Source organism: Mixophyes fleayi, chromosome 6 (assembly GCF_038048845.1).
Source record: "Mixophyes fleayi isolate aMixFle1 chromosome 6, aMixFle1.hap1, whole genome shotgun sequence".
NCBI classification, from domain to species: domain Eukaryota; kingdom Metazoa; phylum Chordata; class Amphibia; order Anura; family Limnodynastidae; genus Mixophyes; species Mixophyes fleayi.
This window is the reverse complement of record NC_134407.1, coordinates 176,144,022-176,216,110: the sequence shown is the minus strand read 5'-3', so window position 1 is coordinate 176,216,110 and position 72,089 is coordinate 176,144,022. Positions and strand designations below refer to the sequence as shown.

Sequence of the window (72,089 nt, the reverse complement as noted above, 5' to 3'; positions counted from 1 at the left end):
ATTTCCGGCGGGCAAAAAAATGAAAACGAGGCTCTGACGTCCACGTCTCGTGTCGGATCTCGCGAGACTCGGATGCATAAATTCCCCGCTTGCGGCCGCCATCTTCATTCGGGCTGAGATCAGGGAAGAGGGAGGTTGTAGATAGTGTAGTGGTGCTCCTGTGTCCAGTGGTTAGTTAGTTAGTTTCTCCTGTGCTCCATTCTGTTGAGTGGTGCTTTTGTCCTGTGCTCTGTGCTGCTGAGTCCAGTGGTGCTTTGGCCAGTGCTCTGTCCTGCTGGGTCCAGTGGTGCTTTTGTCCTGTGCTCTGTCCTGCTGAGTCCAGTGGTGCTTTTGTCCTGTGCTTTGTTCTGCTAAGTCCATAGTTATATTAAAAATATTAAAAAATCATAAAAAAAATTACAAAAAATAAAAAAAAAATTATACAAAAATAATTACAAAAAAATATAAAAAAAATATTTAAAAAGTCCAAAAAAAAATCTAGAGCAATATATTGTTGCAGTCCAGAAATATTAGTACTGCAATACATACGTTCACTGTTGTTGCAGTCCAGAAATATTAGTACTGGTCAATTAAAATACATTCACTCTTCTTGCAGTCCAGAAATATTATTACTGCTAAATTAAAATACGTTCACTGTTGTTGCAGTCCAGAAATATTAGTACTGCTCAATTTACCTACGTTCACTGTTGTTGCAGTCCAGAAATATTAGTACTGCTCAATTAAAATACATTCACTCTTCTTGCAGTCCAGAAATATTATTACTGCTAAATTAAAATACGTTCACTGTTGTTGCAGTCCAGAAATTTTAGTACTGCTCAATTTACCTACGTTCACTATTGTTGCAGTCCAGAAATATTACTACTGCTCAATTTACCTACGTTCACTGTTGTTGCAGTCCAGAAATATTGGTACTGGTCAATTAAAATACGTTCACTCTTCTTGTAGTCCAGAAATATTATTACTGCTAAATTAAAATACGTTCACTCTTCTTGCAGTCCAGAAATATTAGTATCAGATATAAAACTACGTTCAATGTTACTGCCAAATAAAAAAAGAATGAAAATGTCCTGTCATCAACGAAAACAAGAGGTAGTGACGCGCTAGAACTCCACCCTCTATATGCTGCAGAGGATGGAGGAGCAGCAAAAGGCCATTCAAGCCTGCAGTGCACTGCAGTGCCACTACTAGATGGCCCACCTGTTTGTGCCGCCCACTTGTGTCGCTTAGTTTAGACATCCAGCTACCTCGGTGCAACCTTTTGGCCTAAAATCAATATTGTGAGGTGTGAGGTGTTCAGAATAGACTGGAAATTAGTGGAAATGATTGTTATTGAATGTTATTGAGGTTAATAATAGCGTAGGAGTGAAAAACAAACAAAAAAATTGGTTTTAGCACTTTTTATGCTTTTTTAAAAATAAATCAGAACCCAAAACCTTTCGTCAGGTGTTTTGGCAAAACATATCAGAACCCCAAAAATCAAGCTAATCAGAACCCAAAACACCAAAAGTGGCCGGTGCACATCCCTAGTTTTTTATGATGGCAATTTACATATACTCCAGAATGTCATGAACGTCATTCACCCAAAAATGTCCAGCAAGCGCCAGGACCGTCTCCTAAAATTGATTCACCTGCGGGATCGGGGCACCACCAGTGCAGAGCTGACTCAGGAATGGCAGCAGACAGGTGTGAGTGCATCTGCACGTACAGTGAGGTGAAGACTTTTGGAGGATGGCCTGGTGTCAAGAAGGCCAGCAAAGAAGCCACTTCTCTCTAGGAAAAACACCAGGGACAGACTGATATTCTGCAAAAGGCACAGGAATTGGACTGCTGAGGACTGGAGTAAAGTAATTTTCTCTGATGAATCCCCTTTCAGATTGTTTGGGGCATCTGGAAAAACGCTTCTCCGGAGAAGGAAAGGTGAGCACTACCATCAGTCCTGTGTCATGCCAATAGTAAAGCATCCTGAGACCATTCATGTGTGGGGCTGCTTCTCAGCCAAGGGAATGGGCTCACTCACAATTTTGCCTAAGAACACAGCCATGGATAAAGAATGGTACCAAAACATCCTCCAAGAGCAACTTCTCCCAACCATCCAAGAACAGTTTGGTGATGAACAATTTTTCCAGCATGATGGAGGAACTTGCCATAAGGCAAAAGTTATAAAGTGGCATGTGGATCAAAACATCTAAATTTTGGGTCTATGGCCAGGAACTCACCAAACCTTAATCCCATTGAGAACTTGTGGTCAATCCTGAAGAGACAGGTGGAGAAAAACACAAACTCCAAGCATTAAGCAGAAATGGGCGTCCATCAGTCAGTATGTGACCCAGATTGACAGCATGCCAGGGCGTATTGCAGAGGTCTTCAAAAAGAAGGGTCAACAAATATTGACTCTTTGCATAAACTTAATGTAATTGTCAATAAAAGCCTTTGACACTTATGTTAGAGTGGAATTGTATGATTATTGATTTAATATCTATCATGTATTAAGCTTTAGAAACTAATATGTTATGCTATGACTTTAAGAGAAATTAAGCAGATATTATTTCCAGTTTAAAGAGACAAATTATTCAAGGTTGGCCACGCAGCGCCATGTTCCCATCAACGAAAACATTCCAAGAACATGTAGCAACGTTCTTGATAAGATAAAACCCAAGGACTCAAAGATGGGGGCAGCACAAGGATATTGGCAAAAAGCTTGGAAAGAGATAACACACAAAGAAGAAAGAGTTGTTTGATCTTTGATGCAAAACTGAAATATATATATTGTTAATTGATTTTCTCTCATTATTTTACTGTCTTATAATTGGTTGTTCAGAATCTATACCCCTAGACTTACATGTATAAAAATAAGCGCTGAAGTGGTCTCAAATTGGAACAGAATAAAGCTGCTCAGCATTATATCATACAGGTGTTGAGTATTTTCTGTTCACCAGTCGACTGAAAACAAAGAAAGATCTGACTGACATTGAAGGTGCTTGATAGAAGTATCAGTGAACCCCGATACCCCAACATTTCTGGGGGCTCGTCCGGGATGCTCCAATATCTCCACACCTGACGCCAAACTCCACTGATGTCCAGAGAACTGCTGAACTAAATCCGGTGAGTAAGAAAAGTGTAGATTTCTACCTTCTTACTCAGTTCAGTATTTCTTTGTATGTCTAAGGAAAGTCAGTTGAGGTGATTAGAGGGTATTCTATGAACCCAATGTACAGTCAGAGGAAAGGATAATGAAATGATAAATGTATGGATACTGTAGATTATGATGGATGTAGACAATTTTAGTTAGAAGATAATAAGAGAGGTGTATGTAAGAATTGTACCTGCTGTATTGTTCTGAGAAAATATTCAGGTTGCAAGGGACCTAGACTAGAGTGTGTTACAACTACAAATGCATATTACAGTTTTGTAAGTAATGAAAAAGAACTATATTTTACGTTAGGGTGCATTTGAATGAAGAAAAACTACATATTGGCCACAAAATCATATGTTACCAGATTATAAACCTATATGTCCATACACTGACTTGAGGGGAAGAATCGGATCAGCCATAAGTGCCAGCCTTTTAATCTACAGCCGATAAAACTCACATCTGGTGTTCCTATGGCAGACTAGGAGGTAAAGGATTAAAGATACTTATAGTCTGTACAAAGGGGAAAATTGTATTACCTTATTCCACTTATAAGACATTGTATCCCAGATACTGACAGTACTGTGACCAGTAACCCAGTAAATGGGGGCACAGAACAGTAAGATGCCTACTATAGGCAAGCCTATGGATATAATGAAAAAGAGAGAAGGTAGTAAAGCTCTTAAAAGAATTAATAAAGTACTCAAGAGAGCAGGATTTCCCCCAGAAGGGACATTAGACTTAGAGAAATGGTATGGGTTTTATTTGAATAATAAAGAATGGATAAAAAGGCTTGGCTATGAAGATCAGGTCAATGTGTGGATATGCTAAATGTATGTTTGATCCAGCTGAATGAGTGAGATGTGCCCCTCCCTTATTCTGTGTAAAAGATTTCAGTGTGTTGAGATAAGAAGCACTCTGTTTTTTGTTATCTGACAATGTATGTAATGCTGATAAAATATGCCCGGAGTGCTGAGTGATAATGACATGTTGAGGCTAACTTGTATTCAGTGTAATGCTGGGACTTGTAGTTCCACAGCAGTAGGCTGGAAGGTATCAGCTGATTTTTCTTTCTCTGTATGTGAGTTTTGTCTCCGTCTTACTTCGTGTGAGGGAGATCTGTGTTTGTCTGTCTTGTCTGTTTATTTTTTTTTTTTTTTTTTTACAAGAGACATGTTTCAAGGTTAAAGAAGTTGTACATTTTGTAAATAATATAATGCCTGCCTGCTTAATTCTAAGCTTTTAAAGAGATGCATAACAAGTGTTGAAATGTTTTGGTCCGTCATTACACGATTCAGTGGACGGACAAGTTGGCTGGGGTCCAACAAGCCGTTTCTGTATTTGAACAAAATAATTTTGTTTCTGAAATTTGAGAAAAATAGCTTTATCTTTAATGAAGTTGAGAATTGTGGGAGTGAGCCTTTACATGAAGATATATATTACAAGCTGTTTTTATCTGTGTGAAAATGGCGCTGATGAATGTTCTCAGAAATAAGGAGGGTTTGTTATGCCCATAAAGAAATGTTACGAGATAAAATGTCGTCTGTGAGCGAGAATTGTGAATATATATTTGTACTTTAAACATGGAAATCACAGAATCTGGAAATATGTGTGAATATTTGGTTTAAAAGAGATGATGAGAAAGGAGTGGCTTTGAACACTCGCCCAGGTCTCGTCACTTTGACATTCCCTGTTTGTGAGATTAGGGACTGCCCTTTGAGGAAATCAGTTTTTCATTGTATGGAACGCATAGCGTCACAGTTAAGCTACAAAGAGAAACTTTTAAACAAGTGTCGTATTAGCAGCTGTTCAATGTGAATTAATAACAGTTACTGTAATTCCTAGTGAATAAATGTTAATCTCTATGCAAAAGTTTTTTTCTTCACAGAAGCTCTCCAGCTACAAAGCACCCTTTCAATCCAGATTGAATTTATCCAACTTCCAATGAATAGAAGTTTGCAATGTTTTGATCCACAGCTACAACAAACATAAGTAAAAACTAATCAAGAATTTAAAAACCGTAGACTCTGCTGAGTAATGATTACCTTGTTTTGGAAAGAGATATTAGAGTTTATGTACTATTCACATAGCAAATGCATGAACCAGATGGTTTTTCTGTATGTGCAGAAAGCAAAAGGTTTTTATTTTTATCCTCATAACAATTTTGAGTCAATCAGTGTTGTAAACGCATTCACTGCCATTATTTACTGTGCTATAATAGTAGTATACTGCAAGTCCTTCTTTGTATCGTGGGTATGGTAATGCATTGATGGGAATTCAATATTTGTACGGAAATGAAAAAGATTTAAGACTTTATGAGCTATTATCTGTGTTTTTGCATTAGCATTTCTGGGTGATAGTAAGACATTTACACTCTCCACTGAGCAAAACCAAATGTTTAACCAATTTTAAGCTAAAGCAACTTCAGCACCAGCACTGGCTTTGCCAGATTGTGACAGAGCTACTCAAGCACACAAAGTTGAAGGCTTCACTCAAGATAATGCCCAACATCGCAGACTGTTTAAGACCAGATTCCTCAATGGCCTTTCTGAAACATATCGTCAACAATTGTTCCTTATAAGACCAGAAGTAGTAACAATGGAAATGCAATCCATGCTCCAAGTCCTGGAAGGTATAGAAGACCGGGAAAAGGAGAAGCAGAGGAAAGCCAAAGACAAATCTCAAACTCAGAAAATTACCATTCATGTGGTCCAAGAGAATCAAGACTGGAAGGTTCGTACAGACACAAGAGGTGCACCAAAGCAACAAATAAAGGAAAAAGAAAACATGACTCTGGAAGAAATGAAAAAGCAAGGCGTTTGTTTCTTTTGCAAACAGAGAGGGCACATGAAAAGAGATTGTAACCAAACTCTGAAAGACAACTTGACTAAAGGCCTAGTGAATATCATATTACCTAATGGTCAAGAATGTGAGTGTCTAATTGATACTGGAGCAAGCCACACTGTATTAAGAAAACAGGAGGTACCTCAACAACTATTAACAGAAATTGATTTACCTGCTACAGGCCTAGCAGGAAAAGAAGTAAAACTAACAGAAAGCAAACCAGTCACACTTTTAGTAGGTGAAGAGACAATTGAAGTACCAATACAATTTCTCACTTCCTCATCTTGTCCCTATAATCTGTTGGGAGCAGATGTACTTTCAAAGATACAAGCCAGCATCAAATACACCCCAACTGGAGTAAAACTCATAAGTCAACTCCCATCTCCAGTCCAAGAAGATCTTACAGCAGCAATCTAGATGCTAGAGCAGATGAGCACATGTCACAAGGCTAAGACTGTTAATCTACCAGATTGGCTGAACATAGTACCAGACAAGTTATGGTCCAAAGGAAAACACGATGTGGGTACACTTAAAGTAAATCCTGTAAAACTGACACTAAAGCCAGGAACACATCCTGTCTCAATTAAACAGTACCCACTTGCTGCAGCTCAAACCAAAGCGATATCAGAACAAATACAAGAATATCTACAAATAGGGGTGTTAAGAAAATGTTGCTCTCCTTATTCTACACCCCTATTCCCAGTAAAGAAACAAGATGTTGGACAAGGGGGTGCAATACTGGATGGTTTATGACCTAAGAGAGGTCAACAAAAGACTTCTGATCAACACTCCCATTGTACCCAACCCCCACACTTTGCTTAATCAGATACCGCCAAATGCAAATTGGTTTTCAGTAATTGACTTGGCAAATGCTTTCTTCTCAGTCCCAATCACAGAAGATAGTCAACTCCTTCTAGCCTTCACCCATGATGGAAACCAATATTGTTGGACAAGACTCTCTCAAGGAGGAGCCACCAGCCTATCAGAATTTTCAGAAGCAATGGCACTAATTCTCCAAGGATGGAGGTCTATCAATCCAACTACTCAACTCATTCAATATGTAGATGATCTCATGGTGGCTGCGAAAGCTGAAGAAGAATGCAAAGCAGAAACACTGTCATTACTTTGTTTTCTGGCCGAACAAGACTGCAGAGTATCACCAAGCAAGTTGCAACTAGTACAGGAAAAAGTAATATTCTTAGGACATTGTATCTCTGCAGGAACCAGACATCTTACAACTGAAAGAGTTAAAGTTATACGAGACATGAAGACACCAAAAACAGTCAAAGAAATCAGAGCCTTTTTGGGACTCCTCGGATATTGCAGAGAGTGGATTCCTTCAGCTTCAATTCTTATGCAACCACTGTATGAATGCTTGAGAAAACAACAGGGAACAGAACCACTCAATATAACTGAAATAGAGAATGCAGTGCAAGCCCTGAAACACGCCATCTCTACTGCACCAGCACTTGGACTACCAGACTACCTGAAACCTTTCACATTGTTCTGCCATGAGCAGTCAGGACATGCTCTAGGAGTCCTCACACAGAAACATGGAACGAAGCAAAGGCCACTGGCCTATTATTCTGCACAATTAGATCCAGTTATAAGAGGTTCTCCATCATGTATACAAGCAGTAGCAGCAGCAATACTGAAAGAAAAGGTAGCAGATATGGTATTGGACCATGCACTTATTATTCAAGTTCCACATGCAGTCACAGAAATTCTTAATCAAGCAAAAACAAGACATTTGTCTGCAGCTAGACTAACTAAATATCAGGTAGCCTTGCTCAGCGCCTCACATGTAACAATTACCAATTGCACAGTCCTCAATCCAGTAACCCTGCTCCCCATTGATGATTCAGAAGAGGGGAGTAAGGGGAGTCGCAAAGAAGATGAATCATCAGACAGGGGATATGAGGACCTGAGTGAAGTGTCTGAAGAAGAAACTGAAGAAATACACACAAAAAAAATTTTCACATGATTGTTTGGAACTTATGAAATTAGAGACTTCAGCTTTGCATAATGTTACTGACACACCACTTTCAGATGCAACCCTAACTCTTTATGTAGATGGATCTAGATACTATGTGGATGGAGTTCCATATACAGGTTATGCCATCACAACTGAGGAAGAGGTGCTTGACTCAGGAACACTGTCTAATGGAGCATCAGCACAAGAAGCAGAATTGATAGCTCTAACTAAAGCTTGTGTATATGCAGAAGGACAAAAAGCCAATGTATATACAGATTCACATTATGCCTGGGGAGTGGCGCATGACTTCGGTCCCATTTGGAAAAGCAGAGATTTCCAAGAATCAAATGGAAAACCCATCAAACATGCAAACTTGATTAATGAACTGTTTAGAGCATTGGAACTCCCTAAACAAGTGGGAATTATAAAGGTTCAAGCTCACACTAGAGAACAAACTCCAGAAGCAAGAGGAAATAACTTTGCAGATCAAGCAGCAAAAAAGGCAGCCCTCCAACCAAAGAATACTACATTTCTTGTAGACTCAACAGAAGGTGACACAGACAAATTTCAATTCCCAGACCTACAAAGCCTTAAAGACTTTCAGAAACAAGCAACAAAGGAAGAAAAGAATAAGTGGGAAAAAGAAGGTGCACAGCTTGATGAGCAAGGAATATGGTCAAAAGAAAATAAATGGTGCCTACCAAGAGCCTTATACCCAGTAATGACTCAGATTGCACATGGACAAGTACATCATTCCAAAGAGGCAATGACTAATAGGGTATGGAAAAATTGGATTGCCCCTGGATTCAACTCTGCGGACACAAACTATGTGGCAGCTTGCTGGATATGTGGAATACACAATCCAGGGCAAAGAGTAAAGACCCCAGGAGGAAGCATTCCAAAGGCTTTCTATCCCTTTCAGAGACTTCAGATCGACTATATACAACTTCCTAAATGTGGCACCTACGAGTATGTGTTAGAAGGAAAAGCTACTGCTAAAAACACAGCAAAGAAATTAATCTCAGAAGTCATCTGTAGATATGGCATACCTGAAGTTATTGAATCAGATAGAGGTACAACCTTTACAGAAGAGATAATGAAGCATGTAATGAAGAACTTGGGAGTATCACAAGCTTTTCACACTCCTTATAGGCCACCAGCAGGTGGGAGGGTAGAAAGGCTTAATGGTGACATTAAATTGAAACTACAGAAAATGATGCAAGAAAACAAAAAGACTTGGTTAGAATATTTACCAATAGTTCTGTTTAACATTAGAACTACACCTATGAAGGGACACAGGCTGACACCATATGAGATATTGTTTGCTAGCGTCCCTAGGACAGGTTGTTACTTTCCACAACAATTACAGCATAATCATGGTGATTTAACTGGTTATATGCAAGAAGTATGTAAAACCATGACTAACCTCCATCGGCAGGTTTTCTCTTCCATTCAGGCTCCTGACTCAGATGGTGCCACTCACTCCTTGGTTCCAGGAGATTGGGTATATCTGAAAAGACACGTCAGAAAGACTTTTGACCCCAGATATGATGGTCCATATCAGGTCCTGTTGACCACGCCCACGGCAGTGAAAGTACAGGAAAAAGACACCTGGATTCACGCATCACACTGCAAAGTCTTCAAATCAGGGGAGTCTTGTTCTGATAAATAGAAATGACTGTCTTATGGTATTGATATGTCTTACCAGAATATTTGTGCCTGAAGTAGGGGTCAAGGCCTCCCTGACCCAGTATGAAACAGACAGATAAGTGACAAATTGCCTATGTCACTGTGAGAAACAGAAGGGGAAGGAGTGCTCAACAATTTGCACTCATAGGAGAATAAACTTTGAAAATGCCTTTGTTAATACATAACCTCATTGGCAAAGTTGTCAGCAATGATTCATTTTGAATATTGGGAATATTGCCATTAGTAGCAAAGGGTTTGGCAATCCAGCTCATTGTATATGTGGTAGAGAAAATTGTTATATGGCTGATTAAGAAATTACTGACACTTGATTGTTGTTCCTGCAGGAAAAATAATGAGCTTCCAGAACCAGAAATGATCACAGAAATTTCTACAAGTTTAATGTCTGAGACAAACAGTGAACATTATGAACAATGGTCAACAATCAAACCAAAAACCTGCACAGTCTGCAACAAGAGATTGACAGTGACCATCGAGAAACCAGAATGAAAATTGATGTCCTATTCATTAGTGGGACATATTTGTTCATGAATCTTATTCCATATAGAAAACAATGAATATCTTGATTCATCCATTGATACTAATTCTTCTTGTACTAACTATAATGATTATATGGAACTGCTACTTAAAATGTAATACAAGAAAGCTTTTGAATAGATATCAGCAAAGTATTCCCCTCTATGCACCTAGATAAAACATTAATTTAGGGAAAGAAAAGTTATGGTGATAAAGTACCAGAGATATGTGCTTAATGAATTCTTGTTCTAATCATATGCTGTCCTTATGATACCATATGTTTAAATGTAGGTACTAACTGTCTTCTGCTGAGTATCGCCATGACTGATAGGTAGAGGTTAATAGTTGATATTTAATCAAAGAGGGGAATGTTAGAGTGGAATTGTATGATTATTGATTTAATATCTATCATGTATTAAGCTTTAGAAACTAATATGTTATGCTATGACTTTAAGAGAAATTAAGCAGATATTATTTCCAGTTTAAAGAGACAAATTATTCAAGGTTGGCCACGCAGCGCCATGTTCCCATCAACGAAAACATTCCAAGAACATGTAGCAACGTTCTTGATAAGATAAAACCCAAGGACTCAAAGATGGGGGCAGCACAAGGATATTGGCAAAAAGCTTGGAAAGAGATAACACACAAAGAAGAAAGAGTTGTTTGATCTTTGATGCAAAACTGAAATATATATATTGTTAATTGATTTTCTCTCATTATTTTACTGTCTTATAATTGGTTGTTCAGAATCTATACCCCTAGACTTACATGTATAAAAATAAGCGCTGAAGTGGTCTCAAATTGGAACAGAATAAAGCTGCTCAGCATTATATCATACAGGTGTTGAGTATTTTCTGTTCACCAGTCGACTGAAAACAAAGAAAGATCTGACTGACATTGAAGGTGCTTGATAGAAGTATCGGTGAACCCCGATACCCCAACACTTATGAAATGCTTGTTATTTTACTTCAGTATACCATAGCAACATCTGACAAAAAGGTCTAAAAACACTGAAGCAGCAAACTTTGTGAAAAAAAACCAATACTTGTGTCATCCTCAAAACTTTTGGCACTGACTATACATTTAAGTGCCTGCTGGCATGTTGTTACAGAATACAGATAGATGTTTATTTATTTTATTAAATGTATTTATTTTAACTTGTTACTGAGATTAAGGGAAATGTGCAGAAGTCCATGTGCCCTCTACAGTGTATCAGTGCTAACTGGCTTAAGGCATATAGAGGTATATTTACTAAACTGTGGGTTTGAAAAAGTGGAGATTATAGTTATTTAGTACATGCTGCAAAATGACAGCTAGAATCTGATTGGTTACTTTAGGCAACATCTCTACTTTTTCAAACCCGCAGTTTAGTAAATATAGCCCATAATAGATTGTGTCCTATGGTGTTTTCAGAAATGCTGGGTGAATGAGATAAACCTGTCTTTATTGTAGTCTGTTTTATATGGGATGGCTTTTCTGGTATCATAACCATGTAAAGTTCATCTGTCTGCGCTACGTCAACCTGTTTAACATTGGGACATTTCTACAGGTGACTTAAAATATCTCCACTGCTCTTTTTACTACACATTGTAACTCTGGGCTTGTATGTGTAAGCAGTTAAATGGTCACCAGCTAGAAATACCATACCAATTTCTCAGACTAGGGCTGCTTCTGAAAATACATTTACAGTCAAGCCAGAGCCTTTAACAGATGAACCTTAAATGGTCAGGATACCAGAAAATCCATCCCATATAAGACATGGTGCTGTGGAGACAGGCATCTCAACTTCTCAATTTAGGTTTAATCTCATTCATCCAGCATTTCTGAAAGTACAATAAAACTCAATCTCATAGACTGAACATAGTAAGGAGAGTTAGTCACTACTAAAGATGTTGAGTTGGTTTAATGAGAGAAATCTTTTATATGTGATTTGCTGATTGTAAATGATTATCCAATTTTATCTCAACACAGTTGAGTAAATTTATCAAGCTGCGGCTTTGAAAAAAGTGGAGATGTTGCCTATAGCAACCAATCAGATTCTAGCTGTCATTTTTTAGAATGTGCTAAACAAATGATAACTAGAGTCCGATTGGTTGCTATAGGCAACATCTCCACTTTTTCAAACCTGCAGCTTGATTAATTTACTCCAGTGTCACTAATGCCTCATACCCAATGCTGTCAAATTCTGGGGTAGTACTAGTATTCTTTATGCTATTACAATGCATGAAAGTGGGTCTCAAATTAAACCTACTTGTTTCAATAACCCAATAATAACTTGCAATGTTACTTGTGAGCATTGCCTGTTCTAACGCAATTCAAATGTACTGAGGTCAAGAGGAACAGGGGTAAAGACGCAAGATAACCGCATGTAAACGCTTTTCTTTTGGTATATGGTTTCACTGCCGTTTGAACGTGTATTGTACAAATGCCAGTGGGTACTTGGCCTAAGACTTACGATTACTGCTGGAGAGAGGTGAGCAGCACTGAAGGAGATTTACAGAGATCTTGGCTATATACAACAATATATATTGCGAATGGTGGGGCCTCTAATCAAAGTACTGTTATTGATAAGGTAAGTTTAAAAAGGAATAACACTGTATTATTTGAGTTCCATTCTGAGAGGATACACAGAGATCCCATATGTGCCTCACACTTTCACACTAAGATGTTTCTGATTCCACTTATACACATGCAAAATTCCAACCTGAAGTAATTAGCAAGGTTGAGGATGGTCAGGGAGGGCCATAACCCCCGTGCACAGTAAACTATAAGCTGTCTTTTATTTTTAGCATCCTTCTGTGCATTTAACTACGTGTTCATGTCATTAGACAGGGTTCTTTATTTTCATTGCCCTGGTATGTGAGACAGCTCTACTGCACTCTCCGCATTGTATGTAATTGCTTTGTGTCATGTTCCAGGGAACTGAAAATAAACAACTCTAATGATGACATAAACACATAGCTAAAATGTACAAAAGTAACCTAAGAGGAAGGTATGTACAAGCCAATAAACTAAAATCATCTAAAGTGGAAATCCTCTTTAAAGAGCCTTAAGTCAAAATATGCAAAATATTTGGCCCGTTATACAATATTACATTCTGATATAAGGATTCCATAAATTAAATTTGAGAAAGGGAGCATACTTCTCAATACTGGCCTTGGTCCAAATCCGGACAAAGTGAGTGCAAAGTGGCGGTGCGCATATACTTATTGAGTGTGGCTTATAAAGTGCTGTGCCGTCCCCAACCCCTTTCTCCTCCAATGTTGGCCATGTCCAAATTAATAGCACCATTAGGCCCCGCTCCTGCTATATAATAACAATTCCAGCCTATTATAGCAAGGGGCGTGGCCAGGATGATATTGGCCCCACCCCCACCCACTTCACCATCAAAGAGGGCAGGATTCGGGAGGTTGCCCTGCTCTCCCAGGAGTCTGTGAGAGCTCCAAAAAACTCAGGAGTCTCCCAGACATTCCGAAAGAGTACGCAACTATGGCACACGTTCCAACTTCCTGGGACAAAGGTACCAAATAGCAGGACAATTATTATTATTATTATTATCACCATTTATTATATATAGCGCCACTAATTCCGCAGCGCTGTACAGAGAACTCACTCACATCAGTCCCTGCCCCATTGGGGCTTACAGTCTAAATTCCCTAACACACACACACACACACACAGAGACACAGGTCAATTTGTTAGCAGCCAATTAACCTACCAGTATGTTTGTGGAGTGTGGGAGGAAATCGGAGCACCCAGAGGAAACCCACGCAAACAAGAGGAGAACATACAAACTCCTCACAGATAAGGCTATGGTCGGGAATTGAACTCATGACCCCAGTACTGTAAGGCAGAAGTGCTAACCACTTAGCCACCGTGCTGCCAATCCCCTCACTAAATCTTCACTAAATCTGGACAGTTGAGAAGTATGAAATATTAGTGATATTCTTATTATAGGCACCATACACTATAGGGGAGATTGAATTTGAACATTTACAACTAATGATTTGTGATAAACACAGTTTAATGCACACACATCTATTTGAATAATCAGTTTAAAATTCTCCAGGCCTTCATACCTGAAGAATTTTCAGTCACAAGGTAGAGAATGTCATGATACAAAGAGGTAGCAAGTAATGTACCGCTGCAGTCTTAAAATATAAGAGGATATGGGGAGATCAGAGATACTGTATTGTTGTAATACATTTTACCTATATCTATGTATTTTCTGTTTTTACAAACCACACTCATTTCCTTAACTCTTGCTTTACCACATATTTAGCAAGTATTTTCTTCAGCAGCAGCCAGGAATTATGGGTAATGGCCTGACTTACCACAGAACCACACAGCACACACTGCTTGCCTACTTCTTCTGTGACAGTAGGTTCTGATATTACAGGGGAAATGGAGAAATAGAGGATGATGAATGGAATAACAGCTGTTCCGCCTGCTTTATCCCAGACTGACACACAGCTGCATCATAGCACAATAATGAGAAAGTCACCTCTACTCAGAACGTGCAGGCTATAACCTGACTAGCCGACTCACATGCTAACATGCCATATATATCATGTGGTGTGCCGAGCAGTGACCTCATCCTGCCAGGCTTCCACTGGCATTGTAGAGGAGTTAGTGCATAGTAAGTGTCATCACCCTATTAACCCTTCCAATATTGAGGGGGATGTGTATGAAAGGCTTTATAAGTACATGTTTTATTAATAAACATGTTCACTGCCGAAGTGAACTGCACAATATAAATTAGAATATGGTCATCTATCTGCTATGCCATCTCCACAATTGCTAAAATGGAAATGTAAAGGCAAAATTGAAATTCCCAAGACTTTCCTTCCTGTATTCCCAGATATATGTTGTCACTGTAAATTGCACTGAATAAGTATCTTGTAAATATTATATTGTAATATTGCATAGTGTATAACATATTTTGCTTACTATCGTTATATAACAATGAAATGGCATGTTCTTGACTCATGTCAAATTCAGAATAATTAAAAAATGGTACTATAAAACTATGTGTAATTAAGAAAGAGATTACATGGTAATTCTTTTTAAAAAAAAATATCTTCCCCTTTATCCAAGCAAGGGACCAACGACAGTCAGGAGAACTCGTTCCTACCAGAACTGTAGCGTTTCTTGTCTAGCACTGGCAACCGAGAGAAGCTCAAATTCAGACAGTGCTGCGTCAAGCAGCAGCTCTGTCCAATCACTGGGGCCGATTCAATCCTAAGCGATGTGCCGCTGAACATCACCGAGATGTCCGTCTGTGCACATTTCTGGTACCCCAATATCACAGATTTTCCTGCACACGTGTATGGGGTTCATGGAACAATCTGCATAGTTACAGAGTGCCTTTGCAACCATTTCGAAGGCACTCCGCTGCACATCGCTTGGAATTGTATCGGGCTACATTGAATATTTTGCCTTTTAGTTATTAGTGCTGGGATAATAAGTGTTGCAGCTCTGAATTTTCCCAATTCGTAGTGGTTCCATACCAGGATCTTCTTGTTGGGGAGAATGAGTTGTTAGGTAAAAACAACATTTCAATTACCATATAAATTGCTTCCATTCCTTTACTCCAACTTGAGTGAAGGAAAGTGTTGAAACAAGTGTGGAAACATATAATCATTGACTACAAGCACCAGCAAGGTATATTCACTCCCAAACAACAGGGTACCTGACTCACAAGCAGTGGTCTAATGTGGTTCTACTAGTTGTGGAGGTGGTGAGGGTTAAACACATAATGGTACTGGCTAGGGTTTCCTTCAATGGTTAGTGACTTTATAACTTTGGTAGCAAACTAGACAATTTCAAGGGTTAATTACATAGTTAAATAGAGAAGTTGAAAAATCTGTTTGGTCTAGCACAGGTCCATTCAATTCAACCTTTCATAAATTCTAGGGGGTATATTTACTAAACTGAAAAAGTGGAGATGTTGCCTATAGCAACCAATTAGATTCTAGTTATCATTTATTTAGTACATTCTACAAATTGACAGCTAGAATCTGATTGGTTGCTATGGGCAACATTTCCACTTTTTCCAACCCGCAGTTTAGTAAATATACCCCTAATTGTGTTGATCCAGAGGAAGTCTAAACAAACCTCCCAGTGTGACGATTGCCAATTTAACATTTCAAGGGAAAACAGTTTAGCCTTACAGGGAAAAACAAATTCCTTCCTGACTAAAAATGCCAGTTGGATAAATTCAATGGATCCATATAGTGTCCTCTGCTAATTATAGCTAATGATAGCATTTATTATAAGAAAGTTATTGAATCCATTTTTACATTCTGTTTGTACATTTGGTAGCAGCACCCATAGCTGGATCATCCACTTAGCAACCTAGGGCCCAGTGGGCCAGATTACCCTGACCCATTTTTATGTTTTTTGGCGGTAGGGGGGAAAGGGGGTCAAAGTATGTTGTCCAAGGAAAAGCTATGTCCCCGACTCATGTAAGGAATTCTATATCTTAATAGCCCTTTTGGTAGTTTGGGTCCAAAGAGTTACTGTGTGTAAATATGGTGCAATACCAGAGTTTAAAGAACTTTTTGGAAGGAATATAATTCCTGGCCTTCTCATTGCTCTCATTGGTTACTGTTCGCATTAGAACCATTGTGATGGGATTAGCTTACATTGCCAGACCACTCCACCAGGGGTATTGGTGTTTTGCTGGTTACCAACAACTAGTCATCATTGACTATTTCTACTGGCAGCACTTGGCCAAGCCGGCTAATTACTGTTAGTTAGTACATGTTGTCCGTAGTTGTAGGAGGATAGTAGCTGTCATCAACAGGCTCATTTGCTGACATCGCTCACTGGAGAACCTCATTGCTGGATGCTGCAGTTAAATCCTTCCAATCGCTCACTGTGATTCGGGACTGTTAGGTAGCTGGCAGAGCTCTTATTCATCCAAGGGATGGATTAAAGTGTTCATTTAATAAATGTACATGTGTCACTAACTCTTCTCTTATTCTTACTACACAGAGATACACACAAATCCGTGGGTGGGTAAACCAGCACCCCGGGCTTACCCCTTATCTGTACATGAGGGTCAGTCTGAACACTTTACCTTTACTTTAGTGGCTAAGGAGGGGCGTCTATGTAGCGACAGCTGCCTGGAGGTTTGGCACTGGCAACACTTGTTCTTGGCTGAGAGATAGGATCCTTAGCTCTCCCACCTATATTTACTTAAAAGGCTTGAACCTGGGATCTAGCACCTCCAAGACAAATTTGACTTCAGGATGTTTGGAGCCAGGTCCTGGGGGGTGCAGCTTGGCAGCAGCGAAGGCCAGGACTCACTGAGTTCTGCTGAAGTAAATCTTCTTTCCATATCAGTAGAACCTTCCAGAACTTCTATGAGGTCCTCCAACATTACCTATCTCCATTTATCAGACTCAGGACTAGAGATGAGCCAGGGGTCAAAATGGGTAGAATGGTACCCTTAATAATTCCAGAATTTTACCCTGTTAACATGATACATTTATACTATTTTTTTTTTAGGTTTTTATGGGGCTGGTGCAGAGTTGGTTGCAAACCAGGAGCAAATTACTCTTAAAAAAGCCCCAAGAGGATGGAAAACAAGCTTATTTTGCATCCATATGCAGAGTCATACACATCTTGAGATGCACCTGTCCCTCCCAAATGTGCCATCTATCCGCAGTAGGAGGGGTTTTTGCTGCTGCCAACACTAGGATCCTTAGCAGCACCTAGAAATGCATCTTTCTGGGTAACTCTTGCTGCTAGGGTATCACCTTGTTGGTCCACTTGGTTTGGTAGCACTGACCTCTTGCCTTCAGATCAGGGTTGCTGTGGATGGTTCCCCTGGCCTATCCCACTGGCCAGAGCTGCAGCTACCAGGCAGAGCATTGGTACTAGATGCTGGGTTCCAACTTCAGAACAGTCGGATATCGGATTAGATTTGGCCTAATCTGCAGGTCACAGGAATTACAGCAGGTAAGTAGGCGTCAAAGCAGGTTCCTTAACAGTGATGTTTATTAGCTCAGGAAATCCTAAAAAAGACAGTTACACACTCACTAGTTTGAGGTACTAGTGATATCCAGAAAGTACAGATGGAATAATAATACATGGTCAAACAGTGCGCTTTTTATACAGATTTTCACCGATACCCTGGCAGAAGGGTAGATAGTCTCCTGCCCCTCTAACCTATCAGCCTGGCGGGGTTTAACACCTTTTTACATTGCTACTAGCGGCACCACTACATCTGAGGTTTTCAATTGAATGTTTACCATTAGGATATAACATTTCTCTAATCTTGCTTTGAATGCAATTTAACTTTCAAAATTCCCATTCATCTGTTATCACTTGCATAGGAAGTCTACCAGAAGGTATAATTACCTGCTCCTGTCTTTCAGGCTCAACAGATGTTTTGGTCACTCAGTGTTGAAAAGGTCTAATTAACATGAGATTACCTGTCTCCAGACAATTTCAAAAACCAAATATGACATACAGTCTCAGAAATCCATACATTTCCATACAAAACACATACCAATATAAAAAGATAAATACATTTGCAATGATATACAGAGGTGCACTGCACTCCTAATTAAAATAAATACATACAATAAGTTATTTTGTCTGCGATCCAGCCACAAATAAGTTATTTATAAGTGATCCAGCCACAAGCGCATATTTAATTCTCCCTAAAATACTGCTCGTTTGACCATATTTTTACTGCAGTTTAACTCAATAAACTAAGGGGACCTCTGGGTTTCCATTATTTTAAGTGTGAGACAGTGGTGGAAGTGAGCGGGTATACGGATGTATGCAATACCACCACTTCCCCTACTGCTTTCATTGTAAAACGATCAAATTCCATTAATTTACATTTTCCATACCGCCACTACTAAATTTACATACCGCCTCTTCTAAACAACTTCAACCACTGGCGTGAGATATATAAAAGTTGTGTAGTTGTCTGTACTGGTGTACAATTACTACTACCAGCACCCACTTCTGTGAATCCTGTATTACTTATGCCTTGGTGTGCATTGGGGTTTAGACTTTTTTTTCTTCTGGCTAAAAACAGGACTTCTGCTACCTCTTTCATGGTGAATATTCGCATCTTCCCTTTAAGTCAGGTGCTTCCAAACACACACAACCTGCACCCCTTTAAGCTCATTTACATATTTTCTTCAGATGAGACAAATCTTTATTTACATCTTGCGTCTAGCTCGTAGCAACAAGGAATGTCTATACCCCAACCCAGATCCACCCAGCAAATGGCTGCTCTTTTAACACACACATCCTGCATAACTGTACATATGACCTGTAAATGATTGGTGATGTTATAATGATATTAACAGGTCTGAGGCACTGCTGTCCAGATTCGTAAATTACCCCCATTGTGTGTGGACTAGAAGCAAATTTTAATAAAATAACATTTATAGATAATATGGTAAAACATAAGGTAAAGAAGAATGGTAAAGATATGATAGCGTCAGTGTATGTCACATCATTGGTGACTTCTGAGATCAATAATGAGTAATTAGTTAACCTTGTAAGTACCAGACTTACTAATACACTTAGACGTCACTTGTGGGACTAAGTACAGGACTAATGGGTTAACTAAAGGACATGTAGTCTGTAAACTGGCTCCATTCTCTCAAGGGACCTCTTATAAGTAACTGCCCTGACTGCTGTGTCCCTTTTGTTTGTTAATTGTTTCCTGCAATTTCCATAGAAAACACAGAGGAATCTAGAGAATCCATGATGGACGTACACAGTCTAGCGTGGTGAATAGAGACAGCCCAGTACCCTTTACTGTATAAAAAGAGAAGACACAGAGACCCAGCAGCCACTTAATGTCTATAAATTATTTCTGTACTCACCCCATTAGAGGAACATGTTGTCTTACGCATTTTTTTTTCCAGAGGGCAAGACATTCACTGTACCAAAACTGGAATAAGTTAACTCTGCAAAGAAAATTACAACAGGTCATCGAGATTGTAGTGCACAGGTCACTGTGTCTACTGAAACTGACTATATTTATAATGCCATGTAAATAATTCAATTGCTAGTGTATTATAAAAGAGGCGGTTTATAATAAAGATAATGGTGTCCTTCAGTGGCAGCACTACCATTGGTACAGCATGTGCAGGGCACCGGGGCCCATGGAGATAATGGGGCCCGCTGCACAGGAAATAGCGAGCTGTGGACCCCAGTTCCCTCCTCCCTGCTTCAATGTACGGGGGCCCCCAGCTCGCTAGTCCCACCTCTGGTGTCCTTGTGACCTTATGTTCGAATCAGGGCTGTATCTACCATAATGTGTAACATTGTTCTATGAGACTAAAGGTACTAAAATATGCCAATCAATGCTCCTGGGCTTTGAAGCTTAACAAGAACAAGAGAGCATAGGGCAAATAATTATGGTTTATACAATGGATGACCGTGTAGCCAAAGCTGACTGTATGTGTTCTAAGCCTGCCTCTGAGGATACCATAGTCTGTAGCAGAACTACATTTACCATAAAGGCACATGGTTAAGGATGCACTGTTTAGTGGACTGTACATAAATGGTTCTTTGTTAATTGTATTTAATTTTTTTGTTTTAATTTCATTTGTTTTTGCTACAGGGTGTTTATCAAATACTTCTTTTTTCCCCAGTGAAAATAATTAAGAAGGATCTCTTGTATAATTGGGATACACAAAGACTAATTTCAAGGTATAGTCACTCACATTGCCTAGCGCAGCTTCACCTATAAAGATGTCACACAGTTGTGAGGCTGTCTGTGTATTCCCTTACACTACACCAGTGGATTCCAAACTTTTTCAGTTCAAGACACCCATAGGGTCTCCAAAATTTTTTCAAGGCACCGCTAAGCCAAATTAATTACCAAGTAGCCCCCCGCCTTGCTTACCACTGGACCTGGCCGAGGCACCCCAGGGAGCCTAGGCGCACAGTTTGGGAACCACTGCACTACACTCTTCTACTATGTATTCCCTGTTTCTGATTATCACAATAGTCATGTTTTCCACGTAACTCCCAAGTGTACCAATTGTGGCAGGGAACATCACCTTTGGACACACACACCCTTTTGTTAGATACAGTATATAGGTCTATATGAATAATCTACCCTGTTGACTCCATTTAGTGTCTATTTGACCCCCTAAACTTTCAATAATTAGTTTTTTTTACATTTGTGGATAGCAGTTAGATTTATGATCATTTGTATCTGAAAATCTGCCACATTTCTAGGCATGCAATGAAAAAAGCATCTTTTACATCAAACATTGTTTGATGTAACATGATAACAGCAGTGGCAGTTGTAAAAATGGACCATTTGATTGCACAATTTTACTTTGCATTCTGTGGACAAGTTAATTTTACTTCAGAAAAACCAATATACAAGTATCTGTGTAGAATAACAGTTTTGGACTACTACTAGTCTACAGTGGTGTTTAAACCTTCACATACTTTTTTTCATTCATGGGCATCATGAGTGAAAACAGTGATAACTACTTAAAAGGGTTGTTCATTTTAGAGACCTATTGAAAACCTATGATCAGAAGGTAGTGACAATGTTTTCCCTCTAGCTCTTTGGTTCAGTTCAGTACTTGGCTTCAGGTAACAAGGGCTACAAACCATCTTAATTCTGACCCATTGTTAAGCTTAACATTTCATTACAAAACACCACAAATCCCTCATCCCAATTATATTAATACAAACAGCAAGCCTAATGCTACATATATGCCTCAACAAATAGTAAGAACATCTCAAGCTTACTGGAACATATAGAACTCACCTCTTCCCAGTGTCTTTTTACATATGTGCTTAAGGTGGTATTTTGCCCACTGAGTTTGAATTGGGGAAGGTTTGCAGCCCTCAGATTTGGGCTACTGCCCAAAATACTGCTATTATGCTAATATTATTTGTCAATAGGCTAAGTGTTTCTAATGTGGAACCCTCTACTCAAATTGTGTTATATTTCCTTTATTTACACTCTGGCAGGTAACACTGTCTAGTATATCATGGTATTTTATGAGAGTCTTATCAAAAAGTAGGCAGCCTATTGCTCTCTGTCTAGCATGGAACTACAAATGAGAAAATGTATTAACATCTAATAAAGCAATGTTGTTTTTTTTACACACAAACAACGTAATGTAAATGTAATGTAATGTTAACTTAAATGTAGATAAATAAATGATGATGATGAAATGTGAATTCTATTTCTATAGAATACCGGTTGGCTGAAGTGTCCCAAATGGCCACTAGGAGCGCTGTCCTCTGCTCCGTGATTGGCTCTGGAACGGCTATTGCCGTAGCTCAGCCCAGACTGCAGGCAGATGTGAGATCTCTGCCTGTTCTCTTACACACAAGTCATTGCAGCCTGAGACGGTCTATGTAGAGAGCAAGCAGCTGTGGGAAAGGAAATGCTATTCAACTTTAGCAATCCATAAGCAGCCTTACACAGGAAATCATACAACACAACGTGCTGATCTGCATAATGCTTCTGGCTCTTACATTATCTCCGCATACTCGTACGAGCACACTGCCACAAGGACTATTTATCTAAGGACTTGTTTGTATAAACATGTTGGTTTTCAAATAGTATATGTTTCACTGTAAACTTTTTGCATAGAAACATTTTTTTTTATTCTTCCCGAGGAAGCAGACACATTAATTTTCGGGTGTCTTAGTTCAAACTTTAATTTTTTTGTGTTGTATTTTTTGCATATATTTGATTTTCTTTACAAGTTTCGGGATAATTTACTTTTACTATATTTCCCGAATTCTATTTTTTTTTTACATTTTTGGGACGACTGCAGTTGGAATGATGGATAAAAGTAGCCTGGTCACTCACACGCAGACTCTTCTCAGGACAAACCCATTCACTGACAACTACAGCATAGTGGGGAAGGAACTGGGCAGGTAAGAGAGAGGAGACTGCAGATGCGCAGATATATGTTGTGGCGTTGTACAATGCAAGATTTGGGCACTAAGGGGTTTTATATATATATATATATATATATACTGTGCCATAATACTCTTAACAGTTCAATATATGACATGCATATACTTTCATACTTGCAAGCTCTTCAGACAGGCTTTTACTCTGTAAGTTGTCTTACATTATAATAATATCTAATATGTGATATATTGCTGGATTATATATATATATTGTGGATTTCCAGCAGTTGTAAAACTACAAGTACCAGCATGACCTGGCATCCACAGCTTGCTCCTTACTTTACCAAAACATAAGTACCAATATTCTCATGCTGTGATCTGTAGTTCCACAATTGCTGGAGAGCTATTAAATGAGCCATAGCTTGATGTCTATACAGAACTTTCTGAATAATCTTAGCTATAGTTTATTTTAGTATGGTGGAATGTGGGGTTCACCACTTATACTATATACTTGCTAGTATTTTTGTGGTTTTGCGCACGTTTACATAACATTTTTACCACCATCAGTCCTTGCAGCAGTTCATTTGTGACTTGAAATCACATTGGAAATGCCCTTGGAATGATGAATAACAATGTTTTTCCTTTTTTTGTAACTTTATCAGTATGTGCGTGTTTAAAATGGACAATAGCGCTCTTCTGGTAAATCTTAATGCCATGTCTGTGAGATGCTTTGGTTACATGTTATGGCTTGGTAAACTAAAGTACACGTTCTGTTATTTTAATCATAATATGGCCACTAATTGCACTTTTCCATTGGAGTTTATGGTCAGTATCTGACTATTTAATCTCCAAATCAGATTAATAAAGGAATATCCAGTCAAAAAAATGTTTTCCTTCTAGGAAAGTCTACTTTTGGTAATCCCCTAAGGGTTCTAGTCCGGTGGAGCTACTGTAGATGCCATTTTCTGAGTCTTATTGGTGATGGAATAGAGCCACCAGGTGAGAAGTAACTAGCTGTCCGTGGGGCATGTTTAGTAGATGTGTTTGGTGGTCGCCATCATTGACAGCTGTTTGAATTTTACGTGGGGGCTCCTGTGGCGCTAGCTGGGCTTAGGTCTACAGTAAATCCAGCAGTGACCGCGAGGTGAGGGAAAATGTCCCTAATACGCAAGATTCCATTTTGTTGGAGGTTTCATCTAATAAAAACAAAAGCGTCCATCAGTGATATCTGTGTAGAATGACTCTCCCCCTATTTTATACTCATTATTTGTAGATAAATAGAGTGAAAATTCTAGCTTCAATGAATTGCTGTTAAATTTGGATGATACAGATCTCCTTCCAATACCAAAAATTTGTCTCTCAACAACAAGCAGCTCAGTCTGTCCCATACTATAGTATTGGATACTTGTTTAAATGGTATCAAATACCCACTGTGTTGGTTTCCCAACAGATCATTAGCAATCATTGTAACATGTTATCTTAAGCACTCTGCCCAATTATATCCTTTGTTCAATTGGGTTACGATAATAGTGATGCTCTCTTCCCATGCATTCTTTTAGAAGTACAGTCAAAACAGTATATTCTGGAATCCCTCTGTACAGATTATTGTAATAATACTATTGTAACCTAGAAGATCAATGATTGAGACTTGCGTGGTTAAACCCTCTCATTATCTAAAACATCAATCCTTATGTGCTCATTAGTATTTTGAAATTCTATATGGTCTATTTGAAGTATTTTATTTTCTTTGGTTGTTTTTACTATCAGCTCGGAGGCAACACAGTGAACGTACTGACCAATTGTCTCATTAAATGTGTATTTACAATAGAAATGAAAATTATCCATTTGACAGTGTCTCTAGGTCCTGGCACAGTCTGTAATATTCTACATCTGTTCACTTTCATTACCTTGTTAAAGTCATGTTTTATTATAAGCTATACACTAGTGTATGTGTTTTGTATGATACACAGTACATATATCAGACCTTAAATGATGTTTTATCATTACAATGTAGGCAGTAGCACCATCTTCTCTCTAGTGCAGAGTTGTTGGTGCTTATCGGCGGGCAATCAGGTATTACGAAACCTCAGTTCTTATTGTCCTTATCCAAGCTGTGGGTCTGTTAAGCAGCATACTCTAGAAACACACTACATGAACTCATGTAAACTTTTAATAGACAAATAATTGAGAACATTTTACAATGTTCTGCTGCTGTGCAAAATAGCTTGCAATCTAATTTAGTACTAGTAGGCTAAAATAACAAATCGGAGGCTAGAAACCAACTGATGGAAATAGTGGAAACCAAAATTTGTATAAATGCAGAATCTGTAAGTAAGTCTTGCAGACAGTGTGCTGTATTAATGAATATATTTAATATCCTTTACGGCATGCATATATATATATATATATATATATATATATATATATATATATATATATATATATATGTGTAAATATAGATATACATGTGTGTGTGTATATATATATATATATATATATATATATATATCTATCGATATATATTGCTATACATATATATATATGTATAGCAATATATATCGATAGATATATAATATATATATATATATATATATATATATATATATATATATATATATATATATATATATATATATATATAATGTCTGAGTGTGTACATGGTCAACACACACACACCTATTTAGGAAAACCGAGGTGGCTATATATAATTTATAGGCCACATCCAGCACCAGATGGACAGCTTTGCTGTAAGCAAACATGTTTTTTTTGCAGCCATAAACCTATCATTAACATTATTTACCCACTTGATTTGAAAGACTGATATAGAAAGATAATGATTGTGCAGCCTTTCATCACAAGAAACATATGTTGCAGCCTGTTCTCTTCCACTTCAAATGCCGCCTAGCCTACAACTCTTATAAACCAGACTGTTCTGCTGTGAGAAGTTCTGTGCCAGGGACCAGCAGGGCATAACCAGCCCATTTGGAGCAGACTGTAGGGAAGTGATAAGAAGCATGGGCTAATTACTCAGGTCATGTTTCCTTCACACCACTATGCTAGTACTCATGTAGACAGTGACTTTATGATTAACACTAACATCACAAACTGAAATCCAGACTATAATTACGGAACTTGAGCCCGTTAATTGGTGTCTGTCCACCCAGGGGACCCCACAAGATGTTTTAAATGACGAAGTTTAATGTGGAACTCCGCTCATAAAAGTAAAATTGACTTATGCTCCTAACAGATATTTTCTCATGATCCTTTTCTTTTATCTTTTAAATAACAATATATATATATATATGAATTAGCCATAAACCACTCCAGTATTTGCTGTCATTATTTTTGGATTATAAAGGAGACAAACTCGCCCTTTGATATGTATAAACAAATTTAAAACATGAATTAATAAATATCATGGATAATTCTAGTGCAGTATAATTTCTTCTCTAGCTGTACCCCACCTCTTATGTCAGCCAGCCAAATGAAGTTTGTTATGCTCCTAGGAAAGTGAATAACATTATCTTAGCCTTGCCACACATAATGAGATCACTCTTATGTTCATCATGTTACACTGTAGTTGCACCTGAAAGTGGATGAGCTGATCACTTCCTGTGTTTACATGCATGTATCATGCCAAGATCGTCATTGGATTTAATATTCATTTGAACATTTAGTGGTAAACTGAATATAAGATGTCCTGTGGCTAATTATATGGTGTTTTTGTAGAATTGACAAGTCAAGGGCGCTTATGGCACAAGTTCTGTAAGTTATCATTTAATCAAGCTTTGTTCTGTAGTAATATGCCATGAATAGCAATCTCCAGGTGATTGATAAAGGGTTGAAGGTCAGGACATCAATCCTATGGGGAGTTAATGGAACAGTCACTTGAAGCAAGATCTATAACCTTTTACCCGCACTTGAATGGGAAAAAGCTTTAATTTGTCTTGTAACAAGAGACATCAACAAGTAATTACTTACTAATTGAAGAGACTGATTTACAAGCACACTGCAACCTCCCGACATTATGGCTCTGTAACAACAGGTTAGGTGGCCCAAAGCATTGTGGGTAGTTACCTAATACTAATAAAATCATAATAGTGATATGGTGGATGTGGGATTCTGGACAGACTGGTTAGGCTAGAAGCTTTTGACAAACCTAAAAAGCTGTTATGATTCCCTATATAACCTACATAGTTATGACATTGTGTTGTAGGGTTCTGGGCAGAAAATGAGATTCAACAGATCTATGACCTTGCAGATGATGTTAGTGATCTTGGAAAGATCAAATAAACACAAGATATGCTCAGTATGCTTTTTGTTCAGTGTTTACTGCCTTACTCAGAAAATCAGATGAGGACTTCCTCTTTTGAGGTCCCTGCGGTTTTGCTGGAGCCACACTGAATTTATTAGTGGGCCACACAATGAGAGAATGTGGCTGGCTGGCTGAGAATGCTAGCACGGGATCCGAGTATGGTCAGGTGTCCTGATAGTTCTAGCTATACATTTACAGAAGAAACAATATCCTGATCTGTTTATATCAGAGCTGTGAGTGGATGGATTGGAATTCCAAGCAGCTTGTCCAGGTCAGGAGACAATGATTATGTGACCAGTCTCTCCTTGTTTACTATTAGGAAACGGTCTTCCTTCTTGTGTAAGTAGCACTGATTTAAAACTTGATCCTCATTCCTCACTGATTGACATAACTGCAATCACTGCGGCTACAATATAACATTCAGGATTGAATACATCATCAGTTGGACTTTATGTGCAATCAAAATTTAGTCTTTCCATCCTGGTCTTAAAAGAGCTTTGTGAGTATCCCAAGCATCTTATGGCCTTACGCAGTGCAGCATAAACTTCGTTGGTTGAACCTAACTCGGGAGAATGAAGCCGATCAATTAACTAAAACTAGTGATATTAGTGAGGCACAAAGTCTACTGGGGGCAACAAAACATCCTTGCTAAAGCTTCAAATCTTATACTATTATTTATTACCACCTACAGCTTGTTTGAGAAAATCTAGCATATATTAAAAATGTTTGTAATATTTGCTGTATACTGCAGCTTAGTAGTATGTAACTTCCGGAATTGAATACTGTGTACATCAGCATAACTGACAACATTTAAGAAGTTTTTCTATAAGAACAGGGAACTGTTGTCAATAAAATGTTGCTTCTTTTTTTCTTATTTCCAGTTTGTCCAGCCCATCTTATGTTAGCAGCTAGTGGCATACATGTACATGTACTGCTTTTGATAAACATTTTGCCTCAAAGTGTCTTGGAAATCTGCAGGACTTGTGATGCAAAATGTGAGGTGTGTATCATACAGTAGTTAACTTTGTAAAGGTTGGACGCAAAGCCTTAAATTGATCATTTCAGCCGGTCAGCAGTCATCTAGCTGTGCACAGAACATTTCTGTCCTTCAGTCTCTCTGCAATGTGTCTGCACTTCTTCTCCCTATGGAGATGTAGAATCTTATACTGACAGAATTACATTGACAGGCACTCTTTGCCTGGGGCCCATTTTTCCTTGTTTAACATTTTTTTGATCTCTAGGTTTGTTTTGAAGAAAAAAAAGATCTCCTACTACTGACTTTTTGGCCTCATTCTTACATATGCTTTGGAAATCTGTCTAAGTGCGCTTGAAATCTAATGCGCACTTTAGACGGTTCTTAGTGATTATTTATCTAGCGTGCTTTTGGTGCATTCCACTTTTACTAATAATATATAGTGTAATAGTAGCGTGTGTTAACACATGAGATATAGGCTGAGCCACATTCTAAAAATTACACACAGAATTCAAATGTTAGAACTCAGTGGTGGTACTGAGCCTATAAAAAATACATTTACCCTATTCTTATATGCATTTTCAGGTGTTAAAGGCTGATGAGCACATTGACAGTAAATAGGTGTGAACAAGCCCTTAATCTTTTCACCAAAGGCTGTAACACATCAAATTTACTGCAAGCTCTTCAGACCCTAGTCTCTGTCCTATTATGTCCTCATGAATAATTTATTGTATTTATATGAAGAGGGATTTCTGGAAAGTGCCCATTAGCAGTTTATAAGTAGAATGGAACTGGTTTTATAACCACATATATGGAAGTTGGTTATACATTTTAACATTTGTACTATTCACCTACACACAGTGGTTTGAGCCACTGTCTGGGCTGAACAAGTATTAAAGCTATTAAATCACCAGCAGTGCTAGCACTAGGTATTTTGTGCCTCATATCTCAGAGATGTCACTAATGTCTAGTGAATGTATTGGCTGAAGTCACATGACTATTGGTGCAGCCCATAAGATGGCTGCCCCCACTGTCAGCTGAAGGATAGGTCAGGTTTGTCTCATGAATCACAAACAAACTGAAGGTAACATGTATTTTGCTCTGCGGCAAAATCTGTTTAAAGACTTTGTTAATTTTGTGCCAAAAGGAAATTCCAGAAACAAAACGTGTTAATTTTGGCTTATGGTAAACAATGTAGAAATAGTGAGGTCTTAGGTGAGGAGTAGTGGGAATATTTGTTAGCACAAGTTTCATGTTGGCCTATTACAGTCTTCTTAATGTGTACTTGTGTTCAGTGGGGGTACCATTTTTTTGGTCTGAACTAACGTTCAGTCTATCAATTCACTAGGAATAAGTGATATCAATGCTATTGGAGCACGTGATGAATCTCTAATGATGTTGCTTGTTCCTAATGCATTCATAGGCTGCTTTCTCGTGAGTATTCAGTCCACAATGTGTATAGGAGGTGGGTACACTTTAATGGCATTTTTAAATGATAAAGTGTAAAAGGATTCTGGGTAATTTAATCATGCTATATTTGTTGTTTTTATTGACGTTCACTTTGAATTGATATAATTTATGCAGCATAACAAGGCTTTACTTATGTAAGACTGGATGCTGGGGGTCAGAGGTCAATGAGTATTAGGTCATTTTGTTAATAGCGCACCCACAATCACAATTCACTTATTTGTTTTCTAGAACGTTGGGAAAAAAAAGTGCTTGAAAAAGAACCTAAAAGAAAAAGAGAGAGAGAATTAGGGATCAGAGATAGAGAGTGATGAAAACACACAGCTTGTCATTATCAGAAGAGAAGGGGGTTAGAGATATGTGGGTTAAACCTTTCATGACCTTGAAAAGTATCCACCTTATCGAGACATTGGAACATCTGTATACACACAACATGTCATGTAGCTCTGCATCAAAGACTGAAAGATAGGCATGGTGAATATCAACACTGAGCACTCACCATGATTTGCTTACAAGCCGCTAGAAAAAAACTATTTTGGAAGCGACTGTGTGCAATGAGCTGGTGGTCTCAGATGGTAATGTACATGCTGGCAAAAGTGTAACTGTCTCTTCAAAGTCCTGCCTACTATCACATTTAGACCACCTCCTGAATTAATTGCAACTTTACCATTTTCCTATAATACTGTTCATTGAAGCGTCATTCATGTCTCGAATTGTGACATGAATGACTTAATGAATTGTTAATTTCATGTTTCATATTAATTTTCAAGTTTTTAATGCTAGAGGTATGCCTGCGGTTAGCCCACATTCCGCAAGGAACATGAAAGATTATGGACCTTAGATAGAAGATAGGAATTTAGCAGATTAATGTTTTTTAACCATATAGTGATTCTGGCACTTGAAAAGGTCTGAATAATCATGCATACATTGAAGCATAGAGGGTATATTTGAAACAGGACATCCTTACGCCAAAACACATCATTAATATAAAGCAGACTCATGAAATGCAAAGCATTTGCAGATATGTATACATTCCAGCTGCTAATACATCTTCTTTCATGCAAAACATGGATTAAAACTTAATAAAATAAGCACATAGATGTCAGATTTCATAGTGACTTGGTATGGATTGTTCATTTTACCACTTCTAATAGTAGATCAGCCTAGTTGGTATCCGACTATGTGGGTATATTTTCTAAACTGTGGAGATGTTGCCTATAGCAACCAATCAGATTCAAGTAATCATTTATTTAGTGCATTCTACAAAATGACAGCTAGAATCTGATTGGTTGCTATAGGCAACATCTCTGCTTTTTCAAACCCGCAGTTTAGTAAATATACCCCCATATCTCTGAATGTCTTACTGGGAATTGTGGCCCTTTCATCATAGTAGCTAGAGTAATTGGTAGGATAGTGATGATTGCATACCGAGTGATAGCTGAAGTCAGACTGGCATTGAGATCCAGATCTCTGCCCCGACAGGAAAGGGACAATCGGTCCCTGGAGTACTGCATTCGCCCTGATCGACCTCTCCAGGTCTTGGGGAGCTGTGTGTCCGACCAAAAGTGGAGTGACAGTGACTCAGGATCTCTACTTTGCTGATAGCCTTAAAGGAGAGAGGGAGAAGAGCTTGAATGGATAGACAGCAGTCCCTGAGAGTGGCTAGGATACTGGTGAGGCGTTTTCGTTATACCCTGTATGTTGTCTGTGCCAGATTGCAGTGTTATTTATTGCAAGTTATTGTTTAAATATGTTTATTGCTGTTTGGTGCTACCTTTTTGTTAAATAAACTTGTTTATTTTATTTTGGATATTTGCCTGGGTGATTTTGAACCTTGGATGGGTACCGGGTAGGCCAGCTGTGCGGCACAGAGGGTTACCTTAAACCCAGTATCTTCACAGTAGGGGCACATTTGTTGGGGCACTGATTCAAGTAGATTTAAACCTCAAAAGCTGAAAACGCGTAATGTATTTCTAATTGTAAGAAGAAATTATTTATGCAAGAAATTGATAAGTGAGGATTTCATATGAACTTAGTACAGTTCTACAATCTCTTAGGGTACATACACAGGCATTTAGTCATGTGTGTTCCTTCTTGTGCTTTGCTTGAAGAATGCAGCAAAGATGACTGTGAAATAGGGATAATTTATCCCTATATTAAAGTGTTGTCAGTACACAAAGACAGGCTTCACAGACCATAAACTCTCAGACCATAAACTCTCCATTTTCGGGTCTGTCAAGTGTTCAAAAATGAAATGCACATCAGGACCCATGAAAGCCTGCATGCTAGCATACCCATAGTTGATAACATTTCAATTACATTTCCAGTGATGTTTTTCCGATAGACATGCAGCTTAGGACAACACATTGATACTAAAACTCTCAATGTGGTGATAATGTAAAGTTAATGTAGTTATAAATACTCTCCTTCAACAAATATGAATTTAGTATAATATTTAACCAGAGTAGATTATGATACTTCTTTTACATTAATGCAAACCTCTCTTGTGAAGTCGTGCACCAACTTTTGCGCAATTCTGCTTGATTTTATAGGGAAGCGCCTGGATAGTTTTTAATAGTGGCAGAAGAATATCCTTGCAATACATGTCAATAAAAATTGACACTTATTGGCGGGGAAAGTAGAAGTTTAATAAATAGGCCCCTAAGTAATCGATGTGTTACTCATAATAAATACTGGTATCAAACTATCATCTAGCTGCCGATTATAAATACTTTTATGAATAATGCAGTGGTCAAGTTCTGAAATATGTTCTAATTTAACAATTCAAAGCATGCAGTTCACCCTTTCCTATAACATCCAAATATTTTTCTCTGGTTTAGATTAACTTTAACTTTAGCTGTCAGGAGCTGTGGATAAAGCTAATCAGTATCATCTGTATTTAAGAAGAAAATTTATCTATATGTCATAGCGTGATTTTGTGGTTCGAAAACTACTAATCTGACGAGTGTCAGCAGCAGAGTTTATATCAGACATAAATCTGTCGAGCAGGATAGAACCTGAATTCTGTGACTGAATACTCTTATGTAACTGCAGTTCCGGGTACAAACAAAGGTGGGAATGTCTCTCTAGTCCATAGTGTTCCAGAACAATGCTGGAGCAGGTGAAAACTACATTTAATTGGTATGCAACCAACTTGGAAAACTGCTTCTGTTTAAATAAACTGACGTTTTAATATGTGTTATAAAATTTACTGTTAGATTCTTGGCTTAGATTCAGATACAAGTCAACCCCTAAATCTGAGGCATTTTCATATGCTCACCACCTCTGCTGGGATGGAATGCTAAGAATCCCACCCTATTTGTAGCATAGATCTTGACTGTCCCCCTGGCTCACCACCTTCCAGCATCTAACAATGGACCTCTTGTCTAAGAACTTCTCTTTTGTCTGAATTATGCTTCCTTCCCCAACATTGCTGAATTCCTAAAGGCATGTGCAGGGCTCTGTAATAGCACTACCCTCCTTCTCTCATCCAGCATACAGACATTAGGGCTTATTTACTAACCTGGCATTTAGGTGGAACATTTGCACTAAACCATAGCAACCAATCAGACACTTGTGTACCCAGCCTAAGACAATGAAAACAATACAGAAAATTTCTCCCGATGTGATATCAATTTCGATTTTACCAACAACTGAAAAAAACTAATTCCCAATCAGCATGCCGATTCATGTGTACACACTAAACACGTTTTACACGATTTACCTTCAGATCTGTGACCACCATCTGTAATAACTACCAGCTAAAAAGATTGTGACTTTGCACCCTCCATAGAGATCAATGGACACTGCTGGTCATGAGTGCATACACACTGCAGGATTGGAAAGACATTGTTCCATTGTTGAATAAGATTTTTAGTTTGGTTTAAAAATCAAATGAAATGATATGCTGTGCTCTGGAGTGATAATCATTCATCGTTGGAGCATACACACTTCTGGGATATCGGCCCAAATGGTCGTTTATCGTGTGGTTGGTCCGATAATCGGCTGAAAAATCTGTAGTATGTGCCCAGCCTTACTTGTACTGCACCGATAAAAGCTATGTGTTGATTGGTTGCTGTGGTTCAGTGAATTTTTTGCATCTAAACACAATGTTAGTAAATGAGCAATGTTATGTATGTATCAGACTGATGCAATTAGACAGTAACACAATAGTGATCCTTGAATATATCTGGGAGACTCCTGAATTATCGGTAGGTCTCCTGAACCTCTGGGAGAGCAGGCAATTCTCCCGCATCCTACCCACTTCCTTGTGAAGTGGGCTGAATGGGGGCCTCAATGGAGTGATTTGTTGTGAATCGCTTCATTTTGGTCCCCAGGACAATATAATGCAATTTGCCCCGCCCCGAGGTACAAAAAAGTTGGTAAGTATGGACCATTGATGGACTCAGTTTACTAATATATATATATATATATATATATATATATATATATATATATATATATATATATATATTGTATATATATATTAAAAAGACCAGTCCAATGTAACTTTAACTCTGAATAATAGTATTATTTGATTGTAGTGCAGATAACTCTTGATTTGGTTATCCAGTTTGGCCTACTCTTTTAAACTCTGCAGGTACCACTTAAGCTTTATTTTTATTGGGGAAGTGCTACATTCTGACACCGTGATGGATTACCAAGAATCTATAGAAATGCTAGCCAGCATATTCTGAGTTATAAAAAGTCAGTATACTTTAAGTAAACATCATAATTCATGGGTGTTCCGCAGACAGAAGTACAGCATTGAAGGCTAGGCTACATTAGTGTATATATGTATATTTAGCTTCAGCCGTAGCGGCCAATCATAGTAGCCACGTAATTGCTGTGTATAACTGGCTGCCATCAACTACCACGGCACAAACAGGTGGTTCACTTACAACTGTTATAAATATTGTAGCTTTATGGAACTGCCATTAAAAAGGATGTGGTAAGATAGTTTTTCGTTATGGCTTCCGATTTGGCCTAGCCTTTTCAGTTACCTGAAGAAAATGCATGTGTCATTTTTTTGTAGTCACCTCTAAAACAAATTCTCTGTCAGATTATATTACTTTTGTGTTAGATTTACTTTAGACAACTCACACATAGAGACACTACCTTGTCTGTAATAAATACAAACACAAGCTATGGCCAATGCAGTTTGTGTTTCCCATGTGATAAACACTGTCTAGATTAGAGTTTCCAGTGTACCAGCTAGGGGTCTAATGGTCATTTAAATAGTGGCTGACAGGAAATCTGTGGAGGCTATACATCAGCAGCAGCTGGAATGTTTTTTAAAGTCAGGCTATAATTATTTACCTATTTACATAAGAAGCCTTAAACAAACATGGTGAATGAATAGCAAATATGTCAATGTGTCAGAATGACTATTATTGCACATTAAATAAGGGTTGTACAACCTTTAGTAGTTACACTGTTGTGGATCTACATCTCCGATGATGTTCATCATAGTCAGCGACTAATGTGCAGAAAGTGGAGAAGTAATGTCACTTTACAAGCAGACGAAAGATACATTATACTGAAAATATGTATAAAAGAAGATTAGGAGAACTCTTGTTGCTGCGGTATAGAAGGGTAACATGTTTTATTCAACAGCTTGGTTATGGTATGCACTCGTTTTCTAATTCTTCATGATATTTGAATGGTTCTTTGGTGGTGCTGTTCTGTCGAAGTTATTACGCCTGATTCATCAAGACATGTATCTTCCGATTTTGAGCGTATCGTACGCAAAAGCACTCTGCGTATGCCCAGGACTGGACCCTACACTAGTAAACGCAGCCCTGTCCACTCCGTCTTTGTACGCAAAGGACAGGGCATTTGGCCGTAGCTAGTTTACAGTAACGTTGTGCCCAACTGAAGCGCACGCCGCCATGTCCGAATTAAGCTCTGGGCATCTCAAAGTTACTTGTTTTCCTGCCGTATGTCTTGTTCCAGTTACAGGGCTAGTCTAAGGCTAGATACACACTACAGGTTTTTCAGCCAATTGTCGGGCCAATCACCCAATAATCAACCGTTCGGCCAGATTTAGCATTAGTGTGTATACTTACACGATGAATGAGTGTTGTTCCAAAGTACTGATCGTCGCTTTGTTTAATTGCTTGTCCTGTTTAAAAATCTCGTTCCAACCGCCTTACGATCCTGCATTGTGTATGAGTTACCGACCAATTCCTTGACCAACTGCCGATAGTTGCTCAAACAGCGACTCCTTTCTGGGCGTGTGTATGTAAATTTAAGATGTCTCTACCTCTCTCAGTTTTTTGCCGGTGATGTTCAGCCCTTTGTTTAAATTTCTTCGACATATGGGAGCCCATATATTGTTTCAGTGTGTACGGAATCACAATCTTTTCAGCTAACGTTATACCTGTCAAAAATCGCTGGCCGGACAGTTGGTCTTGTACAAATTATTTAAAATGTGTATAGTGTGTACACATGAACCGACCGACCGATCGGACCTTCAATCGTAGGTACAATTGTTGTAGATAACACATTGGTCGGAAAATTCTGCATTGTGTACCTAGCCTAAGTCCTAATTAATAGTGATGACAGTCTTAATGCATGCTATAACATGTGTTTGCAATCACAGGCAGCTGTAAAAATTAGAAACAGATAATTAAGAACAGAATCAACAGGCGCTCCACTCACTCTTTATAGCTGTAAAAAATTATTTTATGTTCAGTAGACATTAAGAACATCCTAATAAATGTATTTCCTAGGGAAAAATAAAATACATAAACATATATATTTTCTGTGTGTTCATTTGAAAATTTATATTCCACATCGGTATCCTGCAATGTCTTGTGTAGTAGCGCACTTATCGTCAGATCCGTTCCTTGTTGAATTCGGGAATGCACAGAACCGATTTACATGTGTTTTAAAACAAAGTCACTTTGCATCTTGGTAAAACCATGTTGCATTAGAGGGGGAGGTAAATTTAAAAAGTGGGGACAGGTTTATAGTTAGGGTAGGGCATATCCTAGATCAACTTTAAATTTCAATGTACAGATAAAGCTATCAAGTATTTGTGTGCTACATGAAAAATAGTCAGTATGTGCAAAATAATAAACTAAGTTGCACCCCTTGCATTGTAATATGGTTTGTCCAGGAGAAAACTTACTTATTTTTTTGCCTTAATGAATCAGGCCTAGTATGTGTGCCTTGATTAATCAGGCCTATTATATCTGGATAGGTATATTGATGTATACAAGCATATAGGAAGGTCAGGTGCACAACAACCTTGGTTTATGTTGTATTATTGACAATTTAAAGAATATTTCTTCATAGTTTGCATTAGAGATGGGTGTTGACACATAAGTAAAGCCACTGGATCGTTACTTTGCACTAAATTGAATTCAGTCCCAAGACAAACAATCTGTTAAACATTGGATGACATTAGATTAGTTCAGGTACTCAACATGTCTATTTTGGACAAACTGTGTCATTGAAGTGTGTCCTTGCCTTATAATCAGAGTTGTGTCAAGTTACTTTGAAGCCAAAGAGAAAGAAATTAGTCTAAGTTTATCCCCATATATAGATGTTAAATAAGATATACTGGCTGCTAATCCATTTAGTGAATTTGAGGGCAAAGTCTTTTCCTTGGTCAATAGATAAATTGCACATTAAAATACTTCTAATCTCCTCAAATGCATGAGAGATGCAAACATGGCTCTCTGCAGTCACTAATATAATCTAAATTATGACCTCCTAACCTCCTGTTAGACATAGGATAAGATGCCAGGCCAATACTAACACAGACTGGCCCCTGTATGGGAACAAAAGAAGTATGTCTGGTTTCCTGGAGAGATTAAACTAAATGTGAAGCTGTCGGACCATTCTATGAAAAAGGAATGCTACTGAAAAATACTTTTGATCAGCTGGAGTTACTCTATGTCAGCTGTGATACACAATACATACATATAATACCTGTCATGTATACCCTACGGGGCATTTATGAAACATTTTGCACAGGTAACTGTGACACATAGCAGTCAATTATAATGGCAGAATTTGTGTATATATTGTACCTGTTACCAGTGTGTCAGTTTTCAAAGATGTCCATTTTTGTTTATATACAAATACACATTTAAATGATTTCGTACCTAGGCCTAAATTTATGTGTGCACAAATACCTATGTAATAACAAATATTGAAACACAAAAAAGTGATATGTAGTAAAGAGAGTGCTGATGTCATAATTCATGGAAGACACAAATGAGGCAGTTACCAACTGGTGTCAAAAATCACACTTTAACATTTTTTTAATGCTACTATAAGCATGTAAACAGGTGTGTGGGGTGGAACGTGTTCCGCCTGTATTTGGGAGTGCTTGCAATCCAGTGGCATCTTTTGGACGTTGCCTTCCCTACTTGTCTATTTACTCGTATCCTCTATTGACCTCACACCCATCGCGGCATCAAGTGCAGGCGCTGGTTTACCACAGCATGTCAAACGTGACGGAGTTTGACATTCAGTGTCGCTGGAGTTTCCTGAAGCCAGTGGGTAACCAGCCTTAGAAAACTTTTAAAGAATATTTAGAACTATAACCCATATAGTAAAAGTGGGCAATTTATGAAAACTATCCAAACACTTTTGTACCCTCAGTCAGTATTAACAGTTGTGTGAAGTAGCTGAAGTCTGTTACTTTCTCTGCACAAATAGTTATGTTGTCTTACGAGTCTCATGAGCAACGTGGTTCAATTGCAGCTGTAGTACCAAAGAATTCCCTGCGTATAACAAAATCCATAGGTATAAAAAGTTTTAAATTATAGTGCTTTGCTACATTCCTGTGTATATGACCTTGAAATTGAAGGTCTTAGACTGGGCACCTACAGGGCACAGGTGGAAGACATTAGCACTTGTTAACATTCCCTGCAATTCTTCACATATTTTACATCCATCTGTTAGTCTGCAGATGGCTGCTGTTAACCTATGAGGTTAATTTGTTTAGTTAGCTGCCATTTTCAAACAAACAGTTTTCTTTCTCTTTTGTATACAATAAAATTGAGGAAAGACATGTGGCATTGTCTCCCAGCTGAGGGGGTACATGTAATGCAAAGTAAAGTAAAATAATCATTTGTCACCTGAACAAATTTTAATTGCCCAAAGGCAACTGGAGTAAAAAAGGATATTGAATCACAGTAGTTTTTTTTAAACAGTCATAGATAATGCAATCATTAACAGCATATAGCATAGCTTATAATATCAGAATAGAAGAACATTGGAAATGGAATTTGTTTAGTTGGAGAAACAGTGGGCTTGAACATTTTCACTGTGCATGCACACACGTGTGCTCACAAGAGATACGTGTGCTCACAAGAGATACGTGTGCTCACAAGAGATACGTGTGCTCACAAAGAGCGCACATGTATAAACGCACATGCAGAGGTGGGCGCATCTGACACTTGCACCTCCTTACAACTGAAGAGATGGAATGAGGGAGGGAAGGGGCAGCCTAATATAGGCCGAGTGCTATAAGGGCATGTTCCCGTTAATGCAGCTGTGGCATGTGGCAGCTCAGAGGCGCGTATGGGCCCGTTAGGTGACATATCTTCTCTACCTGCTTGATGGCGGGTGCAAATACACACTGATGAAGTTTACGGTCGCAAGCACTAGCTAGCAGCTTCTGTTTGGATGATTGCGAATCCATTGCTGAAGCCGATAGGTGCTTCCTGCATTGATCGTACATATATAATAGGATTTTGTGGCACATCTTTAAAAAAAAAAATTGTTACTTTAATTTGTACGTGAGGAGTATTATATCTGCTGTATTATATCAAGCCTAATAGCAAATGTGTTTTTCACTATCAAAACAAATGTTAACACTTCTCTTATGCTTATGAGCTGGTTGTGTGTATGTCTATGTGGGTGTATGTGTGCCCGGAGTAAGCCTGGCGTAAACATGGCATCTATGCTTTAGATGCAGAGCTGGACACATCTTGAGATGCCTCCGACTTAACTTTTGTGGGAGCTTTTTTTCACAGTAAATTACGCCCAATTTGCAGCCAACTGATCATCGGGCTCAATATACACTTTTACCTCCTGTTCTGCAGAGTGTGAAGGATTAAACTGTACCTGTCGTCTTAACACAGTGGAGGCAGCCACTCTGGAATATAGAGAACAAGCAACTGCACTATATGACAGGATAGGCCGGTATGTTGTCAGCTTAAAGCTGCCCATCGACAAGTAGATGTGGTCGCTTGTACAAAATGATTGGCCAAATATACAGCCAAGTAGCCAGACCATCTGCCATTTGTATCCTGTTACCGCAGTCAGAAGGTGACTGCACACACAGGTCGATAGGGACTATTGGTCGTCATCTTCCAACCACATTATCCACAGTGCCTAAAAATGATCTTCACGATTTTGAGAGGATCATTTTTAGAGATCGTAGTTAATTTTGGTCATACATGCTGGGATTTCATACCAATTGCCAAATCAGCTGCAATATGTGTGTTTTGGCACCTTTAGGTTGTTGAAGCCAAATCAGAAAGTCAGCTCAATACAATTAGCTGCTTATGTCAACATTTTGCCTCAGTGAAGTTATTGCTGACCCTATCTGTGTCTGACACCAGAGTACGTGATTGTCAGCTCTTGTTTTACGTTCTGGGCTCTCCATGTGTCTTTTCACATATAGCACCTGTATTTGTTTCCTAATGGAATTGGCAATTACAGAAAATACCCCTGGCTCCACTTAGAGATAAGGTCTGTAGTTCTTACTGTGGCATGCCTGGACTTATGAAGGTTATCTGTATATACAGCACCAGGTAACCCATGTAATCTCTTTGAAGTGGAGGATTACAGGTAGAGCATTCAGTAAGGTAAATAAAAGTTATGTTCAATCTAATCCAACATCATCTTTCTGCAATCATTGTAATAGCAGAAGTACATTCCCATGTCTGACTTTTAGGAACAAATCCTAACAGTTTCCTACCTGATAGAAACTATCAGTTTCCACTGATAATGCACATTTTTAATGAACATAAAATATTTTTTCTACTCCTTATTATGTTCTAAAATATATGTGTAAATGTTTAAGCACTTTGTGGAAAAATGTTTAAACCTACGGTGTTTCAACTTTTAAAGAGGGAAGGAATTTTAGTTTGCAATTCTAACTTCCTGAAAAAAGTATTAACAACATGGGTCTATCAAGAGTTCTCAGGAATTGAAATGTGCAACAGTCAAATGTTCCCAAAAAGATAATCTTATACAATGCAAATGCGGCTGTGAGGCATTTTATATCAATATGAAAACTTAGGAATGGTTCTTTATAAGCCACCATGCTACCCACATATTTAGGAAAAACTCTACCCCCTTTCCTGCTACGCGCAGCCCTTTTGCGGGCCAAAAATTCTGATGTCCCGCCAAAATCAGGACAGTTGGGAGGTATGCTTTAGTATGCGTTATATAGGAATTACCCATAGACCTCTTTGCTATGTCTATGATTGCCTTCACGTATAATATATTGTGAATTATATCAACCAGTGGTGGGTAAAAGATGTGTGAGGGGCCATTAGCAACCCTTCCAAGTCTCATATGTGGCGTACCTAAAAACTGCATTCATTGTAACACCATCACATTCCATTCCCTTACAATCCAATTGCATTCTTCATACCGCTAATTCTAACTGTCCACTTCCACCACTGGTAATGGGTAAAAAAAATCCCTTTGTGACATATTATCTAGCTAGAAACTTTGGTTGTAAGATGGACTGACCCTTTCAGCGAGTCACTGACATTAGTAAACTGTAATGACCTTTTTACTAGAAAGCAAACTTAAAATAATGTTAGCCTGCGGAGGAAACCTTACTACAGAGTGTAATGGGCATGTAATAACCATTGTAGATGTTGGTGGTGGAGAATAACTTTATACAGTTCAGTATATAGAAGTTTCAACTGGTATATGTCTCAATCACAGATAAAGACGTCATTATGCTGAGAGTATCCGCTATTATTGTCTATGACAAGTGTTCACGGAGAATCACACAGACCATTCTTTCAAAACCTGACCTGAAATCACATTATTACAAGGACACAAATTGGCACCCAGTTCTTAGGAAACCTTATGGTGTTGTGTTCTTGTTGCCTATTGTTGTGAAATCCAGTTTCAAGTCACTTTATCTAAGCCAAAAATTTTCAGGCCTAACAACTAAACTGGTATATAGACAAAAATCAACCTCTCAGTTCGGTTGTTCTTATTTAGTATTCTGAAAAACTGCATTCAACTTGCAAAAGTACCAATTTCCTCCCATGTGACTTCTCCTTTCCTGCTGCCGAGACTATTCAAACCACATGGAGCCAGGCCGTATGGTAACCGACTGTTGATGGTTAGATATTGTTTTTATATACAGAGTTCATAGAGGCTGTACTTTGATTTATCAATGATTGTTTTGCAGATTTAGGGAAGGCCAAAATAACTTGAGCAACAATGTGTCCCTGTCAGATACCAGCTACACTGTACATGTGTTGCACAGATAGCCTCAGGTAGCCTTTATATGCCTTTCAGGCACGCTCTGACCAGGCCTGTTGCTAAGAGCAGGGCAGAAGAGGCATTTGCACAAGACCTACAACTTCAGAGGACCAGGGTTGTTCTTGATTTTGGTAAAAATGTAATACTGTAACTAAATAAACATGTATTGTATAAAGTTATAATGACTACTGCCAATGTCCAGATGTGCCCCTCTTTATAACAATATGGTCTTAACTAACGTTGAGCAAATGTAAAACTGTCCACAAAAAACAATAGACATTTTTCTTTTATTAAAGGACAAAAAAGTGCTTTTATATATAAATTTCTCATCCAGTGTAGTTAAACGGTAAGATCATACTTGCCAACTCTCACGAAAAGTCCGGGAGACTCCCGAAATTCGGGTCAGTCTCCCGGGAGACCTGGCATTTCTCCCGCATCCCTAAATTCCCTTGCTAAAATGACGCGATTCACCAGGAATCGCGTCATTTTGGCCTGCGCTTCAAGGCGACCGCCCTCTAGCGATGCCCCTCTCCCGGACGTCGCCTACTGGAAGTAGGCAAGTATGGGTAAGATTCCTTCTTGGATTGCCTCCTGTTGTGTTGGTAGGGACTTTATAAGGGAGGAACCAATTTGCACAACTTGCCACAGCGGATCACAATGTTAGGCCGGCTCTCTCCGGGCCTTGCCATCACATCAGTCTGCCAAGGTAATTAAACCCAAGAGATCCGAATGTCACTTACTGCAGATTAAACACAAATAATAATGGGTGTAATAACAAGTTGTAATAAAAAGAATGGTTCTGAGGAAACCACCTTGATATTGAATAAAAATATTCAAGGTTTGTTCATAAAACAGATATGCGTCAAAGTACCCTCATAAAAAGTCCATGTGTAAATAAGCACAACCAAACCACTCAAAAAAGATAATAAGCGCTATTAAATCACAATAGCAAAATTGAAGGTGAAAGATGCCAAAACAAATGAAATATAAAAGCAAAACAAAAATACAGTAGAGTCTCTGTATGGGCCACAATCAATAAATAAGACGGTCAATAAAAATTAGAGGAATAAGTTCACCTTTACCCTAATATTAAACAAAATATGCTATTGTGTTAAAAAAAAATTGGTGAAATACACTGTCACGGTACAATGGGGGAGTGGTCAAATTATAGTGGGGGCATGGCCACATTCCAGGCGGAATGCCTAACGCTTATGAAGTGCTAGGCTGCACTGTACTCTCCTCCCCTCCATACACCAATCAGTACGCGTGTTACCCGTTCTACCATGCAAGTTTCCCACCAGCGGGACAATGCTGTCCTGGTCGGGATGGCGGGACAAAGCCCTCAAATTGAGAAGGTATAGAAGGCATGATACCCTCTCCTAATGGTTCTATCATGACAGTCAGAGTTCAGTAAAACAATATTGGTTAATTAATATTGCACACGTTTCTTTGTAATTGCTGAATACTTTATACTGTATTTTTAATTACTGTATTTATTTGGTGGGTCAATAACTGCTCTGTTAAGTTTAATTATGTTTGGTGATTTTTGTATGGGTTTATTGTAAAAAAAAAAATTCAGACAGGTAATTCTTTAACCTATTTATTTTGTTGGATATGTTACAAGACTGAGGGCTAGATTTACTAAGCTGCGGGTTTGAAAAAGTGGGGATGTTGCCTATAGCAACTAATCAGATTCTAGCTGTCATTTTGTAGAGGGTACTAAATAAATGAAAGCTAGAATCTGATTGGTTGCTATAGGCAACATCCCCACTTTTTCAAACCTGCAGTTTAGTAAATATACCCCTGAATGTCTTTTCTTATGAATATTTGTGATTCTGTATTAAGTAGTTTACACTGATGGTCCTTAAGATATTTTAAATTGTATGGAAATATGAATTTCCTGTTACAAGAGAGCGATTCAATGTCAAAATGCTTCACACAGTGTTTTGCGAGCTGAATGGCTCTGGAGTATTGGCAGTTTTCTGAATGTAAACATGTGAATTGACCAGAAAATGGTTTCTGTTTACTTTCACCACTGAAGCTATTACAAACTTAGCTACAAACTTTACCCTCCCAATTTTTTTTTACATATAATGTATACACAGTTTGATGATAGCGGCCTTTTAATACTAGTGTGGACTGTATCTTGAAGGACATTTTGCTCTTTGTGTTTAATGACAAATGGTAAAGCAGGCTGAAAGAGATGCATTAACAGATGTGTGTGGTATGTGCGTGCTTGACTGGAGACAATCCGACTTCCTCTCTGATTATGTGAAAACCGTATAATGGATTCCAGTGGTACATTTATACTTGAAGATATATGTACTGTACTAACCTAACCAATGCTATTACTACAGGGGATAGTAAGATCCATTTTATCTGGATGCAGATATGAGTTGACCTCATGTTAAAATGGGAAATCTTTTAAAGCTTTGTTATAGCATCATTTTAGAACATTAAGTTCTCCTGTCACCTACACACAGTTGACAGCTGTATCATGAGCAGATTCAATATTTATGGTAATGCAACCTTTTAAAACATTATGAGTCATCAAAATCACTGAGGCTGAATAAACATGCATGAAAATGTAGCCTATAAGTTCATGAGCAGCCTTAGTGGTGCTCCTAGATACTCCTCCCAGCCGAGAAGGGCGCTTAGTTTTGAAGGGACGTGTGAAAATCTGAGGCGCACATGTGCAGAAGTACAAACGTGACATAAAACTACCTCCTACCACTTTCTCCAAATTTTCTTCTTAACTTTTTCTAATAAAATACTGCTCGGTTTGACCATATTTATGGTTTAAATTAATCGGAAAATGTAAAATGCATCCTATTAAGAGTATAGGAAGAAACCACATCCTGGTCAACTTAGAGTTGATGCTAAGTTCAAGTCCTTTTGGTAAATGGCTGTGGTGTCATCATCATCATCATCATCATCATCATCACCATCACCATTTATCACCTTTTGGTAAATGGCTGTATGCCCTTCCTGTCCAGGAGGGAAACTTCTGCTGATTTCCAAGGTGAACTTGTGTAAATTGAGGCACCACTTCGATGCCTCAACCTTGTATTTCCTAACTTAGGCCCATTGGTTCCTATTGAACCGATGGACTGCATTTTCATAAATATTGGGTGGTCCCACAGTGTGTTTGCCTTCACTGTGTTCTGATGACAAGTACAGTATGATTTTGAAACAATGACATAAATTATATAAAATGCTAAGTGGTTAAACAACTCTATGTAATTCATGGCCTCAATTGGGATTTGCAGTTGACCACATGGCTCCTAATAGCACGTTAGCCTTTCACAAATGACAATTGCTATTGTTTTACCTTTATTTCCTCTAAGCAACTGGACAAATGAGTAGACATAGTTTACATACATAGATCAAGGGAATATTTAGTATCATTAATACAAGAAATCCATACATTTCTTTAAGAACAAATTTTCTCATTATAAAGAGCATACAATTCAAAGAGGGACTGAGATCCTTTTCTTCCATTCTCTCCTAGGGGGAAGTTTGCAGTGGTCAAGAAATGTGTGGAATTATTGACTGGCAAAGAATATGCTGCAAAATTTCTAAGGAAACGAAGAAAGGGTGAAGATTGCCGCAGTGACATCATCAACGAGATTGCCATCCTGGAAATGGCCCGCTTCTCTCCCCACGTGGTGGATCTACATGAGGTCTATGAGACCAACAGTGAAATCATCCTGGTTATGGAATAGTAAGTGTCAGTGTCTTATGGATAGTTCTTGCAGAGGATACTGGGTGTTATTATTTGTGTCTCAGATTAATTTTATCAATGTGCAAATTATTACATGCTTTGAAGGTTATTTACTACTGTAGCTCAAAGGTGCAAATTTACACTGAATACATAGCAACCAACTAGCCAGGGCCTGATTAATGGTTCAGGCCCCCTAGCCTAATAATTAGCGCCCCATCACCTTTCATGCCAGACTAATACGAGGTAGTTAAAAACAAACACATCCTTGATTTAGAATCTTTCTCCCTTCATCACCACCCCATCAATGTTTATGTTCCCGTGTTTTCAAAATTCAGCTCCACTTGGCTTTTTAAAGTGTCATGGCCATCTTTGTCACTCATATAGTTTCCATTAAATCAGAACTGTATAGCAGTACAGAGGTACAAATAAGGACTTCTGAGGGTGAAGATGTGAAGGGGGATTGGTCTGTCACGCCTGTGCCTGTTACCATCCTTGTCTCTCCTACCCACTTATCCTCAAGCACTCGCCTAAGGATGAGTCTTTGAGTTCAGGCTTTACCGTGGGAATACCTCACAATTTTGCAACCCCAAAAGCCTTGCGCCCTAGGCTGCAGCCTAGTCAGCCTATAGGACAATCAGGCCCTGCAGTAGCACTTACCTTTTATCTACCCAGAGCAAGTTAGACAATAAAATCAGATGTGCGATTGGTTGTTATGATTTTAGCGCAGGTTTTAAACTTTGAGCAATTCTAGTAAATAATGCTCTTCTTCTTGTAGACAAAAAAAAATCTGGGTAACCTCTTTCATAGAAACTCCTTGAAATTCAGATATGTGCTATGTACATAGACTGCCATCACTTAGCAGACAACCTCAAAACACATCTATAGGAAACTCTTGAAGCATATTTCTCAGAAATTGACATATGTTTCTCTGCTGGCTCTACACAGGTAACCACATCCTACCAAGATCACAGACATTGTCTACAATACTCTGTTAACGACCTTATATGGAGATCATGAAAGTATATTTTAAAGAACTAGACCTTTAAGTGTGTCATTTATTTTTATAGAAAATGTCACCACAGCTGACACTTTAGCTATCTGAACACAACAGGTACAAATCTGCCAGTGATAATATAGCGTCTCTGTTGCCTACTCACAGTGCAGATGGTCGTTTTGTGTATATATAAATATATATATGCCTTATTAATACAACTGGTTCCTGGTGGATTAATATATTGCTTTTTTAAAATGTCTGCTTCCAGTGTGTTTAAGATGTGTGAGTTTTAAATGTTGCATGCAAGAGCTACATTGAAAGGAAATATAATCTTGTGTCAGCATGTTTTACTTAAAATTTCTATAGTTTCGGTGCAACTATGCAAATCGCTATCTCTCGCTCTCTCTCTCTCTCTCAATATTCTAATATATAAATGCTTAGTGGCGTCTGTGTGTGTGTGGAAAAAAAAAAACAAGTTGCAGCGCCACCTGCTGGGCAGAGTTATACACTGACCTACTAAATTCTTAGTGTGTGTGGGAAAAAAAATTCAAAAAGGGCTGAAATTTGGTAGGGCTCAAACTCATTTTCGTGAGGTAATTTTACCTCATGAACACACATGTGTAGAGGCGTGCGTTAGTGTGTGTGTGTGTGTGTGTGTGTGTGTGTGTGTGGAAAAAAACTAGTTTCTCAGAAAGGGCTCATCCAATTAACCTGAAATTTGGTATACTGACATAATTTGACAAAAAAATTTGAATAGTCAAGTCAGTTAACTTCCATCATCCCCCCTTCCCCCCGTGGGAGGGGTAGTAAAGGCTAAATTTACGAGTTGAGGGGTCAAACTCATTTTCGTGAGGTAATTTTACCTCGTGAACACACATTAAAAAGACCGCTTGCATCGGGAACTAACGCTCTTCCCCTGAGGAGGCCTGGGCTAGGCCCAAATGCATGACAAGAACCTTTTTAAGACCTTAAGTAGCTTGATTTGACTATAATGCATGAGTATCATGCACGGGTTAACTTGTAGTTATATATATATATTTAATTTAATTGTTAGCAGCCATATTGTTTGCTCTGCTGAAGTAACAAACATAAATGCAACAATTATGATGCGTGGTTGGCTTTACTTAGCAATACAAGTCATAAAAAGATTCAGCACGATACAGCAGTAAAATAAAAGTTACAGTTCTGAGGAAATTGACACCATCAGGAAACAAAAGGCCAGACTTATAGGTAAATAGGATTATAAAATTCCTTTTACAAACCATAGTATGGATTTTAAGTGTAACGTGCACAGTTGATTTAATGTTATAAATGAAAAGCCAGGTGCTGTGTAAATTCTACTCCAGATTAGCTAAAGAGTATTTCTGGCTTATTATTTGATTATTTTTTTTTCCATGACGTGTAAAAAGCAGCTGGTGCTACAGGTGAGGAAATGAGGTTTTAATCATTTCTTTGTCAGCGGGTCTTGTTCTTCAGAGCTGGTTAGCTGCTTGTGCAGACAGTAAATGTGACTTGCAGGCCCCCTGAACATGGAATGCGCTGAGACAATAAATTCTCATAAATGCATCTTATTGAAGCCAGGAAAGAGATTAACCTGTTCAGTTCTGGTAGTATAAGAGCCTTCACATAAACCACTGCACTATTTATGTCACAGCCCCCAGACGTTTTATAGGGAGAGAACATCCCCCTAAAGCTGATGTGAGGTAAAATATTACACACGGCTGTGGGCAAATGGCTGCAGTGTTTTTCAGAAAACATTTTGTCAGGAATTCCACACATAGCAACTTCCATACACGTGTTACTTTTGTGGGAAAGATGCAATAAGTAGAGCAAATCATCAGGTGGTTTTCATTGCACTCTTACCCAAAGTAAAAAAGGTTTTAGAGTCAATTGTACCTTACTAACACAAAAAAAGGTGCAAGGCTATCTACGGTTTCGCAAGTAAAGCCGAGGAAGTCATTCAGCCTGAAGCCCAGAGTTAAATGTAATCCTACTGAATAAAAAAATATTGGCAGTTTTCCAGAAAAAATAAACAAGTTATATGTACAATTGGAAGATATGTAACATATCTCTTCCTTGGATCAACTTTAAAGCAAGTATAAATAGCCATAATACATATTAATACACTGGTACACAAGTAGCAAAATGCATTTTGCAGACTTCCAGAACTGGGGGTCCTGAAACTGTTGCTCATCTGGGGTCTGAGTCATTAAGGCAAAAAAGGAGTAAATGTTCTCTGGGACAAACCATGTTACAATGCAAGGGGTGAACATTAGTTCATTATTTTGCACAAAAGTTAAATACTGGCTGTTTTTTCATCTAGCACACAAATACTTGATAGCTTTATTTTTACACTGAAATTTAAAGTTGATCTAGGACATGCCCTACCCCAACTATAAATCTGTCCCCACATTTTAAATTTACCTCCCCCTCCAATGCAACATGGTTTTGCCCAGGTGCAAAGTTACTTTTTTTTTATGCTTTGCTCTCCTTAATGACTCAGCCCCCTGTACTTTTTGTGGGCATGTACAATACTGAAAAGTAAGATGTAAGCAAAAAATTTATATATATATTAGAAAAGGCCAGATCTGAAAGTCCAGCAGCTCTGAAGAATATTGTGAGGTAATATTTGTAGCACCGTTCCTCGAGCAATAATTTAAATTTACCATGGCGACACAGGCATGTTAAATTTTCCTCCAGCTATATAGTACCCCTAATCTGACACTGTGAGGAGGCCTTTGTTGTTTGACTTTTGTGACTGTGAGCGTGGAAATTTCTAGTTGATCAGTAACTTTGCAGAGGGAACAGTGATTACTAGAGCAGAGAGCTTTGTGGTTATCATGACTGCTCTCCACATTCACAAAACAAAACACCTTTTATGACCAAAATGTTATTTAGGGTAACCTTACCCCATATTTGCCTGAGAAAATAAAGACGGTAGAGCTAAATAACAGTCATTTATGTTAATAGCAACCAGAATTTCCTCTCTGACTCCAAGGGGGTGCTATTAACAATGACAAGTAAAGTGAAGTTTTGCAATACCCATAATCTGTTTAACCCATTTTTTTGGGTAGATAGCAGTCACTGTATCCCTTAATGGGGGTCTAAGATTTACAGGAGTTAGTGCAGAACTGCAGATTAACTAGAAAGTCTCCTTGACACAAGGAGTTAATATAATATTGAACAGGACCATGAGAAAACATGAAAATACTTTATCATCATACTTATGTCCTGCAACTCCCTTGTAATGCATGTCACATTCTCAATGTCTAGAAATATGTTTCTACAGTCATATTCTCTGTTATGATAAATGTCAGTCTCTTAGCTTACTGCTGCAGAATTGTTCGTTAACACCAAATATTTTGTATCAAAATACAATATTTTCAGAGAGAATTAATCCACAGAAGGAGATGTAACTCATTTAGAATTAGGATTCTTTTTATTTATCCAGTGGAACATATGGATTGGATATTTCGCACAGATCGTAGCTGCATTATAGGTCAATCTATCACCGAAACACTGAGGCAGCCATTTTGTGATCTTAACCAATATTAATCAGGATGTGGCCTATCAATTTACTAGGAACTATTGACATCACCAAGACTTGCACACTAGGGTCTATCTATTATGGGTACTCTTCTCTTGCTTAAAATGCATATGGTTAATGTCTTTCCTTTCACGCACCTTAATTAACCCTCCTATGTTATAAGTGTAACTTTTAATAAAACCAAATAGCCACACATATACGTATTAACTTTTGGCAAAAAGGTTGCAGTTTTATTAATAACAAATTACTAATTACAAGATTATGAATGGTGATGATGAGAGCAACGCAGTCAGCTAACAGCCAATCATTAAACCAAATAGTGCAATGCCAAGATTGCATTAAAAGTAGACCAAGGAATGATCCCATAACATTGTCTGGTGCTAAATCAGGCGTCAGCATGACTACTCCACTTCTGCACTCGACATTGGCGGCCACGCAAAGCACGCCAAGGGATCCTCCACGCAGAAGGATCAAGAGTCATGTTACTTCGAAAGGGGCAGTGACGTGCGGCCAACTACCGTAAGCACCGTTATGATTAGTCGCTGACTGCAATGCTCTCCCGCCTACTGCGCCTCCTCTGTAATGAAAGAAAATTGTTAAACAAAACAATAACTAACAAATCTAGCTGGGTGGGGGGAGCATCTGAAAATTGCGGGAAAGAAAGGACCCAGCATTCCATGGGGAGTAATATGAACAGAAAACTATGCCACTCCCCATGGATCCTATTGGCTGGATTTCAGATAAGCTTTAACCCCGAATGGGTAAGTGCCTGAAGTTCATAGACCAATGCATTTAAGTGCCTTCAACTTATGGCTTCACTTAACATTCTCATGGGAAGCTATCAAACTATGGGGCTGATTGTGAAACTACTACCAAATATTGTGGAATTATATGTTCCACCATGCACTGACAGCCATTGGCTGGAAAAGCATGTTGGTGCTTAAGGTTCATAATAGCAAAAAATAAATACAATATTATCTGGTCCTAACTCCAAAAAATTTGCCATAAACAGCAATATCTCCCCAAGCTCCTTTTACAGCAAGCGGCTAACCCCACGCTCACTTTATATTTGATTAATGATATAATTGCAGCACAGAGTTTGAAAGGGGAAGGCCTGGGACTGTTTGCAGCCTTGGGGTAGCACCTCAAATGCTTTTATTATAATCCATGGTGGGGAGATTATTATGCTGCTTATAGCCTTGTTAGATGACACAGAACTGTTCACTACATATTACAGCCCGTGGCAAAATCCAGTGACAAGATTCAACTTGAATACTTGTGTTGGTTAATCGCATAGACACAGATTGTTCTGTACTCACCCTCACCAATTAGACTTTGTTTACACTGTCATTTAAAAAGGTGAGCAAACTGTATTGAAAGCCAGAGGATATATGCTTTCATGAAAGAGATGATTGACCTATGTATCAAAACTTATGTGGATAACCTTAAAGGGGAACTGCACCCAAAAAAATAATGTAATATTAATTTTAAGTTAGTTTGTCCTTTCACAATTCCTTTTCTTGTGAGGGGTTACAAAGTGCTAGTTTTCTGCAAAGTTCTCTAGACAAGATTTTTTTATCTTCATTAAATGCGTTTTGACTTTGAAAAACATGTTTTAGATATTTTCTATGCAGTTAAGACATGTTTAACTGTGTTTTTATCCAATATGTATTAATTTTTACTACAAGGTTATGTTACCAGCAAAAAAAAAACACTTGTAGATGTTGTCCAGGTATTTGCTGCATTTAAAAGGTTCATACAAATTGAATGTGACAAATAGTACATAAATATTTTTTTTAACCGCTAAGTGCCGTTAACTAAAAATAGAAAAATGCATAAACAAACTAAAGTGGGGTGAGTTAGAGGCTTTTAGCCTAAATTAGTAGTCTGGACACTCATTAAATTAAATCATATTCCTACACAAGAAAAGTGCTATTATTTAATCCACCATCTTTAGGTGTTTATGTTTCTGTAAATATACATTAAGTCAGATATAAGCAACAAGTCCAATTGTTGTAGAACTGTAGATCCCAGCATGCCTTGAAAGAGGCAAGCAGGACTAGGACTGTAGTTTCGATTTTGTGACCCATATAATAGAAGACATATATGGCTGTTTCACTGCTGTATCTTTCCTCTTCCAGTGCGGCTGGTGGAGAAATCTTCAATCAGTGTGTGGCAGATCAAGATGAAGCTTTCACAGAGAAGGATGTAATTCGGCTCATCCACCAAATCCTGCATGGGGTGTTGTACCTACACCGAAATAGTGTTGTCCACCTGGACCTAAAGGTAAACATTTTCTCTACTGCAGAAACATAAACTTTAATTGAAACTCCACTTAGGTCTGAGAAATGTGGACTTGACAGGTCCACTTTGAGGAGTATGAATAATGGTTAATAGAAGCTGTCTGTCTAATTATCTTGTTTAGATACTAGACATTTTCATGGGCTTGTGGACAATGTGTTGACATGAACTGAATTATCTGCTCTGTACTCTGTCTCTATCCTGTCTTCGCACATTTGGTTCTACTTTTGCTAATCCTGGAACTCTCTGTTACAGCCGCAGAATATCCTGCTCACGAGCAGTAATCCACTTGGCGACATCCGTATCGTAGACTTTGGTCTGTCCAGGCAGGTGGACAGCATTAAAGAGGTGCGAGAAATTCTGGGGACACCAGAGTACGTAGGTAAGTGTACAACATTTATAAGTGAACTAACCAGCATCAATCTATCTAGGGCAGTGATGAGCAACCTAATATACCCTCCGGCCTTTTAAAAGGCCACACATTAACCTTCATTTCAAAAATATAAAAACAGACCCAAAATAAACTTGGCTCCTCCCACATAGCTTATACCAAAATGCTGCCACATGCCCCTCACTTGCTTCAAAATTCTACCACATGCCACTCAGACCTCCTGTGTTCTCCAGAATTCCCTCACATGCCCTAACTTACCACAAAATTTCACCACATGCACGCATACCCTCACTTGCTATTAAGTGCCCCTCAGACCTCTCCACATGCCTCTCAGAACTTTATATACGACCCTCCGACCTCCCTACGTGGACCCTCCCACTGGATAGTCTACAGTCTAAAAATACTTCCCTTCTCAACTGGAGCCAGCAGAGTAAGAAGGGAGATCACGTGGTGCAGAATACACTGTACTCCCTCCTCTTCTGATTGGATGAGATACACGACCTCCCTGCCTTGTGCAGAGAATGTCACATGACACGGAAGCCTTTTACTCTTCTGTATAACAAAGCAAAGAATAAGTCAGATTGGGAGCTTATAGTTGAGGACCACAGGTGAAGGCTCACTATATGCCTGTTGCCCACCACTGATCTAGAGTCTTCCAGTTACTGACTTTCTACCTACTGGAATGGCCCAAACGGGACTGCCTGCTTCTTTAAAATCACTTTATAAATAAAATTCTTCTGCTTCGTCTTCTTATTATTATAATTATTAATAATAATAAACAATTTAATCACCTCAGACCTCAAAATGCAATGTTGGTTTCATATTTGCTATGTCATATTTAAATGATTATTGTTTGTTATCTAGCAATGTACCAGGATGTAATTATTAGTTTGATTACCTAACACATCAGTGTTCTTTCCTTCATGGATGTAAATATCTGGCTTACGTAAGAGTAGACAAGTGAGTGGGGTGACAGCAGATAAGTTGTCAACAACAGATAATTTACCTGTTAGAACACAGGCTCAGGCTGTTCATTTTTATATATTACATGAAATCTGCTATGAACCTTGTGGTTTTATTTTATATAACAACATAATTGTAAATAGCCATGTAAATTAGACAGATATAAGGCATTTGTCAACGCTGATAAAATAATTATGGAGTAAATTCACTTTACAGATAATTGTTTTTTTAAGTGCATTTATTACATGGATATATTATTGTGCACAACCAGACACTTCGTCTGTACAGACAGGTGTGTAGGGAAAAGGCACGTGGTACAGGCACCATTTACCTCTGTGATTCATTTCAATCAGTGATCTCTATGGATGATGAATTTCCCTCTGTGCCTGATCTGTGTGCGCTTCATGTGGAATGAGCCCTGAGAATGTGATAAATGACATGTTGACAACTTTTATATGTGACATACAGTTCCTTAATTATAACTTCCTACTTCCTGTTATTTCTTTACATCAATTTTATGTTTAAAAAAAATAAAATCATTGTTGAAGAATACTGTATATAAAATACCCACTCTTATTAATTTTAGCTCCAGAGGTACTGAACTATGAACCAATCAGCACAGCGACAGACATGTGGTAAGTGTACAGATAACTAAACTTAGTTGTAAGAATATCTGTTTAGTTTAATGAATGTAGACAATAATTGTCCATTGTTCTGCCTATTGTGAAAGCATACTATCTATATTATTAATTGTGTGGTATTATTACTCATGATCTTACTGGTTTTATAATACTGTTGTATAGAGCAGCTTGTTGGGTTAAGATTATTATATTGACCTTATGATCTTTGTTCCACAGGAGTATTGGGGTACTGACTTACGTCATGCTTACTGGAGTGTCACCGTTCTTGGGAGACACCAAGCAGGAGACATTCCTGAACATCTCTCAAGTGGACATTGAGTACTCCCAGGAAGAATTTGAGGGGATCTCTGATCAGGCCGTGGACTTCATCAAGTCTCTTCTAATTAAGAACCCCAGGTAAGAAGTTCTGGGGACGGGTCTGATAGAAGATAACTTTCACTTATAGAAATGTCTATTTGCATTGCGGAAGAATATTAAATGAGTATGGATTACTTGGTTGAGTTGCTGAATAGATTTCAATAGGCATCAGTAAGACTTAAACATGACATCTCATATTCAGAAGACAATATTATATGCAACACAAAATAACATGAAGCATACATAAGACCAGCCGTGGCCAAGTGAAGGCACCTCTTGGATACAGGATTGTACAAAAAGAGGTTCACAGCATAGAAGAAAAGGATCTTAATATATTTGGTTTTGCAAAAGTAAACTGTTGTATATGTATTGGATTATTATTCAGTACTCTGAATTGCCAACCTTTCCTTTACAGAACATGATCCCTACATAAAACAGAGATGAGTATCCTTTTGCTACAGTTGGCATTTGAACAAGCTGATTTAAAGGGCAACCATTAGATGGCCACACACACTGCGATGTTGGTTGGCTCTTTATCACCATGTGTGCAGTCCCAAAATGAGAGTGATGCCTGGTTATAACCCTATTGTAATTGGTTAGATCATTGTTGGCCATGTGGTCGGATATTATCGGCCTGTGTGTAGGGTCATCTTCCGATCCCTCTAGCAAGCCACAGTGTAAGACAGAAGGGATCCAGCTGCTCTGTGTAGTCACAAGGACAATCATTGTGTTCATCAGTTTTAGAGTCAAGCGCCAGGATCATCTTGTGCATGACCATCCTTACCGTTTGGGTAATAGTTATATGACAATGGAAAGACTCCAAGGAGAAACAAAGCATGTAAAAACACTGTCAAAGGGTATTTAGAAATGTTTGTAGAAACCACCCATTGAATACTGTGCTTCATACAGCAAGTGTGGTTGTTCTGTGTTTTACATTATAATGCTAAATTGAGAAACCTCTGTAATGTATGTAAAACTACATATAGAGCTATGTATTTAATCATATTTAATTACCTCTCCATGCAGGAAGCGGGCTCGAGCTGATCAGTGTCTTAAGCATGCATGGCTGTCTTCATACCAAGAGCCTGAGCCACTCAAGGACAACACATTTGAGCAGGATGAGAGCGAAGTGGAGACCGCTGAGGCTGCAGAAGAGATTGTGTTGTTGGCCTCCTACACTGTGCACTGTCCATGCCGGGATACCATAGAGACTGAACTCAAAGGTGTAAGGAACCAGTTTACAGCCCTGAAGGAAATTCAGCCTGAAGTTGTATGTTAACTGAGAGAAACTCACTGATTCAAACCAAAGCGGGTTCAATTCATCAAGGCTGCGTCTGGAGATACACTTAACACAGAGTCTCTGTCGTGCCAGCAATGAAACGGGTTCCTTCCAGAAGCTTGGTCTAGTTGTCTTTATCATGCCGGGACATTACAGCTTTATTGCTGCCTTGTTGTCTGTGGAACATAGTTGATGCTTCAACCTGTTCATATATAGGCCTGATCTTTTTACTCTGGTCATGTAGCCTTATTTTTGGCCTTCCATGTGTTTCACATTTTGCTGTCTATGGAGTGTAAGAGGAGGCTAAAGATGGCCCTCTTAAACATTTTGTATTTTTCTTAAACTGGCATGGAAGCCTTAAGTTTCTCAACATTTTGTTGTAGCTACCTGTGGATGGCACTGAACCCTAAACTTTACTTCCCGATATCTGCATCCTAGACTATGCATATTCTTGGTCCAGGATCCAACCTGACTACCCAAGACTAAATCTAGCCCTTCACTTTCAAATGTTTAAAGGGCATGCAATGATTTACAGACATGTTTATTGCACTTGGGAATTGTGTGCAACTTGCAGGAATTCATTCTGTACTAGGAAGCCAGCTTGGACAATTAGAATGTTGTTTACTGTATGTATTAAAACAATCGGTTTTCATTTAAGGTGCCAGCTACAGAACAAGTCTTATATTGTTTTAAGTGGCAATGGTAAAATTCCATTGAAAAGGGCAAAGCTTTGTTCTATGATCATTATTTATATTAGAAGCCATAAATAATTTAGGTATTTCTCACAGTGTATGGCCCATGCACAGCTTACAGTTACTGTTTGCTTCCCTTTCCCTGTATCAGTGGATTTAAAGGGCTTTTCTCTTACCCTGGATCTCTGGGGGAGATTCCGTTCAGCGCTATGTGTTCCAGTCCACGGAATCACATGGCGCCAATGTTGAGGATGGAATCTTCGTTAATTTTTCAATAGCAGAGATTCCTTTCTGTAGTGGATGTGCATGTTCACTGCAGTGAGCACAATTGAATCTCCCCCTTTATCTCTTCTACAAGGTGAGATATATCATCACGTCTCACCACATTTACATAGAATATCCAGCATACATCCCAATATTCCAGGACAATATAAATTGAGACAAGAATTGACAGCTCTGTCTATCCAACACACCAAGAGATAATCCTCATCCCTTCTGGGTAATGCAAATCTGGACTGCTTAGCATGTTCTATAGGTGATTGGGCATTCAGTGCAGAATATCATTGCATGGTTCATTGAACCATTTCAGACTTGCAATTCATCCAATACATGTCAGATACTGGCTGTAATTATCCAGGTCATTGTAAACCATGGTAATCCTGGAACCTCATCATTTGAAAATTTAAGGTGATTTTTTTTTTTAGAATATCTTGCAACAAGAATTCCCCTTTTGAATATAATTTTACATGGAATAGAAAGTGCACCCATCGCCTATTTTATAGATATTTTATAGGCTATACCAGTATTCATGAGAATATAGCCTATTAATTCACTGGCAAATTGTGACATCACTTGTGCACATTGTGATGTCACTAGTTCCTAGTAAGTTGATAGGCTACATTTTAATTAACGTTGGTTTAGCCCATACAATGGCTGCCTCCACTATGTATAAGTGACAATTGGACTTTAAGATATACTGTATAACATTAACTGTAAATAGCACTATAAACAGCACTATTTTTCTTTTGACTGAACAAAATATTGCAGCCACTCACTTAGAAATGTAAACACACACATTAGCTGGTATATTCTTATGTATATACTTAAATAAGAGTATCTTATTTTTTTCTCCACAATTGCATTTAGTAATATAACTGGTAACTGCCGTATTGTTTGTTCTGTCGAGGTCAAGTCAAATAACGTCCATTAACTACAAAAGAACAGCGCCACCCAGTGGGGAAATCATAAAGCAATGATACAAAACGTGGATATTATGGTGAAAATATTTCAAAACAAATCATCTTCAAGAGTCTTACAATACATTGAATTTAAGATGTGGTGGAACAAGTTATATTAGGATGAAATAATTTTACAACAAATAATCTGCCTGAAGTCGTATAGAACATGTAGTTTTTCAATCTGTCCTTTTAAATGATCAAATGATCGTTGGCATTACAGGGTTATAATGCCCTACAGTATTATTTTATGTATTGCAAGATATCCACAATACCAGAAATAATATGCATAGATCTAACACAAATTGACCACTGTACAATAGTAATCCAAACCTCGTTACCTTTTAGGTTATTTTTTCAAATGTAGCCTGTTATTCTCCAATCTCAGTTGGCGTTTCATATCCTCACCTGATTTCCTGCTGTAAAAGAAAGAATATAATATTTACTTATGAACTCCAACAGGCTTGTATCTTTTATTGTATAATAGGATTATTATATTTTTGCCAGTGTGCAATTATGTCACTTTGTTAATAATATTTTTTTTTTGTAAGTAAAGACTTATATATTTATTCCTGTCTGGTTTTATGATCATTGAAGCCATGGCTGGTACTTGCGAGCAATAAGGCATTTGACGTAAGAAGTAAACTTCCCACACTTCAACTTCAAGGGCAGGAAAGGAAAACAAGTGAAATTTGTATTTTAATTCCATATCTGAAATCCTGAATTCCCAGGGCTGCTTTGCTTGGAAAGAATAACAAATACCTAAAATAGCCTGCAGTGAATGACTAAATAGCTGCTCTGACAGATCAAAATCAAATAACGGTGGTATTCATTTCAGGCTTCAGTGACTACTGACCAAGCTTATGTGTGTGGACCCAACAATCTAGCTTGCAGTCTACTAGGTAACAATATGGTGACTGTACAGTAACCAAGACTGCAAAGTGTTGTCACGTACTGCAGCATACTGAAAACATTACTATATAGTTGTCAACAAACAGAATAAGACACAGAGTGAAAATTAAAAGAAGGAACTCAGTCTCCCTATAGCAATTGTATTACTTTTAGTAACCAAAACATTTTACCCAGCATAATATGCTGAGCGTAATATCGCCAGTGATTGCAGCTTCTTATCTAACAAAGACTCATCCAACCAGTGTACAATGCAGCTACATCATCATCATCATAAATTTATTTATATAGCGCCACTAGTTCTGCAGCGCTGTGCAGAGAACTCACTCACATCAGTCTGACTAGCACTAAAAACAACATTTGCTGATACAGTGTAGAGCTGCATCTTATGACATATACAGCACACACCTAAATCTGGTGGTTAATAAACAAAGTTTTGGACCTAATTCTGCCCACTTCACTAGGAAGTGGGCAGATCAGGGAGATTGCCATACTCTCCTGGGAGTCCGGGAGACTCACGCGACATGCGGGAGTCTCCCGGACATTCCGGGAGAGTTGGCAAGTATGTATTATTGTACTCGCCCCTCGCTGCTGGAAACAAGTGCATTCAATGTTTGCAAAGTTCCTATCAGCCTATACTGACCCTGCAGTGAAATCACTGCCAATAACACTGACAGTCCCCATTACAAAAGAGGTGGCGTTGTACCATAAGGATTTTGTTTTAACTTTTTCTTATTGTAAATTGACTAAATTAGCTGTTATTCACTCATATCTGTCCAAGATTTTATTTTGATTTATATTATTTCACCATTGGAGTTTCACAAAGAAAATTATTTTGTGTTGTCTGTATCAGAAAGTGTGTAAACAAACTTGGAAACATTGCTTTATTATTGTGTGCACCTCTCCCCATCCCAGACAGGGAAAGAGACACACGCTCCACTAAACAGCTATTTAAACATGCTAGCTCTGTGAGGCAGTGGAACAGCAGTATAATAATTTTCTCAAGTATAAACCCTCCAGAATTTTAAATATGCAGTTTACACAAGGAATGGCTGGAAACTTCTATAGGACAAGTTGTAGACAGTTGTGTAGAAATGACCAATATATTTAATTATGAATGACATCTTTTAACCTTTTTGTGTACAATAACCAGTGGTGGGATTCAGCCGGTTTCGCCAGAACCGATAACTATTTTAAGGTCAGTTCAGTGAACCGGTGCCTCCGGACTGAGTCCACCCTCTTTGTTGGTGGGGGGAGCAGGGTCCTTTTTAAAAAAAAACCTGTTTGCGGCGCCTCCACCTCTCTGCTCCATCCGCACTGATTGTCGGGCGTGACATCAACACACCCGACATTTAGTGAGGAGCGGCGCAGAGAGGAGTCTGCAAGCAAGAAGACAGAAGACATGAAGAGAAGAAAAGAGAAGGAAGAAGCCAATAGAAAAGGCAAGTGAAGGGACGGAAGCAAGGGGGAGCAAAGACAGCATGGCAGAGTGTGAAGAGGGGTAAAAGCAGCATGGCTCAAAACTTTCTTATAACAATCTAGTATTGTGTACCTCTTTTATTGTTCTTATTTGAGTATTAAATGCATGAAATATTAAACTACCTTTCAGTATATCTTTTTGTATACTTAAAACGGTCATTAGGGCAGAGAACTGGTTGTTAATTTATTTGAATCCCAGCACTGACTATAACCCTGTTTGGTGCTTCAGATCAGCCTGACTAAAGAACACATAACAAGTCAGCTTGTATAACTCATTAAACCTGCAAACATTAACACATCTATTGAAATGTTTCCCTAATAAATTCACATGATCCAAAGTCTCATAATAACTCCCTGATCTGAGTAACAAACTGAATTGTACACCAGATGCCCACACTTTAATAATTGTTTCAACATTTTATCAATCTTGCTTTTGCTCCCTCTCTAATACCCAACCTGGCCTGTAGTTCCACCAGTTGTTGCAATAGAGAAGGATCCAATCACTAGGTTCTAGAATGCCACTGTCATTGATGATCAAGAATACACAGTGAATCTAATGATACACAAAGTCACCTCTGCCTGCCTAGCGCATAGTTAGGTGCACACCCACATTCCACGTTTGGGAACTGCGTCAGAAACATAATTCTGCTCCTACTTTTGCAGAACTGTGCGGCCACATGGAAAAGCTCATGATGGAGAAAGTGGAAACGTCACTTTAATGTCTTTCCTATTGCCACGTTAGGACCAGCTCCTTCATTCATCTTATCCTTTTAAATTTTCTCCAAAAATACCCTCATCTATGTTATTAATGGAGGGGACATCACAGCTGTCTTTAACACTATTGCCCATTTATATGTTTTACTGCATAGATAGAATAAAAGCATTTACCCACCTAGAGTACTCCTTTAAGGTGCAAATGGTGTCCAATTGAAAGTATGGGGTCAAGGCCGTCTTAACAGCATTATAGCCCCCAAGCAAAGCAGTGCACTGGGGCCCTATCTGTAGCATGTGTGTGTGGTGGGGGGAGAGGAGGAATTGGAAGGGAGAAACAGCAGATTTAAACACATTTTTGCATCAGAGGGTAAAGAACAGAGTCAAAGAAAACCGAAACAAATTGTCGCACAATAGCCTTCAAACTTCATTTCGCTCCGTTACATTTCTTTCATTAATTACTTTTACTAGGTAGCAGGGCGACACAACAAATATTAGAAGAACTTTATCATAACTTACAGGTTCAAAAAAAATGATGTGTGTTGATTTTGTCTTGCTTACGTACAATTAGTACATGTATTATTATTATTATTATTATTATCATTTATTTGTTAGGCGCCACAAGGTTTCCGCAGCGCCGTACATAATACAAACAGGAGACCATACGGGGTGACATAGTACAGAGCAATAAACACAAAGTACCAATACTTCAGAACTCCGGGCAGACATATGAGCGAAGATGGAGTAGAAGAACAGGTATGGAGACAGGAGGGGAGAGGGACCCTGCTCATACGAGCTCACATCCTAAGGGAGGGTGGACAAACAGGCACAGGAGGGAGCCATTAAAGTAAGGGAGAGAAAGGGGGGGCTGGTGGAGAGAGGGGAGAACGAGAGAAGGATGTTTGCGAAGGTGCAACAAGGTAAGGGTTAAGTGGATGTAGGTTGTTTTCGACAAGGTCAAGATATGTATTCGCAACAGCAAGATCGCATGTACAGATAACAGTTGATACTGAGGTGATTAGTCCTCTGAAACGTTTTAATAAAGAGAATTTGAATTTTCGGAATAATATACTGAAAGTTGAAAAGCCTATGGGGCCCCCTGTGTGTGTGTGTGTCTGTGTGTGTTAGGGAATTTAGACTGTAAGCTCCAATGGGGCAGGGACTGATGTGAGTGAGTTCTCTGTACAGCGCTGCGGAATTAGTAGCACTATATAAATAGTTGATGATGATGATGATGGGGACATCAGATAATTATAGCAGTGGACAGGGGCTGACTGGCAAAACTCACTCAGCAGCCTATTAGGAACATTTTAACAGAAAAAAAATGCAGGTAATCAAATGACCCAACCCAACGTAACCCACTATGGAACCAGCCCGGAGGCAGGTGTCCCCCTGCTCCCCAGTCCAGTCAGCCCCTGGCTGTGGGGAACATTAGAGACACGTCGGGCCTGATTCATTAAGGAAAGTAAGGCAAAAAAAGTGTTCTCCTGGACAAACTATGGTACAATGCAAGGGGTGCAAATTAGCTTATTATTTTGCACGTCATTATTATTATCGCAGCGCTGTACAGTAGGGAAAACAGTACATGCATAAAACAGGGACATACAAGGCAGACAAAATAAAGCAGACACGAAAACAAAGGGTATGGAGGACCCTGCTCATTAGATAACTTACATTCTAAGTGGAAGAGGGCACAACTGAAACTAGAGGAGCAGATGTGGCTCAGAGTGGAGTTTGGGACAGTTGTGAGGGTGCATTAGTGTGAATAGTGTGATCAGGGATAAGGTCACCTCTAAAAAAGAGATGGGTTTTCAAAAAGCATCTAGAGATTTGAAGGCTGTGAGAAAGTCTGATTGAGCATGGTAGGAAATTCCATAAGTGGGGAGCAGCACGGGAGCTGTCTTGTAGGCGGGAGTAGGGTGGTTACCAGAGACCAGCCAAGGCGCTGGTCAGAGGTAGGTCTTAGAGGGCAGGAGGGTGAGTGTTTTGATATGAGATTTGAGATGTATGCAGTGATTGGTGTTGTTGAGGACTTTGTAGGTAAGGGCGAGTAATTTGAATTTGATTCTGGAGAACACAGGGAGCCAGTTTAGGGATTTACAAAGTGGTGCAGCAGATGTGGAGCGGTGAGACAGGAAGATCAGTCTTGTAGCAGCATTTAGGATGGATTGAAGTGTGGATACATGGGTGTCAGGAATGCCAGATAGCACAAGGTTGCAATAGTCAATACATGAGATGATGAGAGAATGGATAAGAGTTTTGGTAACATGTTGAGAAAATACTGGCTGTTTTTTTTCATGTAACACACGAATACTTGATAGCTTTATTTGTACAGTGAAATTTAAAGTTCATCTAGGACATGCCCTACCCCAACTATAAATCTGCCATCAAATTTCAAATTTACATCTCCCTCCAATGCAACATGGTCTTGCCAAGATGCAAAGTTACTCCTATTTTTGCTTTCCTTTCCTTAATGAATCAGGCCTGTCATATTTTGGATGGCTCTTAAATATTTGCCAGCTCTTTATCAAACTGCCAATGCAGCTGCCACTTCCCTGCAGATCTAATATTTTTCTACTGCTCTGCCCTCTTAGATCGAATCTATAATTAAACCTAATTATTCCTGCTTATACTTGCTGAAACACCAGCTATATTTTATGTTGCAAAAAATGAATTTGGCATATTGTACAAAGATTTGCAATAGCACCATCTACTGGTAGCAAATTAAAAGGAGCTCAAAATATTTTCTACAGCATTATTCTGCATATACTCTACATTGATAGGCAACTCTTCGATGTATCTGATGCAATATTCCGGTAAGTTAGTCAAGTTTAATAACCAGAAGTTGGGATTCTCTGGAACTTCCCTTTCCATAATTTTTTTTGATATAGCGATCACCCCTTCCCAAAATGAACAAAGCTTTGTACACTTCCACTAAATATGCAGAAATGTTTGATAGCTAGATTACATCTCCAACAGATGGTAGAGGCCCAGGGTACATTTTATCAAGGAGATTAGGACATGGGTACCATCTCGATAGGACCTTATATTGGGTTTCAGTTACAGATACACTCTGTGAGTTAACTGGGGGTAAGTTATAAACTGAAATTCATTTTCAAATATAAGAGGTTAGTTGTTCTCCACGGTGGTAGTCAGCATATCGTTGCTGACTACCCCGACAATACTTACCGTAACGTGTTCAGACCGAAGGGCTCCTTCCCCGACCAGGCTCCAGGACGACTGCCGTGTAAACCGTGTGGAAGTCATCGCGATCAGTGAAGAACCCGGCGGCAGGTCATGATGTCACCGATAACTGCGACGCTGTCATCGGTGTTGTGAAGGGGGTACTGTAAGTATGCGGGCATGGACAATGTACTTTACAAAGCCTTGTACATTGTCAACCAAATGTCTCAATCTTTTGATCGCATGAATAGTAAATAACCTGGGTGTCGCAAACCTTTTGCATAGGTATGCAGATCTCAATGTGGGTTAAATGGTGGTTGAATCACAAAGCAGTAATGGGGATAGCGAGTGTATCCAAATGAAATTGTCCAAGTATTCAATCACATGATTCTTAATAGCTCAGTCTTTGAGGATAAGTGTAATCCAAGATCACATATGGTAGGTGTACAAGTTCAAATTGTGAGATCAGTGCTGTTCGGATGCATAGTGGTGACCAATCTCACAAATGCTTTCATCCGCCCATATGCATCAGCCCATATGTAAGTTCACTTTTGGTGGAGCGGTGTCGGGACGTATTACCCAGTTCAGGGTTGCTGGAGTTTCTCTTCATCTGTTGTCCCTTCCGTCTGTGCCGCCGCAGGGGTGAACGCCGAGGTGGTTGTCTGGGAGACGGACTGGTCACTTTGTCCGGAATGCGCATGCGATAGATGGTTTGTGTTGCTGTTCCTTGTTTAACTCTCTCAGCGTTAGAACTGAAGTATGTTTGCTTGGCAAGGGAAAGGGCAGTGTTATAAGATGAAAGTGAGTGTTTTGTTGTAGGAAGGAACCCCCTGTTCAGGACAAGCAGTGGCGCATGCAGGGGGGGTCTCCAGAAACCCCTCCCCTCCGCTAAAAAAGTGCCCTATATAGCGGCACTGTACTATACAGCAGCCACGGCGCTTTCAAAGAAGCATCCGCGGCGGTGCTGTATTGTATACAGCACCACCGCGCATGCGCGGCAGCTCTCTCGCTTTTTTTTTTCCCGGTGGAGGGGAAACAATGCTCCGTGCGCCCCTGACAAGGTTGCCATAGGAGATAGAAGATGACCCCCACTGCCAGTGTGAGTGGTCCTATTCTGAGTACACTCAGAGGCCTAGTGATATCAGAAGAATTCCAAACCTCCTTCTCCAGAGCCAGACACATTCCGTCCAGCTTGGCCACTTTTGTGTGGCTGGATCATATTGTGTGTGGTCTGTATAAAGAACTAAAAAATGGTGCAGTATTTCTCTAAGCTGAGCATAATTATGCCATTGGAGCAATGCAGAGTATTAATACAAATCTAGAGCATCTGTGGGCTTGTACTGTATATGTAGCAGTAAATTAAGCAGCATTAAGATTTGTAGGGCTAAATGATGTGAAAAAGTAAAAAAACAACATAATTTAGTTATTAAGGAAGGAGTTTTCACTTTTTTTGAGTGAGCTATGCCTTAGTTTATTGCACTGGGAAAGGACTATGTTGGAAAAGCTAAATAACCTAAAGCTAAATAATAGAAAATTTTAATAGAAATGTTTCAACTATATGAAGAATATTTACAGAGTTCAGGTAGGCAGTAGGTTTAAACACAATGATATTAGTAGAACAAGCTGTGGTTTGAAATTCTGCCAAGGCCTGATTAAGGGATCCGGCCACCCTTAGGCTAATACACCTCTAGTGCCCCCGCCCACCACCAATGTTTACCTTTGTATTCAGCAACAAATCAATGAAAAACTTCTTTGACTTAAAACTGTCACTCTGTCTAAATTTACTAAGCATTTAATGATTCATTTCTGATTCAAGTTGTATTTTTATTCAAATGCTTGATTTTCTTTATTGCCTTCAGTAATATAGAAAAAAAGTTTAATAGTAGGAGATTATAAAATAAATGTAGTCTTAAAACTCACCGTTTCATGGCTTGTATAAAACATAAAGAAGCTACCAGGCTGCAAAACTGCATTTAATTATTATTTAAAATGAATTGTTTTAATTTAAAAGTTGTAATAAAATGTTGTAAATCAAAGTACCAGTTCCCATCAAACTTCTTTTTTCTTGCTTTAGAAGTGGCAGACTTTGCTATTATATAATCTAGATTCATGCTCTGCATAAAATTTCTTTCAATGAATAAGAGTGCAAGAGCGGTGAACTTTTCTTAATGTTAAGTTGACTGCAATTAGTTTTTTACCCTCTTTAAAGGAGTAAAAGATCTTTCGCTGCTACAGCCAATTCAATCCCCAGTAATTTTATGATCCATCCCAGCAAATTCATCACCCCCCAGCCATGTCATCGCCACCCAGCCATGTCATCACCCCTCAGCCAATTCATCACCCCCAGCCATGTCATAATCCCTCCAGCTATTTCATGTCACCAGCACTACACTTACCTGCTGACAGTACAATGAACCAATGTTCCTCTCTAAGGTTAGGTACAGTACAGCAGTTGTAGCCACCATTAGTCACTATTATGTGACAGACATCGGCAGCAACCTGTTAGTATAGGCACCGGTTCTTAGTTTGGTCTTAGAATTACCACATCTCGACATCTTGAGAGACTGGACTAAGAACTGCGGCCCGCACTGATAGGCAGCATAGCAGCAATCTGATTTGCTGCCAGGCTGACTGTCACATAATTGTGACTGCCGGGGTCACCCTCTTTAGGCCAGGATTGGCCTGATGAGTCTGAGAAGCCCCCACCTGCCAGGACAAAAAATATGAACAGGAAAATCCAGTGGCACCGCTCCGTCCTCCATCCCCATCCAGAGCCCTGGACTGCAGCCTGATCAGCATACTGATTGATCAGGCGCTGTTTTTTGCCTTAAAATGTAATGTTTTGCAAGAAGAGAAGGTTGCAAAGGATTTAATAGCTGCTGGTAAGGAGGAAGATATAGATCTGCTGAACCACTAGAGGGGAATTATTCATATTGATATGTTTCAGAAGTAAGTGGCGAACAGTTTGCAAATGGGAACTTGTGGTGGAAAAGTGTGAATCTTCTGGAGTGGAAGCTAGTGTGCAAGAAGTGTGCTGATCTAGTAGAAATTGAAGTGTCTGAAAAAAATATATGGACTTTGATTGTATTTGAAAAGAACTATATATTAGTGGCAGTATGGACCAGTGAAAGAGCTACCTGGCAGTATTATATGCAGTAAGTTATAATTAGCAGGATGGGCTACTAGCATAGTTGCCTACTCTCCCGGGGAGCAGGCAGTGGTCTCTGCAGGCCGTTCACCAGGCTGCAAAGAGAATATTGTTGGGGGCATTTCCCACATGATGACGCAAATCACATCATCAGCACCCACCCACGTCATCTTTTCATATGTTCTCTTGGAAGGTAAGTATGAAGTATTGGTAGGTACACTCAAAAGTAAAATTGAGAATGCAATAATTAGTTTTTTTATGTTTTCTTAAATGATCGGTTTAACCATAAACATTATGTAACTATTTTATGATGTTAACAGTTTTCTAATGAACCCCAAAATAGTCTCCATGCTAAACACATGAAATATATTGCTTGGATGTCAAAAGGTCGTCTCAAGTTTGTGTTGTCTGTCAGTGCACTCGGTAGGTCAAGAACATTGTTTATTTTGTTTGATGGGGCAAAGAGGATTACACATGTCAAAATAAACCATTTCAAGTTGCATTAATGTGATTATAGAAGATTATAAGATTAAGTGCCTTCAAAAATCAATTACAGAGAAACTGCCTTCAGCCAGTGTTACGTCTTATTAGAGCAGCTATGTGCCCTTTTTGATAATCCAATATATGGAAACTGTCAACATTGTCATTTTCGGGAAAAGCTGTAATGCTGTTGTGATGCTAGGCTTATATTATAGTGTAGGAACATGCTGATTTTCTCTTCTGTCCGTGTTCCAGCGTTGCAAATCCAAGCAAAAATTCTGGAATTGTGGAACCTAACACACCTCGGAGTTACACTGGAACTATTAATATATCTATAGCATGCATTTAACCGTTTTGGAGCTACATCTATTGGCCAGTATTCTACTATTGGAATATTGAAGAGACTATACCCTCATTAGTAGGACTTCTACTGGACCCCTCTCTACCATGCAGATTTATATTTATGTGTCAAGACTACAAGCCTAGCCTACTGTGTTTTGTGGTTTACCTTTTATCTATCTGTGTACATTCCACTGCAATTGTATACATGTAATCAGTGATACTTTTGTTTACAAGGTTGCAACCTTATTTGAAACTTGTTTTTACTGTATATTTCAAATGTTTGACATATTGAAGTAATAAAAGGCATTTATTTAGTAACAAGTATATACACGTGCACCAGGGGAACATTGCTTTTTCTACTGGTTACTTTCCAAGGGTTGGAACTTCCCTTGCCATTCCCCCAGGCTGCCTACAACACCCTCCATTAGGGAGCTCTCACCACCCCCCCTCCTCTAAAAAAATCTTAACTGGCTTGTTATTAACAAAAAAAAATTGCTGACAGACAACATTTTTTTACTGGCACGTAGTGTATGTAATTCTAAAATATGTCACCATTGCAGATTCTAGAGGAAAAAGGAGTCAAGGGTATGGAAATAGGGGATTAAATACAGATTTTGCAGCCGATTATTGGGTCAATCACACAATAAACGACCGTTCAGCCTGTTATGTGCGTATTGTCGCTAACCAATAACGATTGTCGAACCTCGAGTTGTATTTCCAACGCACAAAGATTTATTCGCAAATAATAGAATATAAATACTCAAGCGAAGTAATAGTAAATACAGCCGTTACTTATCGCAGGCGCTCTGGATCCAGTGCAGTCATTCAATCCTGAAGTCTGGGGACAAGATGTGTGCACTACAGTAATACAATGAAGATGGAATAGCTTGCATCTATTGGTCCAGGTCTCAGGAAGGTCCAAGGGGTCGTCATCATTGACCAGTTCATACAAAGGAATCCAAAGGAGGGGGTCATCTCTGCAGGGGGTATGCTCTGCTCTTCCCGCCAAGATTCCTTAGTCTTAAGTAGTTCATAATTCCCTATCATTCATAACTTGTGTATGCACTCTGCGATTCCCTCGCAGAGTGAACCAAACAGTAGGATATGTAACGAGGTTCATTATGATACCACTCATGATGTGATTCCTTCAACCCGTTCAGTGTATTTCATTAATATACATGTAACTCTGATATAACATATAAATACTACTATATTTCGACATAACTGACTATGTGTTGCAACTACCATTAATGTGTGCTATTTTATAAGTATGCGTGTTTGTGCGAATGTATGGTAAAAGACCGATTACTGTTGCTGCCACGTGTAGTGGATGCGTACGCTCTTTCACGCCGTAGCGTGCCCTTGTACGTCGTAGCGTACCGTTCGCATCTTTTCAGACAAAGACAACCAAGTTTGCTAGACTTTAATTGAAATGACTTTATCCAATTTGCTGACTTCGACAAGCCTGATATCGTATTATTGTGTACGTTGCGACGAGGAACAATTATCATTCCAAAGCACATCGTTCCAATCCTGCAGTGTGTATGTACTCACGGCCAGCAGTGTCCATAGATCTCTATAGAGTGTGCAGAGTCTTTTCAGCCAATGGTTATGACAGATCAAAAGCAGAGATCTGAATCTAAATCTTTTAAAACATGTATATTTGTGTGTACACATGAATTGGCATGCTGATCGTTTGTTTGTTTTTCCATATTTTTTTCCTTTTTTTCTAATTGCAGACAAGCAGAAATGTGATGATCCTCTTACAGAATCAAGATGCTTAAAACACTACCTGATATCACATGTTATACATACATGCCAACTTTCTAAAGTTGGCTTCCGGGAGCCTGCCGGGGGAAGTGGGCGTGATTGGGGGCGGAGCTCCAAAATGCACTTCTTTTTGGACCCGCCCCTGTGACGTAATGATGCAAATGCGTCATTTTACATCAGGGTGAATCGCTGCGTTTTAGACGTAATTCTGCCCGCTTCACTAGGAAGTGGGCAGATCCGGGAGATTGCCACACCCTCCTGGGAGTCCGTGAGACTCACATGAAATGCGGGAGTCTCCCGGACATTCCGGGAGAGTTGGCAAGTATGATGTTATAAATGTAATCTACATTTTGGTCTAGATTTGTCTTTCTAGCACTCACTTTCCTAAAGCTGCTGTCATCTCTGTCATCTCACTTTCCTAAAGCTGCTTTCAATGGGCATAGCGAGATCTCTGCCTACAGTCACAGCCGCCATTGAACCTGACATTCCAGGTTCTGAACAGAGTAGTGTACAAATTCAGGATGCATCCAATGGCGCACTGGAGGGGGGTGGCCCTAAGCAGAGGACTACATTGACCCAATTTACCACATTTATGTTACATTTTGTTTTAAAACACATGAAATTAAATATCATTTCTATGATCTTTCCAGCGGTAGAAAAGGATATGGAAGTTGTTCGTTCAATTTAAAGGTTAACAGCAGTTGGAGTTATGCAGACAGGAAAAAATATAAAAAAATCCTCCAGCAACACTGCTGTGAACTAGTAAACTACCTTTCTACTTGTACATAAAAATGCAGAATTCTCAGTTACACACATTTGCAAATATATGATAAACCACTAACCACTACATCCTCTCAAGCACTTGCTGGGAACCTATAAATTGATTGGGCAACTTCCACTTCTGTAATGTTGTCTGAGAGGCATGTTTGGTATCAGTATATCCTCTATTGCCATATGGAAGCTCCTGGGGTACCTCTTGGAAAATTAGCTCTGACCTAATAACAACAAGAAGGTGACACATCCTGCCCCACAATAGCCTCTGTTTTCAGTACAAAGAGGATTCTGTGATAGATGTGTGTTTATCTTTGTGTGTGTTAGGGAATTTAGACTGTAAGCCCCAATGGGGCAGGGACTGATGTGTCAAAGTAAATTTTAACAAAAATAAAAGAAATACATATGAATTCACATATAACACTAATATATATAGAACCGATGTATTATAAAGGCCAGTATTTTTATAAAGACCTGTACTTTTAAGAAGACGAACTTTACCCTAGTTTTAGCAGAAAAACAAGTTATGTAATAGTACTAATGAGACACAGGTTTATAGCATAGGGTGCAACTGTTGCACAAGATGGCGTCAACAGGATGGGAATCAAGGCCAGTTTGGCTAAAATAAGGTTAGAATGACCTTTAAAACAAAACCCATGTCCAAGGAAATGTCCTCCTTGTAAGTAGGAGAAAGGATGTATTGTCTGTCTTATCGGACGCCAGGAGGTTTGGTTTTGGTGAGTGACAATTGATGACATGTAATGTTCTTGGCACCAGTGTCCATTTTACCCTATAAAGATATGAGCACTAATTTTATCTAATCAGAATTGGCTATCATATTGTCTTTGATATACACTGAACGTACCTGCTCCGTTCAGTT

The 72,089-nt window shown here is 38.8% G+C and overlaps 1 protein-coding gene across 1 annotated transcript; it reads left to right on the top strand.

The window, feature by feature from the left end:
• The first annotated feature begins 22,493 nt into the window (after positions 1-22,493).
• On the top strand, positions 22,494-58,985 carry LOC142094825 (serine/threonine-protein kinase 17A-like). Its single transcript, XM_075177377.1, has 7 exons — positions 22,494-23,075; positions 45,804-46,016; positions 52,699-52,843; positions 53,114-53,240; positions 54,799-54,847; positions 55,070-55,249; positions 56,237-58,985. The coding sequence occupies exons 1-7, from the start codon at positions 22,978-22,980 to the stop codon at positions 56,487-56,489; spliced, it is 1,065 nt and encodes a 354-aa protein (XP_075033478.1). The 5' UTR covers positions 22,494-22,977; the 3' UTR covers positions 56,490-58,985.
• Positions 58,986-72,089: the final 13,104 nt, after the last annotated feature.

Excerpts from the sequence above, each read along its gene's own strand:
- LOC142094825 (XM_075177377.1), top strand. The coding sequence starts at position 22,978 with ATGATGGATAAAAGTAGCCTGGTCACTCACACGCAGACTCTTCTCAGG. Across the intron at positions 54,848-55,069 it reads AGCACAGCGACAGACATGTG|GAGTATTGGGGTACTGACTT; the intron begins GTAAGTGTACAG and ends TTTGTTCCACAG. Across the intron at positions 55,250-56,236 it reads CTTCTAATTAAGAACCCCAG|GAAGCGGGCTCGAGCTGATC; the intron begins GTAAGAAGTTCT and ends CTCTCCATGCAG.